Source organism: Camellia sinensis, chromosome 14 (assembly GCF_055761805.1).
Source record: "Camellia sinensis isolate YWXY chromosome 14, ASM5576180v1, whole genome shotgun sequence".
NCBI lineage: Eukaryota > Viridiplantae > Streptophyta > Magnoliopsida > Ericales > Theaceae > Camellia > Camellia sinensis.
The window spans coordinates 29,734,670-29,806,758 of NC_138974.1; the positions used below are offsets into that span (position 1 = coordinate 29,734,670).

The 72,089-nt window shown below is 38.1% G+C and overlaps 1 protein-coding gene and 1 long non-coding RNA gene across 2 annotated transcripts; both read left to right on the top strand.

Moving 5' to 3' along the window:
- Positions 1–907: 907 nt before the first annotated feature.
- On the top strand, positions 908–15,733 carry LOC114292009 (putative indole-3-pyruvate monooxygenase YUCCA10). The gene is made up of 4 exons (XM_082906634.1): positions 908–1,643; positions 5,481–5,714; positions 12,862–12,984; positions 15,406–15,733. Exons 1-4 carry the CDS (start codon positions 1,026–1,028, stop codon positions 15,568–15,570), a joined length of 1,140 nt encoding a protein of 379 aa, XP_082762760.1. The 5' UTR covers positions 908–1,025; the 3' UTR covers positions 15,571–15,733.
- Positions 15,734–21,946: 6,213 nt separating this feature from the next.
- On the top strand, positions 21,947–27,351 carry LOC145807789 (uncharacterized). The gene is made up of 2 exons (XR_014351160.1): positions 21,947–23,024; positions 26,418–27,351. It is a non-coding gene; the product is annotated as an uncharacterized LOC145807789 (long non-coding RNA).
- Positions 27,352–72,089: the final 44,738 nt, after the last annotated feature.

Genomic DNA, 72,089 nt, shown 5'->3' on the forward strand with positions numbered 1-72,089 from the left:
ACATTAACTATTAATTTCATGAAATAATGAAAAAATCAAAGAACTTATCAAATTTATATAATTTTATATTTTTAGATGGTAAAAATAATTTTTAATATTTATTTTTATCAAATTAGTTTTGAATTTTCTAAAAAAACTTTCAGAGATTCAAATAATGGTGTTTGGGAAGTCTTGAACTTGGGTTTTTTTTCACAAAAAGATAAACTTTTTGCAAAACCAAAAAACACACATCTAAATAAAATATCACATCTAACTCCATAATTATTTCAATTTTTCTCTCACATATATCACATCTAACCACAAAAAAACCCAACTATCTTTTTAAACACAAAAAAAAATTTCTCCAATAATATCCTACAACTAAAAAAACCTACATAAAAACTCACTTCCCAAACACCCACTAAACATGTCTGTGTTTTTAATAACGAAATTTCATCACCCTGTATAAAACCAAACAAATCAAAATTTACCAGACAAGCATGTGCTAATCACTAATCACATTTATTTTTTAAAAATAAATTATTTATTTAAAAAATAATAATAAATGTGATTACATTAAGTAAATATAATTATCAGATTAATTTCAATTAATTTAATTTTTTATATGAATAACCTATATATATGTATGAGAGAATATAAAAATTAACAATCGATATTTTAATGTAAATTTCACTCTTTTGTATTGGTGTTATGTAGGTCCACTACCAATATAAAAGAAGTAAGGGTTTTCTAAAAATTTTTTTTTTTAAATTTTTTTAGAGGGGTGTATTGTGTGGTTGAGATTCAATAACAAGTCATATCAATTTTTTAATATTAAATCTTAACCATATAATACATCACTTTAAATTTTTTTTAAAAAAACCGCTCTAGAAGATTCCTGGTGATATAAAAAAGTCTTCCCCCTCCTTCAAATCTACGTGTTCATATTTTTAGTTCTCTTGTTTATACATCTTTCTTAACAATACATTTTAGAGAGAACCACCACCTCCACCACCACCACCACCGCCGCCGCCGCGCCCGCCGCCATGGAAATGCCAGAGCCAGCAGTAATAATAGTCGGAGCAGGGACATCCGGCCTCGCCACGGCCGCCTGCCTAAACCGCCTTTCGATCCCAAACATTGTTTTGGAAAGAGAAGATTGCTTTGCTTCCTTGTGGAAGAAAAAATCATATGATTGCCTCCACCTTCACTTAGCAAAGCAATACTGTGAGCTCCCTCACATGTCTTACCCCAAAAACTTCCCAACCTATGTATCCAAAAAACAGTTCATACAATACTTAGATGACTATGTTGCTCATTTCAACATTAGTCCTATGTACAACAGACCCGTTGTCTCCGCAGACTACGATGAAGTTTCACAGAAATGGAAAGTTAAGGTTAGAAACATGGTTTCCGACGAGGTCGAGGAATATTCAGGCAAGTTTATGGTGGTGGCGACGGGAGAGAATAGCGACGAGTTCATACCGGAGGTGGAAGGGTTGAGAAATTTCACAGGGGAGGTTATTCATTCCACACTGTATAAGTGTGGAGACAAGTACAGAGATAAAAGTGTTTTGGTTGTTGGGTCTGGGAATTCTGGTATGGAAATTGCTTTTGATTTGTCAAATTATGGTGCCAAGACCTCCATTGTTGTTCGAAGCCCTGTAAGAATTTTTAACTTATCCTTCAGTTCTACTTATGTTTACTTTTGGAGAAAAGTTAGAGGTGATGAAAATCTTTTTATGAAAATGATCATGAAATATTTATAATTTTTGAATTATTTTGATTAGTGTATGGTACTTTATTCTAAGTATAATTTAATAGTAATGCTAGGTATCATGAAAAGTCTTTCATGAAAATGGTCATAAAAGATTTGTGACCTTTGGATTACACTTACAATAAAGCACCACACACTAATCAAGGTAATCTAAAGGTCATAAATTTTTCATGATCCTTTTCATGACAAAATTTTCATGATCTCTAACATTTCTCATAATTTAAAGGTCATAAAGTTTTCATAATTATTTTCATGAAAGATTTTTCATGATACCTAATATTATTCTTACTTTTCATATCTCATATCTATGTTTGTTTTGGTTTTTGTGCGACTTGGCCTCATTTAGTAATTTTTTAGTTTTTTTTTTATTTTTTTTACTAAAATATGAGATAAAAAAATATATATTTAAAATGACTTTTTAATTTTTTAAGGAAAGATGTATAAAAAGTAGAGAGAAAATAGAATTATTGCCTTTTTGATATAGGTTATAGGTTTTTTGATTTTTTTAATAATTTTTTGACTTTTAAATTAGAACTATTATTTTTCAAACGAGACTTAGGCCAAGTTTGGGAAGACTGAATAAGTGCATTTTTTGTTTTTTTTAGACTAAAAAGTTGAGGTTGAAAATATGAATGTTTGAGTTAAATTTTTGAATTTTTATAGAAAAATGTGTAATAAAAAATTGTAAAAATTGATTTGTAGGAGAAAATTAGAATTGGGAGTTGTGCAGCCGTAATTGTTGACTTTTGGTGAATAGTGATAACTTTTTAACTTTTTGAGTAACTTTTTGGCTTTTTGACTTTTTGGGGTGTTCCCAAACTTGGCCTTAGTGTATTTGAAAAATGATTTTTTTTAGTGATTTTTTACTTTAAAAAACACATATGTTTATAAATAATTTTTTAATTTTGTAAGAAAAAATGTCAAAAATAAAATACAATAAATTTGTAATTTTTTTTTTTTTTGTATGAGTTGATTTTTTGATTTTTTTATATATTAAAATAGTCACTCACTAGATAAAAAGTCAAAGAATATTGGATATGTTTGGTTTGCATTTAGGAGATGAGTTTTAGAAAAAAATTTCTAAAAAAGTGTTTGGTTTGAGTTTTTCTCAAAAAATTTTCAAAATCACTTTCTCTCTCTTATACATCAATCAATCACTTTTTCTCTCTCTTCTCTCCTTCTCAATCACTTTTTCTCTCACACATATCTACTCAAATTCTCCCAAAATATCGAATCATCCCAAACTCTCAAAAAAAAAAACTCTCCCAAAATATACAACCAAACAAACCAAAAAAATTTCTAAACTCTCTCCCAAATTTTTTTTTCAAAAACAACTCTCCCAAACACAAACCAAACAATTACGTCTTGAATACTCTGTCTTTATTTTCTAAAACATTTGTAATTGCTGGATTGAGTGAGAATGTCATTACATAATCCAACGACTATAAGTTTTGAGATAAAATAGAAAAATAAAAATGAAAAAGAGATTTAAAAACAAAAAATCTTGTGTTTGAAAAAAAATATATTATAATTTTATCCAAAAAATTGTATATACTCTAGATTTAACATTTGTATAACAAAATTTAGATTCAACTCTTATATGAGTGATTTACATTTTGAATGAATTTAGACGATGTTATTTTTCTAAATAAAAGACTTTAAATATTTTTTCTCCATAATTAAAATTACTTTTAAAAAAGCGGTTGATAGGACAACGCTCATATGGTGAAGTCGGTTTTGAAAAAGTCAGCGTAATTTTCGCTTCTATATATGTGAAGGAGATTGCTTTTGGATTTCATAACTTACACGATACCTAGAAAAATAAAATAATATAATGGGAGTGTTTGGGAAGGAAAAAAAAAAAAGGGTTAATTTAGGTTAAAATTTATAAAAAGATAAAATAGGTTAAGAATAATGCTTGGGACCCCCTTTTGGGGGTCACCTCCTCACCCCCTTTTGCCACGTGGCGGGTGGTGATTGGGGGAGCAGGAAAAAAAAGAAAAAGAAAAAGAAAAAGTAACCAATGAGAGAGAGAGGGGGTCAAAGGGGGTGAGGGGAAAAGGGGGGATGAATCATTGTTGATAGGTTAAAATAGTTAATAAGACAAAATATTACATCAAACCTATAATCATTTCACTTTTTCTCTCACAAACATCACATCCAATCATAAAAAAATTCAATCATCTTTTCAAACACAAAAATTTTAACCTACTAAAATAACCAAAAACTAAAATAGCCTACTAAAATAGTAACTTTCCAAACCAAACCAATGACTTTTTTTTATTTATTAAATTTGTCACTTGCTAGATTAAAAGTCAAAGAATATTTTATTCCTAATACTCTGTCTCTATTTTCCAAAACACTTGTAATCGGGGGATTAAGAATCTTGTATATATGGTCAATTTGGCAACATGTTAAAAAAGTTAATTTTTTAACTTTTTAATTTTTTTATACAAAAAAAGGCACCAACAAACTAGTTTTTTTAGCCAAAAAGACATCAAAAAGTTAAAAAAATCCAAAAAATAGTTTTTTTTTTACCAACTTTTCAAAAATGCAATGGTTATGAATGTTTTGAGATTAAAAAAAAAGGAGAGATTTAAAAATAAAAAAATCTCGTGTCTCAAAAAAAATTATTCAGTATGCTTGATTTTAATTTTTTGAATTCAGTTTTTTAAAATTAATTTTTTGTTTTTCGTATTTTTAGAATTTTAATCATTTTTTTTTCTTTTTTAGATACACTTTACTTAGATGTGTATAAAAAGTAAAATATTTGTGAAAAAATATTTCAAAAAATTAATAAATACACAAAAATATGAAAAATATACTGAATTTTCGTATTTTTTATTTTTTATATTTTTGATATTTAGTGATTTAAAAAAAAATTCACAAAAATTATATTTTTTTAAGTATATTTATGTTAGGTGGGTCTAAAAATCAAAAAAAATTGCTTAAAATATTAAAAAAATTTAGTAAAAATAAAAAAAAATACGAAAAATAAAAAAGTAAAATTTTCTAAAAAATATTTTTAGAAAATTCAAACCAAGCAAAGTATTATAATTTACTTAAAAAATAATATACTCTAGATTCAACATTTGTATGGCAAGATGTAGATTCAACTCTTGTATGGTGTGATTTGCATTTTAAATGAATTAAGACCATGTTATTTTTCTAAATAAAAAACTTTAAATATTTTTTCTCAATACTTAAAATTACTTTTAAAAAAGAGTTTGTTATTGGACAAGACTCCTATAGTGGAATCGTCTAGAAAAAGTCAGTAATTTTAACTCCTATCCGAAAGAGATTGATGCTTTGTTTGGTTTGTATTTAAGAAATATGTTTTGAGATAAAAAGTACGAAAATTTGTTTGGTTTGATTTTTTTTTAAAAGATGTTTTAAAAAATTATTTTGAGAGAGAGTTTTGAAAAAAATGATTGATTTGATGTGTATGAGAGAGAGATTTGTTTGAAAAATTTATAAACCAAACAAGTTTTGAAAATTTTCTTTAGAAAAATTTGTTTGGTTTGATTAACTTTAAAAACTTATTTGTAGAGAATTTTTTTCAAATTTTTTTTCGAAACACAAACCAAATAAGGCCTGATTGTTTTTGGATTGCGTAACTTACACGATACCTAGAAAAATAAAACAATAATAATGTTTTGATTGATTAAAATATAAGTATGGATGTATGACTGACGATGGGAGTTTTGTTTGGATGGAGATGCAGCTTCATATAATCTCAAGGGAAATGGTATATTTTGGGTCACTATTGGTGAAATACATACGACTTTCAACCGTGGACTACTTGATGGTATTGCTAAGCAAGCTAAGGTATGGAGACCTAAGCAAGTACGGGATTCAAAGGCCTGAGGAGGGTCCCTTCACTGTGAAACTCAAGTATGGCAAATACCCAGTCATTGACGTTGGCACCTGTAACAAGATAAAGTCCCGCGAAATTCAGGTATGACAGAGAGAGAAAGTGAGAGACAATGCATTTGTTTGGTTTAGCTTTGAGAAAGGAGTTTTGGAAAAAAAATTTCAAAAAAATTGTTTGGTTTAAGATTTTTTTCAAAAAATTTTTAAAATTGCTTTGTCTCTCTTACATATCAATCAATTATTTTTTTGCACTCCTCTCTCGTTCTCAATCACTTTTACTCTCACACATATCTATTCAATTACAATAAAATATCAAATCATCCCAAACTCTCAAATTTCAAAATTATTTTTAAAATATACAACTAAACAAACTAAAAAAATTTCTAAACTCTCCCCTCAAAATCTTTTTTAAAAATCATTTTCTTAAAATCAAACCAAACACACCTATATTTTCAAAATGAAGAGTTTAGTCTTTGTGGGCCTACTTGGACCCGTCTTCATCATATCAACCATTCATCATGTAGGGGTGTTTAGCGTCGATTATAAGGGTGGTTATAGTTTATTTTAATTTGAGAAATTGTGTCAGATTGTTTGGTGTAATTTTTACTTATAATTTTTTAAGTAAAAATAGTTTAAATAAATTGAAAAAAACTAATTATTTAAAAGTTAAGGAAGGGTTACTTTTATTTAAAAGTTAGGGAAGGATTACTTCTGCTTACACCTTTCTGATTATTAGTTTTTAGCTTATAATAATCCACGCCAAACACCCTCATAAGATTTTTATCAAGAATAATTTTTTTGGGAAAGAAATTAAGTTAATTGAACATTAGCAATCACATGATCTAATTTTGAAATTATCAATATTTGATCAGTTTCACTTTTGCATTACTGATCTCCTGAAGGCACCATAGAGAGGGGTGTTTGGTGGGTTTTTTTGAGTAAATTTATGGCTTTTAGCTTTTAAAAATTTATTTTAAATTGGTTGGTTAAACTTATTTCAAATAGTTTCTGATTTTAACAACTTAATTTAAGTCAAAAAAATTGATTCTGCAAAAGTTGCTCACCCCTTATTTTTTATTATCAGTTTCTGTTGTGGAAATGTTAATTCACGATTATATTCTTAGACTTTTTTTTTTTTTTTTAAAAATAGAAAAAGACCCAAATGAACTATAAAATATTATTATTATTTTTTATGAGAAATGTAGACAAATAGTGAATAATAAAAAGTAAAAGTTAATTGAAAAAGATACTTCACAGCTTATTTAACAAATATTACTCAGCAACTTAAATCTATAATCTAACAGGTATACCAAATAGATTAACAATTTCTGATTAAGATTATAATTTATAATCTGTTTTAACAGTTACAATACAGTACCAAAATGGGTAATTTAGATCATGACACACTATAAACCTATTTTGTTCACATCATTTTTTAATTGAATAAAAATCAATCGTTCCATACATCAATAGTTACACAAAAATTCGTTTGACAATTGATTTTTTTTACCGTTGATATCCAAAAAAGATGACCTTTCGGATAAGGTTTGGTAGAAAAAGCTTTGGTACTATAAAAAAAATATAAATAAATACATAAAAGCTTTAAAAAATTGCAAAAACAGTAGAGATATATTTTTGTTCAGTGGTGCCAGAAGACTACTAATTTAGTGATTCTAAATTCATCACTAATAAGGTGACAAAGCAAAAAAAAAATAGACACAATACTGTAACAATAGATGAGACCCACTATCATATCATTAATATAACTCTAATTAGAACTCCTACTCATTTTCCTATTTTGTTATCTTCTCGGTGTTGTGTTGTGTTACGTGACAGCTTAGCAACCAGGGTGACTTGGTTTGCACAACACGCGGCACTTTAATTGACGCAAGAAGAAAACCAATATCCTTCCATCTGATTTTTGTCAAATTTTTAGCAACCAGGGCTACGTGGTTTGCTCTAATTCAATTCATTTATTACTTCATAATATCTTGTGATCGGTTAATAAATTTTAGTTTCGTTAAAAATATTAAGGGTATGAAAAAATTAAATTTTTTTTCCTACAAATTAAATTTAGTGAAATTAATATATACTAAATAAAATTATTTAGCATTGAGAAAGGAGTTTTGAAAAAAAAATTTCAAAAAAATTGTTTGGTTTGAGATTTTTCTCAATTTTTTTTTTAAAATTACTTTATCTCTCTTACATATCAATCAATCACTTTTTTTCTCTTCTCCCTCCTCTCTCGTTCTCAATCACTTTTTTTCTCTTCTTTCTCGTTCTGAATCACTTTTTCTCTAACACATATATATTTAATTACAACAAAATATCAAATCATTCCAAATTCTCAAACTTCAAAATTACTTTTAAAATATATAATTAAACAAATCAAAAAAAATTCTAAATTCTCTCTCAAAACTTTTTTTAAAAATCATTTTCTCACAATCAAACCAAACACACCCATATTTTCAAAATGAAGAGTTTAGTCTTTGTCGGCCTACTTGGACCCGTCTTCATCGTATCAACCATTTAATATTTATCATGTAGGAGTGTTTGACGTGGATTATAGGGGTGATTATAATTTATTTTAATTTGAGAATTTGTGTCAGATTATTTGATATAATTTTTGTTTATAATTTTTTAAGTAAAAATAATTTAAATAAGTTGAGAAAAATTAATTATTTAAAAATTAGGGAAGGGTTACTTCTGCTTACAACTTTCTGATTATTAATTTTTTACTTATAATAATCCACGCCAAACACCCTCATAAGATTTATCAAGAATAATTTTTTTTGAAAAAAAATTAAGTTAATTGAACATTAGCAATCACATGATCTAATTTTGAAATTATCAATATTTATGAGTTTCACTTTTACATTAATGATCTCCTGAACGCACCCTATAGTTCGGTGTTTGGTGGGATTTTTTTGAGCTGATTTATGATTTCTAGTTTTTAAAAAGTTATTTTGGACTGTTTTGTTAAATTTATTTCAAACAGTTTCTGATTCTAACAACTTATTTTAAGTCAAAAAAATTGATTCTGAGAAACTGCTCAGCTCTTACTTCTGATTATTAACTTCTGCTGTGAATATGTTAATTCACGATTATACTCTTAGATTTTTTTTATTTTTTACTTTTTTTAAAAATAGAAAAAGATCTAAATGGGCTATAAAATATTATTATTATTTTTTATGAGAAATGTAGACAAATAGTGAATAATAAAAAATAAAAATTAATTGAAAAAGTTACTTCACAGCTTATTTAACAAACATTACTCAGCAACTTAAATCTATAATTCAACAAGTATACTAAACAGATTAACAATTTTTAATTAAAATCATAATCTATAATCTATTTTAACAGTTACATCACAGCACCAAAATGGGTAATTTAGATAATGACACACTATAAATCTATTTTGTTCACATCATTTTTTAATTGAATAAAAATCAATCGTTCATACATCAATAGTTACACAAAAATTCGTTTAACAATTGATTTTTTTTTACCGTTGATATCCAAAAAAGATGACCTTTCGGATAAGGTTTGGAAGAAAAGCTTTGGTACTATAAAAAAAAATATAAATAAATAAATAAAAACTTTAAAAAATTCCAAAAACAATAGAGATATATTTTGTTCGGTGGTGCTAGAGATCACTAAAAATATAAATAAATAAATAAAAACTTTAAAAAATTCCAAAAACAATAGAGATATATTTTGTTCAGTGGTGCTAGAGATCACTAATTTAATAGTTCTAAATTCATCATTAGTGAAGTAGCAAAGCAAAAAAAAAAAAACAAACAAACAAACAAACACAATACATACTATCACTCACTGTCACAACATTAGTGTAACTCCCACTCATTTGCCTATTTTGTTATCTTCTCGGTGTTGTGTTGTGTTCTGTGACAGCTTAGGGTGTGTTTGGTAACATTTACGTTTCTGTGACAGCTTAGGGTGTGTTTGGTAACATTTACGTTTTCAGTTTTTATTTACAAAAATTTTATAAACTGGTTTCTGTTTATTTTTTGTTTATTTTTAGAAAAACATAAACTACAAACGCGTTTGGTAATTAATAAAATGTTTAAAAAATTTTAAAAATATAAAAAAGAAGGAGAAATAGCAAGTGGCGGTGGAAGACGGTGGTGGAAAGTGGCGACGGTGGGTGGTGGGTAGCTGGTGGTGATGGGTGGTGGTGGTGGTGGTGGTGGTGGTGGTAGCGGGTGATGGTGGCAGGTGGGTGGGTGGCGGATAGCAGGTGGTAGTGGTGGGTGGGTGGGTGACGGTGGCGGGTGGTAGCGAGTGGGTGGCGGGTGGTGGTGGCAGGTGGTGGTGGCAGGTGGGTGGCGGATGGCGGATGGCGGGTGGTGGTGGCAGGTGGGTGGCGGATGGTGGGTGGTGGCGGGTGAGTGGTGGGTGGTGATGGTGGGTTGGTGGGTGACGGTGGCAGGTAGTGGGTGGTGGTGGCAAGTGGGTGGTGAGTGGTGGGTGGCGGATGGCAGGTGGTGGGTAGTGATGGTGGGTCGGTGACGGTGGCGGGTGGCCGGTGGTAGCGAGTGGGTGGTGGTGGTGGGTGGGTGACGGTGACGGGTGGTAAGTGGTAGCGAGTGGGTGGTAGTGGTGGCGGTGGTGGGTGGTGAGTGGTAGGTGGTGGTGGTAGGTGGGTGGTGGTGGCGATTGGTGGTGGCGGGTGGGTGACAGGTAGCTGGTGGTGGTGGGTGGCTGGTGGTGGCAGGTGGGTGGTGAGTGGTGGTGGCAAGTAGGTGGCGTGCGGTGGATGGTAGTGGCGGATAGTAGGTGGTAGCGGGTGGATGGTAGGTGGGTGGTGGTTGGTGGTGGTGGTGGCGAGGGGATAGTAGGTGGTAGCGGGTGGATGGTAGGTGGGTGGTGGTTGGTGGTGGTGGTGGCGAGGGGTGGGTGGTGGCTGGTGGGTGGTGGTGGCGGAAGACGGTGGTGGAAAATGGCGGCGGGTGGTGGCTAGTGTTGGGTGGTAAAAAAAAAAAAACTCAAAACTCAAAACGGAAACACATTTTTTGTGTTTTCATTTTTTGGCCAAATTTATAAACTGAGACCACTGATTTATAAATCAAAAATTTTATCAAACAAGTTTTTATTTGAGTTTTTAAAATTTTTATAAATATAAATAGAAAATTGAAAACGTAAGTGTTACCAAATGACACCTTAGCAACCAGGGTTACTTGGTTTGCACAACACGTGGGACTTTAATTGACCCAAGAAGAAAACCAATATCCTTTCATCTGATTTTTATCAAGTTTTTAGCAACCGGGGTTACGTGGTTTGCTCTAATTCAATTCATTTATTACTTCATAATATCTTGTGATCGGTTAATAAATTTTAGTTTAGTTAAAAATATTATGTGTATGAAAAAATTAAAATTTTTTTCCTATAAATTAAATTTAGTGAAATTAATATATACTAAATAAAATTATTTATAAGAATATTTAGTTTTAACTAGGATTGTTTTGAAAAGTTAATTAAAAATTGACTTTTTAATTTTTTTTAAAAAAACGTGTTAAAAAATAAAAAGGTGATGTGATTCAAAATATGTTAAAAATTGATTTTTGACTTTTAACTAAGTTTCCAAATTGAGCCTAAATTTTATTTTTATAATTTATGATTGAGAGAATAGGAAATATGCTTTTATTAAAACACAAATGATAGGGATCTTTACTAAATTACTAATTTTTTTTACCAATTATAACATGAATGTGATCGAGTATGGAGCCAATGTATAAAAATTGATAAAAAATTATATGTCGTTTGGGAAGTGGGTTGGTTTGGCCTTGAATCCCACCATGAATGATTTGATGTTTTGGTCTTGGTGTTGTATTTTCTTTCTTTTTTTTATTGAGTGCCATGTCATTAGTGATCTTTTTAGAGCTCCAAAATTAGTAGTCTCTATCATTGTTGCTCCCTGGGCTAAAAAGCTTGATTTGTGAAGGATTTTTTTGACTTTTTTGATTTTTTTTGTGAGAGAAGAGTGTAATGATTATGAGTTGAATGTGATGTTTATTTTTTGTGACTAAAATAGCCTATTTTGTCTTTTGTGATTACAATAGCCAAAAAATCTCCAAATAGCTCTTCCCAAACAGACCATTAGTAGTCTTATTTTAGTTTGGAAAAATTACTGACATTTTTTTAAAATTTTTTTAGTTTTATCTATAAGATTTTAACAAAAAATGAGGAGTTTTCTTATATCGGGCCTAAAACAAGTACTGCATTTGCAACCCCTTGAGCCGGCCCTGATAAAAAAAAAAAAAAAATCACTTTGCTTGGTTCTATTTTTTGAAAAATACTTTTTAAAAAATTTTACTTTTTTATTTTTCTTATTTTTTTGTTTTTACTAATTTTTTTAATATTTTAAATAATTTTTTTTTTACTTTTTAGACATACCTAACATAAATATACCTAAAAAGTAAAAAAATTGTGAAAAAATCTTTTAAAAATTTACTAAATACCAAAAATACAAAAAAATATGAGAATTCAGTACATTTTTTGTATTTTCATGTATTTATTAATTTTTGAAAATATTTTTTCACATTTTTTTTACTTTTTAGATATATCTAAGTAAGGTGCATCTAAAAAAGTAAAAAAATATTTAAAATTTTAATAATATTCACTAAAAACAAAATAAATACGAAAATAAAAAAATTCAGTTTTTAAAAAACTCAATCCAAACACACTGATTAATTTTGACACTTCCTCACATATAGCCTACGTTTGGGATGTGGGTTAATTTTTTAATTTTTTAGCTATTAGGCATCATTTCGCATGCATTTGTTTTAGTTTAAAAGTCAAAATGTTATTAAAAAAATCAAAAAATCTATAACCTATACAAAAAAAATCAAATATTCACTTTTCTCTTTACTTTTTACTCATCTTTCATAAAAATTAAAAAATCATGATAAACCTACTGGTTTTTTTTTTACCTCATATTTTAGACAAAAAGGTAAAAAAATACCATAAAAGCATGTTTCCAAACAAGACTTATCTGGAATTAAAAAGGCTTCGTTTAAGATATTTTTTTTGGCTTTTTTCAACTCTTGTGAGACAAAAACTAAAATTATTATGGTTTGAATGTGACATTTTATCTTATTTATTTTTTAACCTATTTAATCTATGTATGATTATTTTAAATTAAAAATTTATGTCAAATATAGCCATTGTAACATTGGTTGGCTTGTGGGTGTTGTGTGTAAATAATACTGCAGGTGTTGCCAGCAATTACAAGTATAAAGGGGGATGAAGTGGTGTTTCAGAATGGCAAATCTCATCCCTTTGACGCCATTGTTTTCGCTACCGGCTTTACTAGATCTACCCACAAATGGCTTAAGGTCAAGTATATACATATACATATACATATACATAAATAGTTTGCTAGAACCGAAAATTATAGAATTAAACTCCGTTCAAAAAAATCATAGAGTTAAATTTAGGTAGCGTTTGGTTTGGTTTTTAAATTATAATTTAGATCAAAAAAATTTCAAAACTCATTATCAAATAAAATTTTTAAAACTTTATTTTTTAGAAAAAATTAAAAATTTCAATTTTTTTTGTTCTTTAAAATGATTTTTTATTTTTTATTTTTTCGAAAATTATTGTTTTTTTATTTTTTTTGAAAAAAGTATTTTTATTTTTGTCAAAAAGAATATTTTATTATTTTTTAAATATTGACAAAATAATTCGTTATGATTTAGATATATATGAATGATCTAAAAATCTTAAAATTTTAAAAAATAAAAATATTTTTAAATAAAAAGTAAAATTTTAAAATATTTTTTTAAAAAGCATATTAAAAAATAAATATTTACAATAAAAAAATATTTATCCTAAAAAATAAAAATAAGAAAATTTTCAAATATTTTCAAATAAAAATAATCCCAAAACAATTTCAAAATGTAACTCAAACTCTTTTTAAAAACTCATAATCAAACAAGTTTTCTTTTTTCAAAATTCATTTTAAAAACTGTAGGAGAGGGTTCAAGAAAAGAGTTGAAAGATTCGAAGATCTTCGAAGATCCTTGAAGAACAACTTCGTTTTCTCTAGAATATGATGAGAGGCTTAGATTCTTCAATAATCTCAACTTAGGAACACAACAATAAAGGAGATGATGGAGATAAGAGATTGGGTGAAGAAGAAGGCAAAATGGCTAGAGAATAGAATAATGGCAAGGCTCTCCCATTGATCTCCCACTTTCACTCTCAAGGTTGATAATGGAGAAGGGAAATTAGTTCTTTCCCAAGAGTTAAAAAAATCTCCAAAATCCATCCCTTGTAAAGCTATGGGTGGGTGCTATTTATAGGCACCTCATGATGTAGGATGGAGCCCATGTGCAAGGCACATGGGGGATATTCTCTCTAACCACCTTGTCCGAGGAGGTGACCTCTCCGAGGAGGTGACTTCTCCGAGGATGAGAAAACCCCGAAGAGGAGATCAATCCCTCGGCGAACCCTTCTTCTTAGCCACACCTAACCAATGATCCCCAATCATCCCAAAGGGTCAGGGGTAGTCCCAGAGGACGTCCTGCCGCAAAAATATTGCCGAGTCTCATGGACCCCCCGGGGTCGTGCCACCTCGACCCGGGTATAGGCTAGTTTAACCGAAGAGTGAATTTATCTCCACTCACCGTCCTCGGGATCGGGTCCTTTGTTCGAACTCCATTACGCCCATGGTTCTGGTGCGTAGATCCCGGAAAGCTCCGAGCCCGCAAGTGTTCTAGGACTCATTAACGGAGCGGCTTCTAGATTGCATCTGAATCCGTTCGAAGCCAAGTGCTTCGGATCTCTAGATTTGTAGGTCCGAATCCTTTCGAGTCCGAGTGCCTCGGATCTCTAGGCTTGTTCAACACCCTTTCGAGTCCGGGCCCGAGTAAGTCTCTAAGTCTCTAAGTTCGTGGATCCGAACCCCTTCGAGGCTTAGAGCGATTTAGCCCGTTTGATGGCGATAAATCTGGGCCCACCGATTCTTGGACTTGCAATAAATTCGGGCCCACTAATCTTGGACTATTGGGCCTAAATAATTTAGTGGGCTCAAATTAGCCCCTCTTACAAAAATTTATCTTTCAAAACTTAAAATTTATTTCGAAAATTAAACCAAATGCAGTCTTATTTTTTTTTATTATTATATAAGATACGAATTTATAAATAGCTGACATCACTCAAGTGAGAGGATCGTGTCCAGCCTTGTGATTGATTTCCGTGCATTTTCGTAAATTTACTCCTTTTTTGTTTTTCTTGGATCTGTTGAGTATTGAAGCTAATCATAAAATTCAACACAACTCATTTTATATAAGACCAGACATATTCAATATGTAAAATGTATTTACACAACTGGGTAAATTGTAGTTATGTTTGGCATAAATTTTTTTTTGACTATTTTACCTATTGAAAGATAAAATAAATTAAAAAATTAATAAGATAAAATATCACATCTAAATCATAATTATTTTATTAAAACGAAGCGTTTTAATTATAGGATAAAATAGTTAAAAAGCTAAAAAATCTACCAACATCCCAAACGAAGGCTGTGATGACACTATAATTTTTAAATATTTCATTCGTGAATTTACTCCTTTTGTATTTCTTCAATCAGTTGAGTATTGAAATTAATTATAGAATTCAACACAACTCACTTTTATATAAGACCAGACATATTCAATATGTAAAATGTATTCACACAACCGGATAAACTGTGATGGCACTGTAATTTTAATTTTTAAAAATATTTTTATGTATTTATTTTTTTTGTGAAACAGGGAGACAATTACTTGCTGAACAAAGATGGTCTTGCAAAGCCCAGTTTTCCTAACCACTGGAAGGGGCAAAATGGATTATATTGTTGCGGACTAGCAAGGAGAGGATTTTATGGAGCTGCAATGGAAGCCCAAAACATAGCCAATGATGTCAAGTCAGCTCTGTGATTTCCAACTAATTACATTCAACTTTGTAGCACCACATTTCTCAATACTGTTCTAGTAAATAGATGGGTGGAAGTCAACTCAGGTTACAGTTTGTTCAAGAATACAATATGAAAAAGTAAAAATGAGTGAGACTATTAAAAAGATGAGTATTAATAGTTTTAAAGTGGTGTGGGTCTTATATGATGGGATGTTTTGCTCTTGTGTTTTTTTTTTTTTTTTTTAAATTTTCATTTCATTAGTGATCAATTAATGCGCTCAAATTAGTAAGATGAATCATTATTATAAAAAAATTTATGATTCCCAAACTTTTGATACAGTTTGATGCGACTAATGTAGCAAAACTACTAAAAGAGGCTCAGATTTCGATCAATGATCCTGAATCCTAGATCTTTACCCTTCCTCAGATTTCCAAGACAACCTATACATGTAGGTAAGAAACTATTTTAACTCGTAAAATCAATACATTTACCAATTTTAAAAATCAAAGAGAGACATTCATGAGCGATTAGACTTGCACAAACATTAAAGAATCATATTGCAGTTCACTCGATGAGCAAAATAATGTGAAGTGAAACCAAAACTTACCTGGCATTAAATATAATAGGTGGAAGAAGGTATATAAAGAAAGAGTAATGATTCATCCTTTTTTTTTTTCACTCTTTTTGACCCCCTCTCTCTCTCATTGGTTACCTTTTTTTTTTCTTTTTCTTTTTTTTCCTGCTCCTCCAATCACCCCCTGCCACGTGGCAAAGGGGGCGAGGGGGTGACCCCCAAAAGGGGGTCCCAAGCATTATTCATAAAGAAAAATTTCTCACCCAATTATGTTGGACTATTTTAATATTTTTTATTTATTTATTTATATATTTTGGTTATGAATTTTTTCTGGTCTCGTTCATAAATCATATCTTATTTATGAATGGAGATTCATTATTTTGGTGACAATTTGTCTTGTTCATAAATGGAAATTAATTAGAATTCATGAACTTAGTAGTGAGTTAATATTTGGATACACTTTTCCTTTTCTCTAGGTTCATGGTCATTATTATTTTTTGGTGTTTTCCTCCCTGCCAATTTGTTCTATCCTTACTACATCGAACTTTTTGATCTCTGTTCTGACCAGCTCTTGGTATTTGGCCATTCTGTCATCCTTTGCTTCGTAGTCGCCAGAAATTTGGTTTACCACCAGTTGTGAGTCGCTGTAAATCATTAGTTCGGTGGCCTTCATGTAGTGTGCTGACTTGAGTCCTGTGAGAAGCGCCTCATACTCCGCTTCATTGTTGGATGCTGGGAAGCCAAGGTTGATTGCTTGCTCTACAACCAGGCCGTTTGGGGAGATGAGGACTATGCCAAGTCCTGCACCATGCCGGTTGGATGCTCCATCCACAAAGAGCTTCCACATCTCTCCAACGAATAACTTCCAGCAAGTGGAGGGGTCAGATGATGTCGTGGGGTCAAGGATGGTGTTTTCTTCAAGGTCCATGTTTGCTGTCTGCCTTTCGTCCTCTGATTGAACTGTTGGTGAGCCTTTGTTTATCTCTTCCTTGTTGTCCTTAGTATGGTCTGCCTTGGTGCTTGATTGACTACCCTCTACTAGGGGTTGCGCTATTCCGGCGTCAACTTCCGTCCCTAGTTCGGTTGTGTCAGTTAGGTCGACTGGGCAGATATGATGACTTTCAGGAGTAAACTCTGCGACGAAGTCTGCCAAAGATTGGGCTTTTATTGCGGTCTTGGGTTGGAACTTGATGTCGAATTGTCCCAACTCTACTGCCCACTTCAAAATTCGCCCACTAAAGTTCACCCTTTCAAACAGAGCTTTTAGTGGAAAGGCTGTGAGGACGACTATGGTGTGGGCATGAAAGTAGTGTGCCAATTTCCTGGAGGCCATCATTAAGGCTAATGCTAATTTTTCCAAGGGCAAGTACCTTGTTTCGGCTCCCAGCAATGTTTTGTTGACATAATAGATGGGCAGGTGTTGGATTCCTTCTGAACGCACCAATACTGTGCTAACTGCGTGCTGAGAGACTGCTAGGTACAAAAGAGTTCTTCACCAGGTACTGGAGTAACAAGTAGTGGTGGGGAAGACATGTACTCCTTCAAGCTTTCCAGAGCTTGGTCGCATTCTTCATCCCACTCAAACTTGGATTTTAAAGCTTGGAAGAATGGTCGTAGTCTGTTTGATGACCTGCTTATGAACCGGTTGAGCGCAGCCGCCATACTAGTGAGATGCTGCACTTCTTTGACTGAGTTTGGTCTCTCCAACTCCTGGATTGCTTTAATCTGAGAGGGGTCTGCTTCTATACCCCGGTTGGTCACAAGGAAGCCCAAGAATTTGCCGGATCCAACTCCGAATGCGCATTTGGACGCATTGAGGCGCAACTTATGTTTCTTCAAGCTCTGGAACATCTCGCCTAGGTCTTTAAGATGGTCATTCTCATCCTTGCTTTTGACCACCATGTCGTCGATGTAAGCCTCCATTGTTTTGCCTAACAATGGTTCGAACATCTTGGTGACCATCCGTTGGAATGTCGCCCCTGCGTTCTTTAGGCCAAAGGGCATGACCTTGTAGCAATATAATCCCCTTGGTGTTGTGAAGGATGTGACCTCCTGGTCTGGTTCATGCATGGCGATCTGGTGGTAGCCTCTGTATGCATCCAGAAAGCTAAGTCGGTTATGCCCTGCCGTTAGGTCCACCAGTTGATCTATCCTTGGTAGAGGAAAGCTATCTTTTGGGCACGCCTTGTTGACTGTTTTGTAGTCGACGCAGACACGCCATTTACCATTCTTTTTTGGCACTACGACTGTGTTGGAGATCCATCTTGGGTAGTGCACTTCTCTTATTGCTCCTGCCTCCAGCAGGTTGCCTACCTCTTCTGCCACTATTTCGGTGTGGTGGAGTGCCGATCTGCGTGTGCGTTGAATGACTGGTCTGGCGGATGGGTGGACATTGAGTTGGTGACTGATGAAGTTTGGATCAATGCCTGGCATGTCGTAGGGCATCCAGGCAAACACTTCGATGTTAGAGGTCAAGAATTCCAAGACCTCTAATCTCTCAGCGCTGGACAACGATGAGCTAAGCAAGAAGAACTTATCCAGGTTCTTCTCATCTATTTTAACCTCCACCAAGTCCTCTACCGCTTTCTGATCAGCCTCTTTACCGACGTCCGCGAATAGTTCATTACTTTCTGGTTCTTCCACCGAATGAACATATCCTTTGGCAGCGCGGCTGCCATTTACCGTGGCGAAACATTGCTTTGACATGATCTGATCTCCATAGACTTTTTCAATTATACCGGTGTCGTTGGGGAACCTCATTACTTGATGGTAAGATGACGCCACTGATCGCATGGCATGCAGCCATGTTCTGCCCAGGATGATGTTATAAGTGGAGGGGACCTTCAATACCCAGAACTCCACTTGTTTTGTTACGCTTCCTGCTCTGACTGGAAGGATTATTTTGCCGACGGGCCACTCTGGCATGGAGTTAAATCCAATTAGGGGAGAAACTGCAGGCGCCAAGTCTTTATCTTGTAGCTTCAGTTGCTTGAATGTGTCGTAGTACATGATCTCACATGAACTACCCTGGTCAATCAGAATCCCCTTGACGTCAAAATCCTTGACTCGGAGAGTGACGACCAGAGCGTCATTGTGAGGACAGTATATTCGATCCAAGTCCTTATCCGAAAAGGACATGACATTCGTTGCCTCTGTCTTTCCCTTCTTGATGGCAGGTTGGGCGCTTAGCACCTCTCTAAAGTGCTCAGCCTTCTTGATTGATCCCCTGAGCTCCCATACACGCTCAGGTTCAAAGACTCCATGTATTACATTGATAATGCTTTGAGGTGGGGTGTCGATCGGCATTCCGTTGGGGTTATTGTGATCCTGGGGGGCTGGTTGTGTCCCTCCTTCAATGTATTTATCCAAGTGGCCTGCTGCCACTAACTCTTCCAAGTGTTGTCTCAATGGTGTGCAATTCTCAGTGCGGTGCCCTTTTTCTTTGTGGAAGGTGCACCGTGATCTTTCGTCATAATCCTTCTGGGCTTCTCCTAGCTTGGCTGGCCACTTGACGAAAGGCTCATCTCTTATTTCGCTAAGAATCCGATATATCGGTTTCTTGAACACAGTGGTTATGGCAGTACGGATTCTCAACCATCTTTTATCAGGGTCTTCTCTGTTATCTCGTCTGCCACGTCCGTTTTTGTTCTGACGATCTACTGTATTGACCTTTGCTGAGGTCTTCTTTTCTGGTACTGCGGTTGCACTAGATTTTGCTTTGGCTCGTGCGCCATCCTCTTCTACCCTGATGTGCTGATGCACTCTTTCCATCAGGGCTTCCATAGTGAGGGGTGGCGTCATGGTGATCGAGTCCCTCAGTCTGTTCCCAACTGGATGGCCTCTTTTATACTGTGCGATGGCGAGATTGGTGGGATAGTCCCCAATCTGATTGAATGTCTCCCAGTAGCGACTGTTATAAGATCTGAGGGTCTCTTTTTCACCCATGTCAATGGAGAGTAATTGGTCTATCTCCACCGGCGTTTTAGTGTTTGTTCGAAACCTTGTTACGAATGCTTCCGCCAGTTGAGCCCAGGAGGCTATGCTGCCCTCTGGGAGTTTTTCGAACCAAGTCAAGCCTAGGTCGCCAAGGCTTGATGGGAAGAGGATGCACATTGAAGCCTCGTTTCGCCTGTATACAGCCATGACTTGGCGAAAGTGGCTCAAGTGTGAATACAGGTCCGTCTTCCCTTCATATGTAGTGAATTTCGGCTGAAGGAAGCCTGATGGTAGGGGTGCGTTCTCGATTGCTGGAACAAACGGCGAAGTTTGTAGTCTTGCCAATGCTTTGTTCGTTGGTTCGTAGGCTGGGCGCGGCATTGGCATTCCAACCTCGACGCTTCCATGCGCCTGAGGAGCCAATCGCTGTAAGGCAGAAACTCTGTGTGGATCCCTTGCCCTGGCATCCTCCTTGCATCGTGCTTTCTCTTCGAGCACGGTTCGTAAGTCGGATGATCTGGGTAATTCTGTCTGTCTAGATCTGGTTTAGTGCGAGTGCGAGGGCCAATACGTGCTCCCCTCAGTATATGATCTCTCAGATCTCATCCTCTCAGACCTGGAGTGACGAGTTCTGGAAGAAAAGGATTGAGTGTCGCCTGTCCTAAGGCTTCTGCTCTCTCCTTGTGAGGGTGTAGTATTCCTACTACGATTTTCTGAGTGACGAGGGGGCGTCTTGTTTTTGCGCCCCTCTCCTGTCGCCACTTCTTTTTTCTTCATCTGGTGTTTCAAGGCTTCCATGTCCGCCGCCATCCTCTTTATTAATTCATCTTGCTCTTTCACGCGATCTTCCAGAGCTTGAGGGTCAATCCTTCGTCTTTGCCGGTCGGGACTCTGAGAGTGATGGGGACTGTTATTCCGCCTTCCCTTGCCACCCCTCCTAGAGTTATGTTGTTGGGGCTTCAAATCCGCCATAGGAGGGACAGAGGGTAATCCTTCACGCCTTGCGCCCCCATCTGGAGTTAGCCCGTCGATGGCGGACTGCGGTAGTTCTTCAATGTGTGCCATTGATGGAGAAAAGGAGAAGCTTAGTCAAGAGGTTTTTGTTCTTGTCTATTCTTCCCACAGACGGCGCCAATTGTACGGGAAAGAAATACGCCTTCTCGTATAATCCTGTTGACCAAGTCCACGCTCCTCCGTACGACGTCGCTTTATCACCTGAAAACACAAACGTGAGCTAGCCGGCGGGTGTGTGCCGGAAACCTCTCCGATGCCTAAGTCAGTAAGCTTGACAAATAGACAAAGCTCTATGTTCTCAGAAAGCAAAATTGTGTTGTGTTCTGTTACCTCCTCCAAGGTGATGTTTGTGAGCTTTTATAAGTTTCCTGTGGCACAATCCTAGTAGGACTTGTACTTCTCCATGCAGAGTCCTCCTAGGATTCATACTCCTAAGGATAATGCTTATCCTTTTACACCCCCCCCCACTGCTTAAACCAAGTGGGATGGTTTTCATCATGGCCGAACTACCACATGACCGAAATAACACTGGCTATGCTGAGCCACAGAGAAGGCCGAACTATCCTTAGCTCGGTTTTCTCCTCCTATTCCTTATCTCGGCTTTCTCCTGTTCAACCATGGTGTGTTTAGACCAAGCTTCCAAGTAGCAAGCTCTGACCGATCTAACCGCAATATGTCATGACCGGACTAAATGTGAGGCCGGACTCACTTCAAGTTGCCTCCGGACCGGAATAGCTTTACAACTCGTAAGCCGAAGTAACTTCTTCTTCTTTCGACCGGAGTAACTTTGTCCTTATTGGGCCGAAGTAATATTACAGTCTCCTTTACACAGTCCTTCGTACTTTAGGCCACAAAATCCATCTCATAGCTCGGCCCAATTTTCACCAAAAATTACCCTCTCATGGCCTATAAAATAGTTCCTCTCATCTACTCTTTTCTACACTAACACAACAACTATTTTCTATACAAGAGAGATTACTAATAAATAAAGGTGTTTTTCTTGGTGTAGATTTAGGTTTACCATCTTATGTAGAGTTGGCCTGAATCATACGACAAGTGGTCGAGCTGTTGTATCCTAGAGGGGACAAGTCATAGTTTTGTGACTGTTGCATCGTTATTTAGGTTCTTCCTATCGCAGTGAGCTTGATCTCCTTAAAGAAAATGAGATATTCATGTCTCAGCCTGATCTATTTGTATCTCATTTTCTTTGTATTATTTATCAATAAAATATAATTTTTTCTGGTATTTTCACCAATAATTTTAAGGAGATCAACCATGGAACAAGTACCAGAAAAAACCAATGATGGAATTGGAGATCTCAACAAGCCTTTCAAGTTCAAGGGAGTTCATTTTAAGAGGTGGAAAGGAAAAGTTCTTTTTTACTTCAGCCTTTTGAAAGTTGCATACGTTCTTATCGAGAAGAACCCAAACAAAATCCCAACCGAGGAGATGAATGATGAAGACTACGAGGCACATGAAGCAAAAGTGACTTCCTACAATACAGATGAATATAAATGTCGCTTTTATCTCTTAAATTGCCTTGCTGATCAATTTTATGATTACTATAACACCACTTACACTTTTGCAAAGAAAATTTGGAAAGCTTTACAGGCTAAGTATGATACTGAAGAGGCAGGAGCAAAAAAGTATGCAGCTAGGCGCTTTTTTCGCTTCCAAATGGTGGATGAAAAATCTATTGTAGAGCAAGTACAAGATTTTCAAATGATAGTTGTAGAAGTAAGGTCTGAAAGCATCAAGATTGGTGACAACTTGGTAGTTACAGGACTTGTTGACAAGTTGCCGCCATCTTGGAGAGAATTCCAAAAGAGCATGCACCAAAACAAAAGGAGACTTCCAAAGAGGCGTTGAGCACTCGCATCCGAGTCAAAGAGGAGGCTAGAGGTCAAGATGTATTAATAACACAAGCAGGTAATGAAAATTCTACCACAAAGGTAAACTTTGTTTTACCAAATAAAACTTACCCAAACGTCACAATTCCAAGAATACTTATTTGAAGCCTTATAAAAAGAATATGAAGAATTATGGTAAACCTCATAATAAATGGATTAATCCAAATAAGAACCAAGGTTCATCACCTCCACAAAATTTTACATTGCTTTATCTGTGACAAAAGTGGGTATATTGCTCGAACTTGTAAATTCCGAAAACGTGCACTTGCCCGAAAGGCTAATGTTATCGAGCAGCCATTTGTGGCGATGATTACAGACAATTGCATGGTTAATTATGTAGACGGTTGGTAGGCAGATTCTGATGCCAATAGACATGTTTGTCATGATCAAGCTTGGTTCAAGGTGTATACTCCCTTTAACGATGAGAAAACAATTATGCTTGGTGACTCTAGTTTAACCAAGATACCTGGGAGTTGTGAGGTTGACCTTAAGTTCACCTCTGGACGTGTGCTTACTTTAAAAGACGTGCTTTATACACCGTCCATGAGGAAGAATTTGATGTCAAGTTATCTATTGAATAAGGCTGGTTTTAAGTAAACTATGAAATCTAATCAATATGTGATTACCAAGAAGGGTATTTTTGTAGGTAAGGGTTATGCTTGTGATGGGATGTTCAAATTGAATGTTGAGATTAATAAACCATCTAAAGTGACAAAAAATTTTGAGAAATGTGAAGTTTGTAGTAAAGCAAAAAATTACTAAGAGGCCTCATAAAAGTGTTGAAAAAAATACCGAATTGTTAGAATTATTTCATACTGATTTGTGTGAGTTTGAAGGAATTTTAACTCGGGGTGGTAACCGATATTTTATCACTTTTATTGATGATATTTCAAAATACACAAACGTATATTTATTAAAAAATAAAAGTGATGCTTTTGAGAAATTTAAAGAATTCCTTCTTGAAGTGAAAAATCAAATCGGTAAAAAGATTAAGAGAATTAGAAGTGATAGAGGCCGGAAGAATGAAACTCTTGGATTCAACTCTTTTGTTTAGTCATTGGGAATTATTCGTGAGACTACTCCACCATATTCACCTTCATCTAATGGCGTAGCTGAAAGAAAAAATAGAACGTTAATTGACTTGACGAATGCTATGCTTATTGATTCAGGTGCTCCCTCAAATCTTTAGGGCGAGGCTATTTTGACAGCTTGCCATGTGATACATAGAGTGCCACACAAAAAGACTAAAATTGTACTTTACGAGTTGTGGCGGGGCCATAAACCAAATCTAGGTTATTTGAGGGTTTGGGATTGTTTAGTTTTTGTGAGGCTTCAGATCCTAAAAGACCTAAATTGGGTGAACGAGCTTCCACCTGTGCTTTTCTTGGGCATGCGTTGCATAGTACAACTTATATATTTTTTGACATGGAAAATAATATTATTTTTAAATCAGGTGATACTATTTTTCATGAAAATAAATTTCCTTTAAAATCTAGAAATAGTTAGGGTCAAATAATTTCTGAAAATATTTTATCCATGTCTAGCTCTTCTACTCCTTCTTAAGTTTTTCAAGAACAAGAAAATTTTCAAATCCAACCAAGAAGAAGTAAATGAGCTAGGGTTGAAAAATATTTTCGTCCTGACTATTAACTTTACAATGTGGAAGAAATTCCTCTTACGGTGCAAGAAGCTTTATCGTCACCTGATGCTATTTTCTGGAGAGAGGTTGTAAACGATGAGATAGATTTATTACTTTTAAATAAAACATGGAAGCTAGTGGATTTACCTCCAGGTTGTAAAACTATTGGGTGTAAAAGGGTCATTGGTAAAAAACTTAAACTGGATGGAACTATAGCTAAATATAAAGCGAGGCTTGTCGTTAAAGGTTTTAAGCAACAAGTTAATCTTGATTTCTTTGATACTTTTTCTCTGGTTACTAGAGTTACATCCATTAGACTGTTCATACTAGTGGCTACAATTCATGATTTAAAAATTCATCAAATGGAAGTAAAAATAGCATTTTTAAATGGAGATCTAGATGAGGAGATTTACATGAACCAACCCAAAGGCTTTGTGGAGCTTGGCCAAGAAAGTAAGGTGTGTAAGCTAACTAAATCCCTTTATGGTTTAAAACAAGCTCCTAAATAGTGGCATGATAAATTTGATTCCTGCATGCTTAAGAATGGTTATAAGACTAATGAATGTGATAAGTGCATATATTATAAAACTTGTGAGAATGCACATGTGATTATTAGCCTATATATAGATGATCTACTTATTTTTTGCTCTAATTTGCATATTATAAATGAGACTAAAAATATGCTTAATAGTCACTTTGATATGAAAGATCTTGGTAAAGCCAATTTTATTTTGGGAATTAAAATTACCAAGACTAAGGATGGCATTTTTCTTGATCAGTCGCATTATATTGAGCAAATTTTAAAGAAATATAACTTTCTAAACTGTAAACATGTTGCTACTCCTTTTGATGCAAGCATACATTTATCTGTTGTAACAAATGAAAAAGAAGTGATTAATCAAAAAGAATATGCTAGCATGATTGGTAGTTTAAGACATGCTACTGACTGTACTAGACCTGATATTGCATATACTATTGGAGTACTTAGCAGGTTTACTAGCAAGTTAAGTCGAGATCATTGGCTAGCCATGGGAAGAATTATGAGATATTTATTTGGTACCAAATATTATGGTTTGTTTTATAACAAGTATTCTGCGTTACTTGAGGGATATAGTGATACGATTGGAACACTTTGTCAGGTGATTCTCTCTCTACCTCGTGTTTTATTTTTACCTTAGGTGGTGGTACTATACGTTGGAAGTCTAAAAAACAGACTATAATTGCTAATTCTGCAATGGAAGTTGAGTTTATAGCGTTAGCTTCAGCATGTGAGGAAGCGAATTGGTTGAGAGATTTGTTACATGAAATCCCTTTTTGGGAAAAACCAATTCCTCTTATGTTAATTCATTGTGATAGCACTGCTGCTATTGGTAGAGTGAACAACCATTTTTATAATGGTAAATCCAGACCTATTTGAAGGAAATACAGTAATGTGAGACCCTATTTGAGTAATGGTATCATAACTGTGAATTATGTAAAATCTTGTGATAATCTTGCTAATCTGTTAACTAAGGCCTTGGCAAGAGATAGGGTCTGGAATACATCGAGGGGGATGGGTTTGAAGCCTATAAAATCATAAACCATGTATAAGGATACCTAACCTAGGGACCAGAGATCCTGTAACTAGGTTCAATGGGAAGAACGAATCATATGGTGGTTGTAAAAATGCACTCTTTAATATTTTGTTATACATCCCTATGATGTACGTGTATTTGTCCTGTAATGTTAGAGGGTTGAGTTTTTGTACTCTTAATGAAATTCTGTAACTCTTGTTGAGTGAGGTGTGTCAATTACAGGAACATCCTTGACAGATTTCACCTATGTGAGCATGAAAGTAGGGCCGCTTTCTATGAGAACAAGGCTTATTCTCAAATATGCTCATGAAAACTGGGATAAGCACAAGGCCATAATGTGCTAGCTATTAAAAGCTCATGTTAACACCTGGATTATTATGTGTGAGCAGTAATACTTTATTTTCCCTAAGTAGTCATAGTTCAAGTCTGAGACCACTATTGACTCTGGAGTAAAGGTTGCTATTTCACTAATAAAGGTTCAATGCAGAGCACACCTTCATGATGCATACCAGTCTATTTTTGTTTGGTAATCTCTCATGTCCTTTTGATATTAAAATGAGTGGGGGATTGTTGGAACATTTTAATATGTTTTATTTATTTATATATTTTGTTCATGAATCTTCTTTTGTCTTGTTCATGAATCTCATCTTGTTCATGAATGGAGATTCATTACTTTGGTGTCCGTTTGTCTTGTTCATGAACAGAGATTAATTAGAATTCATGAACTTGGTAGTAAGTTAATATTTGGATACACTCTCCATTTTCTCTAGGTTCATGGTCATTATTATTTTTTGGTGTATTTTGTAAAGTCATAGTGGCCTATAAAATAGTTCCTCTCATCTACTCTTTTCTACACTAACACACTAACTATTTTCTATACAAGAGAGATTACTAGCAAAGAAGAGCGTTTTTCTTGGTGGAGCTTTGGGTTCACCATCTTGTGTAGAGTTGGCATGAACTATACGACAAGTGGTTGGGCTGTTGTATTCTAGAGGGGATAAGTCATAGTTTTGTGACTATTGCATCGGTATTTGGGTTCTTCCTACCGCAGTGGGCTTGATCTCCTTAAAGAAAATGTGATATCCGTGCCTCAGCCTGATCTATTTGTATCTCATTGTCTTTGCATTATTTATCAACAAAATATAAATTTTTTTGGCATTTTACAAATTCTAAGATGCGCGAGTTTCTTTCCCCAGAAGTTAGTAGAATAAGGGTACCGGTGCCCAAACCCTGCAATCAAGCTTTATCAAATCTCACATATGCCTTATTGTACTCCATAATCCAATATAAAATATGTAAAATCAAACAGGTACAGTACAATATTAAGCAATTATCTGTGGGGACTCACAATGTGAAGAGTTGTGATTGACTCATTAAATCATCGGTTTTTCTCAAGAAGATGGCCGATCACAATGCAAGCACAAATCAGATGTACGAATAAGGTTACGACATCCATTGTAACTTGATTAGCATCAGTCAAGTTCCCCAATTTCATGAAAACATAACCCATTCTTACACCCATTTTGCCAGTTGTTCTGAAAATTCACCAAAGGCATAAAGATAAACAAACAAATTAACAAAAAAAAAACAAAAAACAAAAAGGGGGGGTGGGAAATTACCTATCAGTGGTAGTATCAGAAAATTATTACATATTAATGAAAAACTTTACAACTTTAATAATTAAATGTGTATCAAGTTTACCAATAATCATTTTTTTTTCTTCAAGTCTACACTGAATTGAAATTCCCCCCCCCCAAAAAAAACAGGTTCTATTCAACATACAGACAGAATTTGAGTCACCACACAACCATAGTTCAGATTAATTAGTAATTAATGAACTCAAACGCATCAAATTAACAAAAATGAAACAAATCAATACATGAAAAAAAAAAAAAACTAAAATATGAAAAAGCATGTGACCTAGTGCGATATGTAGAGAGGGGAAAGGGGGAGGCAATTAATGCTTTGATTTTAGGAAAGCAATGCAATTTTCCCGTGGTTTTCCTCCGTGTTTTCTTAGCAACCAAACAGGATGGTAAAACAAGAACACCAAACATAGAGGACTATATTATATAGATATACACTTTACCTGAAGTTTTTAGTGAATCATGGTATGGATAGGAAAAGAAATTCCACCCCAACAATGTAAAGATCTTTCGACGAAACTTTGAATGTTCTCCTTTGATGAATCCTAGGACATTCAAACAAGTCTAGAGAGAGAGAGGAGAGAGGAGACACAGGCACAAGTAGCTAGAATTCTAGTATTGCCTTGCGGACTAAGGAAAAAAATATAGGTTGACCTGATGTCGTTTCTATTTTCTGGTTATTATCGACTTTCAAAAATTAAAAACTAGCTAACAATGCAAAACACTCGTGGCCCTCGTGTACCATTTTTTTTCTTCTTTTTTTTTGTAATTTTCTTAAAATATAAATTATTTTTTGTGATTTTAAAAATTATATTCTGTCTTTTTAAGTTTTAATGGCATAATAGATGAGTCAATTTATTAATAAATTATTAAATTAATTAATAATTTTTTAATTAGCAATTCATGTAATTTTACTATTATATAGAATAATAGTTAAAAAAATTTATTTTTCCTATTAATTTTGTTAAATAAAAAATTAAGACAATGGGTATTTATAATTTTCAAAATTACAAAAAAAAAAAATTGTGTTTTAAGCAAATTGTATTTATAATTTATATAAAACATTTTGTGTTAATATCATCTCAAAGCGTCATATATATAACAGTATAGATAGGTACGTGCCTATAATACTACAACTCAAAAGGATTGACTATGTAATAAAAATTTGGGGATAAAATGCTAAGTTTCGAGTTAAAATAACTCTGTTGGCTTTTTGGCTTTCGAAAATTAATAATATAATTTTAAACATGCCAGCAAAGATCAATTAGTCCTTACAGAATATTGATTGCCAATCAATTATCATACGATTGTATTATAGTTCTCTCAACCTCAATGAAGAGAACTTTTACTGGTGGCTTGTTTAGGAGAATTTAGTAAATAACAACAAATGAAGAATCAATTTCAGAATCTGAATTTCTTAAGTAGAATGAAAAACTCACAATGATCTGACCCAATCTCGTAGAGGTTTACAGCAACAACCTATTTGTAACTAGTCCTAGAAAATGAAATGCAATACAGGAATTGAAGTACAGAAATGTAAAGAGCTGTAAAAACTGGAAGGAAAAACAAAGTAAATAAATTGATTTTTTGATCTGAGTCTGGTTCCTTCATTCTGGGGCTTTCTCTGCTATTTATACTTTTCAATGATAATCATCGAAGTGGGCTTTCAACCGTCGAAATGTCCTTCCATGATTGCTGAACATGCTCTCTCACAGTCAGTCCCACTACGCCACTTTTGCAGTTAGGCTTCCCTCTTGATTTTGAATTTAAACTTTGTGAGTAATAGTTAGGCCACATCACCTTATATCCTTTGATTGTTCCAGTGCTACGCAGATCCAGTATTACCAATATAGACTGATACGTGTCTGACTTTGGTTGACAACTTGTACCAACTCCATAATTTGCCCTATTCATGCCACGTGTTGAATTATGATTGGCTTTTACAAATTATACAGCCAACATTACCCCCTCACTAATATACCCAATACTTGGTGATATTAGTGGATCAAGTCACTTTACCCACGTCCTAAGACGTGTATGGACTTTGCATCTTCTTAGACATGCAACCGCCGTCCATCATTGCAGTATTTGCACTGCATTAAATTCTCTTCTATGCCTTGCATATCTCTTACTATCTGAGCATTCGAAAAGGCTGATACAGTTCTCATGGCCAAGCAAACCTTTTCTTACATAGATTAAGTATACAAGGAGTTGTTAGATAATGATGTCCGTCCTTGAAAGAACTTTCATGCATTTATTAGCCACACCTACCCACCTCCATTTATTCAAGTCATGGAAGCTTTTGCAGATCATCGACCTTTGGACCAAGAACCTACTGTTCACAATTCTCTAGACCAAGATTTTGCAACAATGGATATTGAAAGCTCTTCTTCTTCTACAAAACCTTTTGCATAGGATGAGGCTGCTGCTTCTTCTTCTTCTTCTAAAGCTTCTAGCTGGGGAGCTTGGCCTACTCCTATTCAATCTCAGATGAGGGAGCGCATTCATAATCGATTTCCTGAATTCGATGACCCTCTTGCAGTCCACCCTTCCATACGCATCTCTGTAGTGTACCCATATGTTCCCTTCAACCGTCTACGCAGCCTTGAGAACAACTTGCTTTCAGCATGGTACACTTTTACTTTGCCGTCTCGAATGGTGCGAAAGATTCCACACCCTGATAAAGCCTTAGGAATCAGTCCTGCACTCCTAGCCAAAAAAGTAAAACTTTGCTCCTTTGATTGGCTTGAGTGTGTGAACAAACCTGAATTCCTATCTTCATTCAGAGAGGCTTTTACTGCTCCTTTGCTGCCCTTGTCTCCAAATTGGATTGAGGAATTGAGGCTCACTCTCTTCGAGAGTCAATACTTCGCTCCTTATCAAGCTTTAGTTCTTCCAACGTTTACCAGTGTAACAAGCCCGCGGGGGACCTCGCTACAGCTCGGACTCGACTTTGTTGTCACGGTTCTAAATCTGAACCAAAGAGTCCAAATCCGGCAAATCGTTTTGAGAAAACAGATTTTTGAAAGAAGTGCCAAACATGGACTGCTTTGCCAGATACAGAGTCGCCACCTAAATATTTTATTTTGGGAAATTTAGGAAACCCTGACTCGGTGCCAAAAGGCCACGTGTCCGTCATCACCAAAGTTGCCTCGGCTCGGGAACTTGGGTACGATTGGGGAAGGTCACTTCGTGAGCACCCCCGCTCGCCCGATCAAAGATCGGCCTCTACTAACCGTGATATCTATTTTTGAAAACTTTGTGTGTTCTTATTCCGGTTATTAGCCTAGGTTACTATGTGATGCACACAGCATATAAGTATAGACTGGATCGCCCGAATTGGAACAAAACATTTCATGCTTGTTTATTTGAAAGATGATTTGCTACTCGCAAGTAGGCTTAAAATGCAGATTTTACCACCCGCAGGTGGGTTTAGAAAAGATGGTTTTGCCACTATCTAGTGGGCTTAAAACAAACAGTCGATGATTTATTCCAATCTAAACAACTCAACCTTCACCCACAGGCATTCAGGCAGATATATCACATAAGCACATAGCCTCATGGTAAGCATGCTATTCATGGCGGTCACTCACACGCATGCGAGGATGCTAAAGCATAGAACTTACCGAGTACTCCAAGCCAAAATAGGAACTACATTAGAAATCATGCATGATCCTAAGTATACAAAAATGCTTAATGCAACACATGCAAAATGCAACTATAGTAGGCTCGGCTATTCTAAGATGGCATATGAAATGCTACAACTAACATGTATTCAACTTGGAATTGAAAATACAATGCAGTTAGTATGATGCGCCGAGCCCGGTGCATGCAAAACAGATGAATGATGCAAACATGCTGTCATACTGTATGCTAATTTAAACATGCCCTAATCTAACCATCATAAGCGGATAAATAAAAGGGAGAAAGACGTGGGGTTGGAAGACATACATCACACTCACGCACACTTATTACAGTTGTGCCCTCACTCGGAGGGTCCGAATAAATAATACAGTCCAAATATTACAGTCCCCAAAATAAAAGAATATTACAGTCCAAAATATTACAGAATTCTAATTAATTAATGAATTAACTAGAAAGCAAATAAACTGGCGTGCAAGCCAGGGACTGCCTTGCTTCTGGTGGATGATGCATGTCCGGACTGTCTTGCGCGGAAATCCACCGGAATGCCCCGATTAGCCTCTGTTTACACCTGTTCTTGAAATGCGTGCCAAGTTCCAAAAAGTTGCTGATTCCTCGTTTTGCTGCAATAGAGAGCAGAAAAGGGGCATAGCAATGTATTTGCACAAATATATGCATGTCTCGATCCTCGTGCCACCAATCACGCATACCGAGGCATGATGGCCGAGGAGTCGAAATGCACAACTCAATATAGGATGAATGCACATGAAACTACAGCTAAAACCTAACTCCATCATGGATAATCCGGAGTGTCGGTGACTGGGGAATTGAGACACATTCCGTCACTCGGAGTACGAAATGTACCTCGTTTCCCGTGCCCGGGCTAACTCCTATTCCGGACATGGTGCAATGTGCATGATATGCATGAAATGCAACTAGGATACGATCCTAACATACTCAAAGCTATGAAAATGAGATGCCTCGAAATGCGTGCACACAGGCACGCAAACCGAGAAAGTGACGGGATGTTGAAAATGAGATGCCTCGAAATGCGTGCACACGGGCACGCAAACCGAGGTAATGGTAAATGCAGTGAAAATGAGATGCCTCGAAATGCGTGCACACGGGCACGCAAACCGAGGCAATAACAGATGCAATGCAAATGAGGTGCCTCGAAGTACGTGCACACGGGCACGCAAACCGAGGCGATGACAGATGCAACGAAAATGAGATGCCTCGAAGTGCGTGCACACGGGCACGCAAACCGAGGCGATGACAGATGCAATGAAGATGAGATGCCTCGAAGTGCGTGCACGCGGGCACGCAAACCGAGGCGATGACAGATGTAATGAAGATGAGATGCCTCGAAGTACGTGCACACGGGCACGCAAACCGAGGCAATGACAGAATGATGAAAATGAGATGCCTCGAAGTACGTGCACACGGGCACGCAAACCGAGGCAATGCCAGATACAATGAAAATGAGATGCCTCGAAGTACGTGCACACGGGCACGCAAACCGAGGCGATGACAGAATGATAAAAATGAGATGCCTCGAACTACGTGCACACGGGCACGCAAACCGAGGCAATGCATACACAATGCAAATGTCATGGAAAATGACAAATGGACTTATACTAACATGAGAGAGCCTCAGCCACACTCACATAAGATGCCGATGGCAAAAAAATGAGTTGCCTCGAAATGCGTGCACACGGGCACGCAAACCGAGGCAATGCATACGCAATGCAAATGACATGGAAAATGACAAATGGACTTATACTAACATGAGAGAGCCTCAGCCGCACTCACATGAGATGCCGTCGGATAAAAATGGAGTGCCTCGAAATGCGTGCACACGGGCACGCAAACCGAGGCAATGACAAAATGTGATGAAACATGGCAAAAATGATATGCAAGCATGCTAACGAAATTTCAGCACTAAAATATGGGGGAAAACAGTCCCGAAATGAGGCGAAATGACATGAAATGCAAGGAAATGTCCCGAAATGCAACATTAGGCATCCGAAATGGCCTATAGCTATGCCAAACATGCACAATATGGACATGCAATGCAAAGACAAAAGCTAGACAGTCCCAAAAGATGCACTTTCACAGTTATAAACATGGCCAAACAGCAAGTATAGGTAGGGGAAAAATAGCATGCAAGAATAGGGGCCAAAAGAGGGGTAATGAAGCAAGTGGTATAAGCAAAACCCAAACTGAAAAATTTCCTTCTAAAACACTGAAGATGGACCAAAAATATGAACATTTACAGTATATGGAAGCCTCAAAATCAGTATACAAACATGCTAAAAATATGATGCAAAATGAGGCTCAAAAGGTGCTAAAACATGAAGTATACAAAATAATCACCAAACAGAAAAAAAGTGTTAATGAAACATGAAGTATAGGCCAAAATAAGGCCACGTTCAGTTCGGACCAAGGTCCAAAAACAGAAGCAAAGAGGGTTATCAATTTATACAAAATAGGGGCCAAATAAGGGATTGAACTACAAGTGCCACATGGAGACACCAAACAATGTTGAGCCCTTCTCCAATGTTGAAGAGGGGCTCAAAATAAGCCTTATATCAGTTTACAACATGCTCGAAAATAAATTGCTCATGGGTCAAAAATAGCATGCAAAACTATGACATACAAGATGATCAATGAAACAAGTGTATTATGGAGGGCTCAAACAGGGTTGAGCCCTTAATGAGAAGTGAAGATGAGCTCAAAATATGGCCCTTTTCAGTTAGGGCCGGAGCTTGAAACCCAAACGAAGTGGGGCTTAGAAATAGATCAAGAAAAAGGGTCAAAAGGGTAAAAGTGTTACTTACCCTTGAAGATTCAAGCTTTTGTTGCTTCTTGGATGGATTTGCAGCTTCTTTAACCTTCAAGAATCCTTCCTTGTTGCTGGAAATGAGATGGTGGTGGTAGAGCTTGGTGGTATAGAAGGAATGGAGGTTAATGGACTTAGGGTTTTTGAAGAATTGAAGAAGATGAAGATGGAGTTGGCTATGGAGTTCTTAAGATCAAATTTTCTAACCCCCTAGAAGAAGGTCCTCAGCTGGTTATAAGGTCAAGAAAGGGGGTGTAAAAGGGGGGTGCAAAGGAGAGCAAAACTCTCTCCCAAAATATCCCCCGGATACAGAAAATATCTGGGGGATATTGCCTCACAGCTGGAAGGGGCACAGTGAGGAGAGCACGGCCGGCCGCTCACTTTGGCCGGAGGTGGCCGGCCGGCCACACCCCCTAGCCGGCCGGCTAGGGGTCAAAAGGGTCAACCATCTTTTCTGGCCGGCCAGGTATTGGGGAGGTAGGCCTTTGTGTGTACAACACAACCATGTAATTGAAATTCCAAGAAAGTGGGCCCAAGGGGTTCAACAGTGGCTCGGAAAGAGGGGTTCAAAAGGGTCAAGTGACCTTAATGGCCGGCCATGAACTTTTAGGGGCCTCTCAGATGTGTAGATCACAGATATGTGGTTGAAAGTTCCAGAAAAAGGGTCCAAGGGGTTCAACATTAGCCCGGAAGAAAGGGGTCAAAAGGGTCAGGTGACCTTAATGGCCGGCCATGAACTTTTAGGGGCCTCTCAGATGTGTAGATCACAGATATGTGGTTGAAAGTTGGCAACGCTGGCTCTAAGGTATTCAACATTAGCCCGGAAGTTGGAAAAACGGGCGCCGGGAGGCTCCGGAGGAGAGATAACTGGTTGCTGCAACAATTGCTGGCCTCCCACCCTTCAGTGACCTTCCCTGTGATGAAACAGAGGTACCTGCCAAAAATGGACGAAAACCATTGCAAAACGAATGTTCCGGGGCCAAAACACGCATTTCGAGGTCCCGAAAATGGGATGTTAAGCACCGAAAATTGTATTTGACCTCGAAGTGGGTTTCTCAGCCCTCAGTGTCCCTCAAAATGGATGAAGTAGGATGTATGCCAAAAATCAAAGCAAACGGAGATGGTTAGGTGGTCCCGAACCGAGGCACACGGCCTGACGGCTCCGAAAACCGGGAACCGGACTCCGAAATGGGCAAAATGGCCTACGGCCACCAAATGTAGCCTACGGACATTGAGAGATGGTCTACGGGACCTCTCCCTCCCCTCAGGAAAAGAAACGGAGAAAACCGAGTCTGGCTCGCAAACCGAGACAAGGCACAGAAAAGGGTTTGGAAGTCCGGAGGCAGGGCTCACAGCCGCGACTCTGAAACTTCTGAACAAGCACATTATGCAACATCACCAAGCGCTTAATCGGTGACGTCTGAGTCTTAAGGTCGGTCAAAAATGGGGTGTCTACAGTTGCCCCTCTTTGACAGAACTCGGAAGTCACAAGTGACGGGAGTGAATGTCAAAGCCCAGAGACGACCCATTTTTGACAAGGCCGAAGACTTAGACAAACATACAGGATAAACAGAGATGTGCCCGCAGGCATGCCCGCAGGCAAAGGGGGCAAAATGCAAAATGATATGCAAGGAGATTTTGAACATTGGACTTATACGCTACGCGAAGCCGGTTTTGAAAGTTGGACTTATACGCTGCGCGAAGCCGGTTTTGAAAGAGTGGACTTATACGCTACGCGAAGCCGGTTTTGAAAGTTGGACTTATACGCTACGCGAAGCCGGAGTTTGAAAGTTGGACTTATACGCTACGCGAAGCCGGTTTTGAAAGTTGGACTTATACGCTGCGCGAAGCCGGTTTTGAAAGAGTGGACTTATACGCTACGCGAAGCCAGAGTTTGAAAGTTGGACTTATACGCTACGCGAAGCCGGTTTTGAAAGTTGGACTTATACGCTGCGCGAAGCCGGTTTTGAAAGTTGGACTTATACGCTACGCGAAGCCGGAGTTTGAAAGTTGGACTTATACGCTACGCGAAGCCGGTTTTGAAAGTTGGACTTATACGCTGCGCGAAGCCGGTTTTGAAAGAGTGGACTTATACGCTACGCGAAGCCAGTTATCACTTATGATCATGCAAAGAGAGCTGTAATGGAGCAGTTATACGAAATAAATGCAACATTTTAAGCGAATGCTAGGCAAGCAAGTAAACTCGAGCCAAACTACACCTCGTGCAGAAAGGATGTAAGAAAATTATGGAATTCTCACTGCGAATACAGTGTGCATGTGTGATAGATACACAGGGCGAACATATAATTGATACACAAAAAGGTGAACACAAAGTGTGATAGATGCACTAAGTGAGCAAAGCGAGTGTGATAGATACACTATTTGAGTAAAGTGTAATTGATATACAAAGGGTGAAGTGAGCAAAGTGTGATGGATACACACTAAAGGTGAACACAAAGTGTGATAGATGCACTAAGTGAACAAAGTATGATTGATATACTAAATGTGAACATGAAGTGTGATAGATGCACTATGTGAGCAGAGTATGATTGATATACTGAAAATGTGAACATGAAGTGTGATAGATGCACTATGTGAGCAGAGTATGATTGATATACTGAAAATGTGAACATGAAATCCTAACACGTTTCACGTGAAAGGTGCGAAGGTGGTGTAACCAGTGGGCCTGCCTAACCGCATCTCATACGGAGAGGGAGAAGGTTTTAACCAGGGAGAAAAAAAACAATGGTGTAACCAACAGGCGTATCTCAACGTATTTCATACGGAGAGAGGGAAGGTTTTAACCAGGGAGAATAACAATGGTGTAACCAACAGGCATATCTCAACGTATTTCATACGGAGAGAGGGAAGGTTTTAACCGGGGAGAATAACAATGGTGTAACCAACAGGCATATCTCAACGTATTTTATACGGAGAGAGGGAAGGTTTTAACCGGGGAGAATAACAATGGTGTAACCAACAGGCATATCTCAACGTATTTCATACGGAGAGAGGGAAGGTTTTAACCGGGGAGAATAACAATGGTGTAACCAACAGGCATATCTCAACGTATTTTATACGGAGAGAGGGAAGGTTTTAACCGGGGAGAATAACAATGGTGTAACCAACAGGCATATCTCAACGTATTTCATACGGAGAGAGGGAAGGTTTTAACCGAAGAGAATAACAATGGTGTAACCAACAGGCATATCTCAACGTATTTCATACGGAGAGAGGGAAGGTTTTAACCGAAGAGAATAACAATGGTGTAACCAACAGGCATATCTCAACGTATTTCATACGGAGAGAGGGAAGGTTTTAACCGAAGAGAATAACAATGGTGTAACCAACAGGCATATCTCAACGTATTTTATACGGAGAGAGGGAAGGTTTTAACCGGGGAGAATAACAATGGTGTAACCAACAGGCATATCTCAACGTATTTTATACGGAGAGAGGGAAGGTTTTAACCGGGGAGAATAACAATGGTGTAACCAACAGGCATATCTCAACGTATTTCATACGGAGAGAGGGAAGGTTTTAACCGAAGAGAATAACAATGGTGTAACCAACAGGCATATCTCAACGTATTTCATACGGAGAGAGGGAAGGTTTTAACCGGGGAGAATAACAATGGTGTAACCAACAGTCAACACAAAGTGTGATAGATGCACTTAGTGAATATGCGCATGGTAGATACACAAAATGGGAATGTGTGTGATAGATACACAAAAGTGAATGAAGAAAGTGTGATGGATACACTAAAGAACTGATCTTAAACGGAACTTCTTTGAATGAACCGTACATACAATATCGTGTATGAATGAGAAAGAAACTTGATAGGTACAATGCAATACAATGCATGATGCTTAAGAAAAGCAATAAATAGACAAAACAGCGTTTTTTAGAAAGCACCTCATGAGGTGAGTGGCGGTGAACCGCTCTGCTCCGATAGGGATCTTCCCCTGTGCTCTTCGAACACTAACCTTCAGTTTACAGTACAAAGGCTCTGAAATACTGACAAGGGTTCTTCATGTAGAACACTTTGGACGTTGCCTTTCTTCTTGATCATATTCACAAATTTCCCTATTCTCCAACGGGGTGACAGACTAGGTTGGTTCAGTATCCAGAATTGAGGTGCAAACATGCTATCTCAACCTATGGGGCTTCCATACAGATTTCAAGCCGAGGACACACCTCTGGGTATTTAAACCAGACTTTAGTCTCGGAAATCCTGAACCTTTGCGTTCTAGGCATCAGCCATTCGAACTCTAGTTTCCACCGTCGCAGTTGGTCTCCTAGGAACTCATTGCGAACACAGCCAAGATGCCTCTGGCGGGGAATGGTACTCAGGGAGAGAACTTCTGATCGCCATTCTGGCTTGAAGCAGACTTGATCTTGAGCTTGAGGTAGAGGCACACTCATACTTCGGAGCCTTGGCAAGACTTAAAGACGTATACACGGGATGTAGTCTCGGAACTTACTGAAGTTGAAACAAACTCAGATACCCGACATTTCCTCTTTTGCTTTTGCTTTGTAGTCTGGAACCCATATAGCTTCAAATAGGTCCTAGTTCTATTGTTCCGACATGACCCGGGTTGAACTCTGCGATTTTATGAAAGAACGAATCTTGTTTTTGCACAGATGTGGAGAACGGCACGGCGCTCGGAGCGCAAAACAATTTTATTCTTGAATTGATAAATGAGTTCTCGATCGGGTATTGAGCCTACGACTGAACACAGTGAAACGACTCAACAAAGAAATAAAAGGCACACAACCTAGACACATCGAGTAACACTCGAAACGACTCAAAACAAGAATCGAGATAAAACAAAAAGACACGACACTCAGACGTGCACAGGGAGCCTGTTTCACCGGGTAGTGTTTCCCACCCTTTCTCATTTGTAGTTCTCACATCGCTCGGCCCTCAAGCTCTGTTTTTCTGAAAAAGCCCTTTTCTCACTTTTTCTCTCAACGCACGTCTCTCTATTCTTCAATCTCTCATTTTTCATCCCTCCCCTGGGTGGTTGATGGACGAACAGCAAATTGTGGGCTCACGTCCCTATCATTCTGCTAGATTCTCTTTCTTCTGCTCACAACAGTGAGTTCCTCCTATGGAAAGGTTGCGCTACAACTGGGTGTGTAGCAAATCTTCAGCTAACATCGGTTGATGATGCTCTGCTGGGGAGTTTGGACGTGATCAGATGTGTCCAGACAAGAGAATGAAATATCTTGCCCCATTCTAGTTCGTGCTTCGCACTTGGCTTGACACCTCGTTGGTTGGAGGATGTGAGAGCTTTCTGCCCTTTGTTATTAACTTCAGTTGTGCCCTATTCTGGCAGGTAGAGTGCCCTTCTTGGCAAGTATGTTGACAATGGGAAAGACAGGAAGCCTGACTCAACTGTGCCCCTAGTTCATCATTTTGACCATTTTTTGTTTTAGTTTTCTCCTAAAAAAAATTTGACCAAAATGAGAGTTAGATTAGCATGCTTGTTCAATTTTCTGATTTAAAATCATGCAAGTCAGGCCATGAGCACTGAAAATTTTCCTCTTTTGGGTTCAAGAAATGGTCCAGTTTTTGGAAAAATTGGAATAATTTTCGAGAGAATTAGTCAACCTCAGTAAAAATTCTCAAAAACCATTTTTGCAAACGACCACTGCTGAACGAGCACGGAACCTACCCTTGAGATGCGCAATCTCGGATCCATGGCAATGGAAAATTGCCCCTTGCTTGAGAGGAACTGCATGGCAACGGAAAGTTGCCCCTTGTTTGGATGGCACCACAGCGCATTGAATGGCAACGGAAAGTTGCCCCTTGTTTGAACGGCGCCACGGCGCTTTGAATGGCAACGGAAAGTTGCCCCTTGTTTGGACGGCGCCACGACGCATTGAATGGCAACGGAAAGTTGCCCCTTGTTTGGATGGCACCGCAGCGCATTGTAGGCAGCCCTCAGAGCGACAAACACAATCCGTCTCTCGGATACAGAGAAGACAAAGATGACCAAAGCCACCGCATGGACACAATCGAATTGTTTTACGGCTGAACTTCAGAATGAAGTTGCCTACGTATCCCAATGATGGGAATCAAGCCTTACGTAGTTCGGGGTTAAGGTACACTCGGGTATTTAACCTCTCCTTTTTATGCTCTAACTTTTGCCAAGGTGCCTGTTGCAGGTTTTCGACCTTGCGAGCTTTGTTTTTCTTTTCTTTTCAATTCTTTTCATTTCCTTTCTTTTCATTTCTTTTTCGATTTTTTTGTTCTTTCTTTTTTGTTCTTTTCTTTGCATCTTTCTTTTTTTATTCTTTTTTTCTTTTCTTTTGCATTTTTTGCTTCTTTTTTGTATTTTTCTCTTGCTCTAACTTTTGCCTGGGTCGCCCTTCCGGGTTTTCGGCCCAGCGAGCCTCTCAAGGGGTAAAAGTATAACAAGTCCATGCCAAATGGTTTTAGGATCTCGAAGCCATCCGTATCCAAGAGAGTGACTGCTGTATCAATTTGCAGAAGGATCCGTCTTCGGTTCTTCGAGCACATCGGACATTTTCGCCCCTAGTTCGAGGGGTGTTTCTGTTCTAGCTTCGCAAGCTTCTTCTGACGAGGTCGGATCTTCTTGATCTGACTTTGGTGCCTCTTGTTCGAGGGCTATTTCAAATCTAGCCACACAGGCCTCACATCGTAGTTGACCGTTGAACCTTCTGAATTCAAGTCCAAGGTTTGGAAGCAAAGGGGTTAAGTCTCGAGGCTGAGAGTAATCCTAGGCTGCACAATCTCAAGAGTGATTCCACACAGGTCTTCGCAGGACCGCGCAAAACATTTTGTTTTTGAAAGTTTTTAAGAAAGCGACAAATCGCTTGCGCTGAAGATAGTGTAGAACCAGTCTGGATCAAGCCAGGATCCTTCCCAGTACTCACGCTAACAAGCATGATTTCATTCATTAAGGGCTTAGCATGCCTCTCTTTCTCTCAATTGGTCAAAATTTTGCAAAACCTGAGGAATTCCCTCCTCTTCGTTTTCACCGCAGTGTTCAAAAAGTTTTGAAAAACTTAGGTCAATGCAATGACTTTGGGGTGCAGAAGAGTAGGCGAAGAAAGTACCGCCGTTTCATTCAAATCCCGGCATAACTAGCATATGGTAGAAGCAAATATGAGAGTGTGGAAATCACTGCTGTTTCATTCAAGATCTGTTGGTACAGCTGGCTCCCTGGCAGGAACAGACTCAAAACAAAACGAAAAGACAAGCACAAAGCAAAAAGGTGACGCCCGAGGTAACACCCCCCGGAATCACCTAACTCCTATACAACAGGACTGACTCAACAAGACAGACCCAAAACCAAAAGAGACTGACTGAAAACAAAACGACAGACTCAAAACAAAACGACAAGACTGACTCAATACCCAAGTCAAAATGTAGCATTCGCCAACTGCTCAAAACGGTGCGTGCCATATGCCATATCTGGAGTAAACTGAGCGCCGCCCGCAGGTGGTTCAATCTTTGGTCAGACCACATTATCCCCCACAAATTCACTGATCAAGTGCCGATAGGCTTTGCAGGACTTGGTGCGGGGATGACCCCGTTGTCAAACAAATCTTGTACATCATGGCGCAAACGAAAGCAACTGTCGGTGTCATGACCAGCTCGCTGATGGAAGGCACAGTAGTCGGCTGAATTGTGCGAGAGAGGGAGGTTCTTTGGTAATGGCTGCGGCCCAAGGGGCTTTAAATGCCCTTTCTTGATCAAAACCTCTAGAGCCTTTGACAAAGGCATATAGAGGGCATGGAAGACCCTCCGACCTCGGGGTTGGTACTTCGAGGTTTGTGGATTTTTGCTGGACGCACTAGCAGGGGGATTAGCAGGTGCTGGCCTGGTTCGCTGATCTCTTCCGAGTGGAGGACTATAGCCGAAAGGAACGTTTCTGATACAACGACCCTTCTCCTGACTTGCCCCTTGATTTAAACTGCCCCCAACCTGAGTGGCGAAAATGTCGTCCACAGTTTTTGCAACGACCGTGAACACTTGCTCTTTGTTCAGTCCCTCGGCTTTCAAAGCCTCGACAGCCAACAGAAGATATTCATGAGGATCCATGTCTACCTCTACCTCGTTCTTTCTACTTGCCTCTACTTTACCAAGGGATTGGCATTCCTCAAATATAGCCCGTTCTGAAATTGGGGAGCCTTTTGACATGAACTTCCTGGCATGTGATGTGGTTGATGACGGAGCCGATGTCCCGGAGGCCAAACCTATCACAGTTCTCTGAAGATCTTCGATCATTCTCTTCAGCTCAGAAGTCATGGGCTCACGGGTTTGAGATGATTGGGGTCCTAGTGCATCCATCGTGCTTAAGCCCATGCTTTCCGGGATAAACATCTCGGGTTTGAGTATATGGGTCGGGGTGTATATACTGGGATCGTAGGTGGGTGGCAGTGTTTGGCTGAGGTTGAGATGTGGAGGAGGCACTTGGTCCTCGGGGTTTTGAGGTGGAACTATTGTCCGGTTGTCAATGAGATTCTGGATCTCATGACGAAGGCGGTAGCAACCATCGGTGCCATGGCCGCGCTGTTGATGATATACACAGTATTTGTTGGGGTTATGTCTGGCAGGGAGTGGGTTTGGCAAAGGTTGAGGATTAAGGGGTTTGAGGTGCCCTCTTTCCATTAGAACTTTGAATGTCCTGGTTAGGCTCATATGGAGGGGGGTGAAAAATCTACCCTGAGCTCGGGCTGAGCTGGCTATTTGTAGGCTGGCCTTGGCAAAAGGGTCGGCTATGGCGACTGTGTTGACTTTAGCAGGTTTGGAAATAGTGTTACCACCAACATTGGTACTCTCGGCTGGGAGCCTTACGGCAACCTCGGTGGACCAATCCTCAATGTTGTGAATGGAGTTGGGGTCCTGTGCCCTTTTTAACTGCTTCTCAAGGTTCACAATTTTCACTGCAGTCGGATTGAATTCATTAACATCAGAAGAAGAAAGCTTCTCAGTAGGCTGCACCGGGGTTGTGGAAACTCGAGCTTGAGTCAGCCTTTCTCGGGGATCTGGACCCTGCAAATCTTCAGCTAGTAGAAGTGGGTCAAAGTTCGGCTGGGGTCCCGAAGCTGGATGTGAGGTAGATGCCCCAGATGGGCGCCGCGTTTCAGCACTGGTCTTATCCTGTGTTGCAGTTCCCTGATTTAATGCTGCTATCATGGCCACAAATTCTTCTGAACCCTGTGCCATCACGGGTCTGCTGATGATGTAACGGGTGACTATCGGATCAGATGAACAAAATGAACCTTATCTGGCCCTCCTTTGCCTTACCTCAGCGAAGAAATACTGATTTGCCCTTGAACTGAATTTCTAACCTGGCAAAGTCTATCGACACGGATCTAATGTACCCGGGGGATATCGGAGCCTTCTGAAGCTATAGTTCCAAGACTACCCCTAGCAAAAGAGAAAACAGACAGCACCTCAGCCTGATTCCATCTGAATTTGTTCTCAAAAAAAAAAAAAACTGCCCCAAAAATCTGAGTCTGATACCCACAGGTAAAGCTGACTCCCAAATACTGATAGTAATGCCCGCAGGCCTGATGCTCAAATTCGCAAACTGGTGCCCGCAGGCCTGATGCCCAAACTTATATGCTGATACATGCATTCCTGTAGAGACGCACTCTAAAGCACATAACAGATAAGTGAGAGCCAAAACACCCCTATGTTGGGGTAGGGTTTCCCTGTCCTATTTTGTCAGGAGCTAGGGTTTCACTACGCACGCAGTGGTTTCAAACAACCTATAAACGGGTAAGCAACCTATCCTAGTTTGGAGTGGTCACTATGGATTCCGAATATGCACTAGGTCGAATGGTCAAAGAGGGTGCCCCGGTAAAACCGGGGTTTGTGTTCCCATACTGGCAGAGCCCACAACCGGTCAGCCTTATGGTCATGCCTTGACAAGACAAGCCTCCGGCAAACCGTTCAGGAATAGCAGATGGCAAACACGGTGTCCTAGGCGCACCAATGCAAATGTAATGCAAAGAAACACTCAAGTGTAGTCAAAAACAGATATCAAGAGTTCGAGTCAAGTTCTCTAAATCCCCAGCAGAGTCGCCAGAAACTGTAACAAGCCCGCGGGGGACCTCGCTACAGCTCGGACTCGACTTTGTTGTCACGGTTCTAAATCTGAACCAAAGAGTCCAAATCCGGCAAATCGTTTTGAGAAAACAGATTTTTGAAAGAAGTGCCAAACATGGACTGCTTTGCCAGATACAGAGTCGCCACCTAAATATTTTATTTTGGGAAATTTAGGAAACCCTGACTCGGTGCCAAAAGGCCACGTGTCCGTCATCACCAAAGTTGCCTCGGCTCGGGAACTTGGGTACGATTGGGGAAGGTCACTTCGTGAGCACCCCCGCTCGCCCGATCAAAGATCGGCCTCTACTAACCGTGATATCTATTTTTGAAAACTTTGTGTGTTCTTATTCCGGTTATTAGCCTAGGTTACTATGTGATGCACACAGCATATAAGTATAGACTGGATCGCCCGAATTGGAACAAAACATTTCATGCTTGTTTATTTGAAAGATGATTTGCTACTCGCAAGTAGGCTTAAAATGCAGATTTTACCACCCGCAGGTGGGTTTAGAAAAGATGGTTTTGCCACTATCTAGTGGGCTTAAAACAAACAGTCGATGATTTATTCCAATCTAAACAACTCAACCTTCACCCACAGGCATTCAGGCAGATATATCACATAAGCACATAGCCTCATGGTAAGCATGCTATTCATGGCGGTCACTCACACGCATGCGAGGATGCTAAAGCATAGAACTTACCGAGTACTCCAAGCCAAAATAGGAACTACATTAGAAATCATGCATGATCCTAAGTATACAAAAATGCTTAATGCAACACATGCAAAATGCAACTATAGTAGGCTCGGCTATTCTAAGATGGCATATGAAATGCTACAACTAACATGTATTCAACTTGGAATTGAAAATACAATGCAGTTAGTATGATGCGCCGAGCCCGGTGCATGCAAAACAGATGAATGATGCAAACATGCTGTCATACTGTATGCTAATTTAAACATGCCCTAATCTAACCATCATAAGCGGATAAATAAAAGGGAGAAAGACGTGGGGTTGGAAGACATACATCACACTCACGCACACTTATTACAGTTGTGCCCTCACTCGGAGGGTCCGAATAAATAATACAGTCCAAATATTACAGTCCCCAAAATAAAAGAATATTACAGTCCAAAATATTACAGAATTCTAATTAATTAATGAATTAACTAGAAAGCAAATAAACTGGCGTGCAAGCCAGGGACTGCCTTGCTTCTGGTGGATGATGCATGTCCGGACTGTCTTGCGCGGAAATCCACCGGAATGCCCCGATTAGCCTCTGTTTACACCTGTTCTTGAAATGCGTGCCAAGTTCCAAAAAGTTGCTGATTCCTCGTTTTGCTGCAATAGAGAGCAGAAAAGGGGCATAGCAATGTATTTGCACAAATATATGCATGTCTCGATCCTCGTGCCACCAATCACGCATACCGAGGCATGATGGCCGAGGAGTCGAAATGCACAACTCAATATAGGATGAATGCACATGAAACTACAGCTAAAACCTAACTCCATCATGGATAATCCGGAGTGTCGGTGACTGGGGAATTGAGACACATTCCGTCACTCGGAGTACGAAATGTACCTCGTTTCCCGTGCCCGGGCTAACTCCTATTCCGGACATGGTGCAATGTGCATGATATGCATGAAATGCAACTAGGATACGATCCTAACATACTCAAAGCTATGAAAATGAGATGCCTCGAAATGCGTGCACACAGGCACGCAAACCGAGAAAGTGACGGGATGTTGAAAATGAGATGCCTCGAAATGCGTGCACACGGGCACGCAAACCGAGGTAATGGTAAATGCAGTGAAAATGAGATGCCTCGAAATGCGTGCACACGGGCACGCAAACCGAGGCAATAACAGATGCAATGCAAATGAGGTGCCTCGAAGTACGTGCACACGGGCACGCAAACCGAGGCGATGACAGATGCAACGAAAATGAGATGCCTCGAAGTGCGTGCACACGGGCACGCAAACCGAGGCGATGACAGATGCAATGAAGATGAGATGCCTCGAAGTGCGTGCACGCGGGCACGCAAACCGAGGCGATGACAGATGTAATGAAGATGAGATGCCTCGAAGTACGTGCACACGGGCACGCAAACCGAGGCAATGACAGAATGATGAAAATGAGATGCCTCGAAGTACGTGCACACGGGCACGCAAACCGAGGCAATGCCAGATACAATGAAAATGAGATGCCTCGAAGTACGTGCACACGGGCACGCAAACCGAGGCGATGACAGAATGATAAAAATGAGATGCCTCGAACTACGTGCACACGGGCACGCAAACCGAGGCAATGCATACACAATGCAAATGTCATGGAAAATGACAAATGGACTTATACTAACATGAGAGAGCCTCAGCCACACTCACATAAGATGCCGATGGCAAAAAAATGAGTTGCCTCGAAATGCGTGCACACGGGCACGCAAACCGAGGCAATGCATACGCAATGCAAATGACATGGAAAATGACAAATGGACTTATACTAACATGAGAGAGCCTCAGCCGCACTCACATGAGATGCCGTCGGATAAAAATGGAGTGCCTCGAAATGCGTGCACACGGGCACGCAAACCGAGGCAATGACAAAATGTGATGAAACATGGCAAAAATGATATGCAAGCATGCTAACGAAATTTCAGCACTAAAATATGGGGGAAAACAGTCCCGAAATGAGGCGAAATGACATGAAATGCAAGGAAATGTCCCGAAATGCAACATTAGGCATCCGAAATGGCCTATAGCTATGCCAAACATGCACAATATGGACATGCAATGCAAAGACAAAAGCTAGACAGTCCCAAAAGATGCACTTTCACAGTTATAAACATGGCCAAACAGCAAGTATAGGTAGGGGAAAAATAGCATGCAAGAATAGGGGCCAAAAGAGGGGTAATGAAGCAAGTGGTATAAGCAAAACCCAAACTGAAAAATTTCCTTCTAAAACACTGAAGATGGACCAAAAATATGAACATTTACAGTATATGGAAGCCTCAAAATCAGTATACAAACATGCTAAAAATATGATGCAAAATGAGGCTCAAAAGGTGCTAAAACATGAAGTATACAAAATAATCACCAAACAGAAAAAAAGTGTTAATGAAACATGAAGTATAGGCCAAAATAAGGCCACGTTCAGTTCGGACCAAGGTCCAAAAACAGAAGCAAAGAGGGTTATCAATTTATACAAAATAGGGGCCAAATAAGGGATTGAACTACAAGTGCCACATGGAGACACCAAACAATGTTGAGCCCTTCTCCAATGTTGAAGAGGGGCTCAAAATAAGCCTTATATCAGTTTACAACATGCTCGAAAATAAATTGCTCATGGGTCAAAAATAGCATGCAAAACTATGACATACAAGATGATCAATGAAACAAGTGTATTATGGAGGGCTCAAACAGGGTTGAGCCCTTAATGAGAAGTGAAGATGAGCTCAAAATATGGCCCTTTTCAGTTAGGGCCGGAGCTTGAAACCCAAACGAAGTGGGGCTTAGAAATAGATCAAGAAAAAGGGTCAAAAGGGTAAAAGTGTTACTTACCCTTGAAGATTCAAGCTTTTGTTGCTTCTTGGATGGATTTGCAGCTTCTTTAACCTTCAAGAATCCTTCCTTGTTGCTGGAAATGAGATGGTGGTGGTAGAGCTTGGTGGTATAGAAGGAATGGAGGTTAATGGACTTAGGGTTTTTGAAGAATTGAAGAAGATGAAGATGGAGTTGGCTATGGAGTTCTTAAGATCAAATTTTCTAACCCCCTAGAAGAAGGTCCTCAGCTGGTTATAAGGTCAAGAAAGGGGGTGTAAAAGGGGGGTGCAAAGGAGAGCAAAACTCTCTCCCAAAATATCCCCCGGATACAGAAAATATCTGGGGGATATTGCCTCACAGCTGGAAGGGGCACAGTGAGGAGAGCACGGCCGGCCGCTCACTTTGGCCGGAGGTGGCCGGCCGGCCACACCCCCTAGCCGGCCGGCTAGGGGTCAAAAGGGTCAACCATCTTTTCTGGCCGGCCAGGTATTGGGGAGGTAGGCCTTTGTGTGTACAACACAACCATGTAATTGAAATTCCAAGAAAGTGGGCCCAAGGGGTTCAACAGTGGCTCGGAAAGAGGGGTTCAAAAGGGTCAAGTGACCTTAATGGCCGGCCATGAACTTTTAGGGGCCTCTCAGATGTGTAGATCACAGATATGTGGTTGAAAGTTCCAGAAAAAGGGTCCAAGGGGTTCAACATTAGCCCGGAAGAAAGGGGTCAAAAGGGTCAGGTGACCTTAATGGCCGGCCATGAACTTTTAGGGGCCTCTCAGATGTGTAGATCACAGATATGTGGTTGAAAGTTGGCAACGCTGGCTCTAAGGTATTCAACATTAGCCCGGAAGTTGGAAAAACGGGCGCCGGGAGGCTCCGGAGGAGAGATAACTGGTTGCTGCAACAATTGCTGGCCTCCCACCCTTTAGTGACCTTCCCTGTGATGAAACAGAGGTACCTGCCAAAAATGGACGAAAACCATTGCAAAACGAATGTTCCGGGGCCAAAACACGCATTTCGAGGTCCCGAAAATGGGATGTTAAGCACCGAAAATTGTATTTGACCTCGAAGTGGGTTTCTCAGCCCTCAGTGTCCCTCAAAATGGATGAAATAGGATGTATGCCAAAAATCAAAGCAAACGGAGATGGTTAGGTGGTCCCGAACCGAGGCACACGGCCTGACGGCTCCGAAAACCGGGAACCGGACTCCGAAATGGGCAAAATGGCCTACGGCCACCAAATGTAGCCTACGGACATTGAGAGATGGTCTACGGGACCTCTCCCTCCCCTCAGGAAAAGAAACGGAGAAAACCGAGTCTGGCTCGCAAACCGAGACAAGGCACAGAAAAGGGTTTGGAAGTCCGGAGGCAGGGCTCACAGCCGCGACTCTGAAACTTCTGAACAAGCACATTATGCAACATCACCAAGCGCTTAATCGGTGACGTCTGAGTCTTAAGGTCGGTCAAAAATGGGGTGTCTACAACCAGTAATATAGGGCTTAGACCCTGCTTGCCACTTTCTCCCAGCAATATAAGGCTCAGACCCTACTTGTCTTTCGAAGTCTTGCGAGATGATATTCCTCACAAGAACTTGTTATTGGCTTGTGACATTATTTCTCGCAGCCATCTTCTTAACTCTATAGCCCATGCAGAGCTCTATGCGTTCCTGGATCAACTTCTTCTTCTACTCAATTGGCACATCAATGTTTTTATTACCAATGAAGTACTAAATGAAACTGTTGCTGCTCAAATCCAAATTCAGTACGAGGCAGAGAATTTCCTTGAAAAATATGAGAACTTCAAAACCCAAGACTTATAGTATGGAGCAGATGCCATTATGGGCGAAGCACATGAGGAAGAGGAGATGGATGAGATAGAGAAAGCTCTTAAGCAAATAGAATTTGAAATGAAAGCCCAACAACTCTTCTTCCAATTAAGGGCTTATCAATTAGATAAACCAAATTTGGATAGATAGAAGATAGATTAGTAAAAGAGTATACGTTTATCGAATTTTGTTGCACTAAGTTTCATGATCTTGTAACTTTGTCCATCCCTTATTTTTACGAAATTGAGAATGTAGCCAAATAAGTCTTCCCAATGTAAATATTACTTATCAATAAAACTAGGCTTTTCAAATTTCATCCGTCATGACCTAATTTTATATTATAATTGTATGCTTAATTGTATGGTTGATGTGATTTAACTCCTTATTATGTTCAAAGAAGCTTTGAATCAACCAATTTTGCTCTGAAGCCTAACTCAAAAACTTCCAAAGTGTGGAATTTTCTCTTAAGAAAGGCAACCTTTGCTTTACATTTCAATTATATGGTTAACATAATCTGTTCTTGTTTAACTAACAACTTTGAATTAACTAACTTTGCTTCGAAACACAATTTATGTGGTTCGAAGTATAGAATTTTCCTTACCTCGCTTACTCTTAAAGAGTGAATTTCTTTTGAGTTTCTTCACTACTTAACCAAGTACTGGTTTTGTAATGTTTGTTTTCTTTGAAGTTCAAAATATCAAGTATGAACCATGTTCTTACAAAAGGCTCCTTCAAAGGACTTCATCCTTCATTGAAAACCTAAAAGCATGCTTTTAAGTCTTTCGAACCAAATTAATCCCAATTACTCTTGAATTTGGGATGTGATATTTGTTTTGAAGTCAATTGCTTGCTCCTGAAATCCTAGTTGACTGTTTGACAATTAGGCTTTGAAGCCAACCTCTTATTTTAAAGACCTATAGAGACTTTGAAGCCAACTACACGTTGCCAAGCTAGATTTTCAACATATATTTCCCTCTAGAAACTCTCTTCATTTTAAATTTGGGACCTTTTCATATTTTAAAATAAGGGTTTTAATTTCACATGGACCCAAACAATTAAATAATCATTTCGGATCCACCTGACCCATTCAGTTTGTTCACGCAACTTTTGGACAGAAAGGTTTAAAAGCCCATTTCCTTCGTATTTCACCTATCTACATGCCCATAATTTCCTTTCTCTCCCTTTTGATCTTGTCCGCAACTTTTCACTTCTCGTCCACCTTTCTCTTTTACCTTTTCAGTAATGGGTTCTCTAAAAGTGCAAGCCGTTGAGCATGTGAGTCTCTCTGTAGCTTTAAGGAGACTCATTAATGAAGAATGTGAAAAATACAAAGCTGGTGAACCGTGTGCTGTTGATGGACACATTCTTATTCCTCGCCGTTATGCTCAAGGAGAGTACGTACTTGGACCCATTTTCAAAGAGATCCCTACTTAGCTCCCTGCCTTATACCCTCATCTGGAGGATCATTGTTTACTCTACGAGGGGGACCTTAACTAGAGAAGTTGGAGGTTGAACTGACCCCACCGCTGCTGGCCCACAATGAGACCTGAATGGGAAGAATGATATGATCGAGATATCCCCGCTAGGACACTTGACCTTTAGGAACTCTGCTTCTTTGATGCCCTTCGACTGGCCAGGTTTTCTATTCTTGAAGACCTTTTTCTCATACCTACTGCATTATGTTTTTGGAATTCTTCTTTTATTTTTTTCCAATTTCAATGCGGTATGATGGCCCCTACCATTTTGGATATATGTCATCTCTTAGGGTTACCCCCTATTGGCACTCCTTTTGGTCTTGACTATCCCGACCTTAATGTGCTTTTTTCCATCCCTCATTTGAACTCCTCTTTCAATGATTTTGCACACTTTGAAAACCCGAGGGAAGGCTTTGTGTCAGACAGAGAGTTCTTCTCCTTTCTTTTGTATTGGCTTTGTAAATTCTTGTTTTGTACTTTTTCTTAGAGGATTATGCCTGAGTTTGCTCCCCTTGCCAAGGCTCTGGCTTTGGGGAAGAAAATAGCCTTAGCTCTATATGCCCTGGGCCATGTGTATAGAGTCTGCTCCCAATTTTGTAAAAAACCTTTAAATGCCAATCAAGGGGGGTCGCTCTGGATATTACAGCTCTGACTGTTTGCTTATTTCACTACTTTGCATTCTAAGTGTTTGAGCTTTTTACTATCAAACCCTACTTCTTATGGAATAAAATATGCCAGAGTTTTACTTTATCCTTCCACTTTTGCCTATTATTTTACTTTCTTCCATCAACTCCCAACTTCCCCTCATTCTTACACCTTCTTCTGTCCCTTCGAAACCAATATTGGCCCAACTTGGCTAAAGACTTTCTTGGCTGATAGAAATTGTTCCCAGCCCTAGCACAGGGATATATGAACTTCTATTTTAATGCCAAGAGAGTTTTTTATTGGCACTTTAAAGCCTAGAGCCTACAAATGCATAGCAGAAGCCTACTGTCCTGTTCAATTTGCCAGGCAATTTGGGCTTACCCAAGGGATCCCTATTCCTCTTTGCAATCAAACTAACCCCAATCTCACCACTAAAGAGCTGAAGGTATAGAGATCCAGGTTAGAGGAGACAACTTCCAAATTAATTTAGGACTTAATCGAATTTTAGTTCATTACTTTCATCCCACAAGGCACCGCACTAAAGAGGTACCAGAACTGGTGGTCAGCAAATATAGAGGTACACTTAGCCATTCCCCCTCAAGATCTATTGGTGGGTCTAGGCTTGCCTTCTTAGGCCCAGCCTAAGGGGACTAGGCTTATTACTCCTTCTGCTGCTCCTCTCATCCCATCTTTTGCTCCTGTTACCACAGAGAATGCTCATTCTGCCTCTCATCCTCTGCCTAGAGTTACTAGGGTTGCTTCGAAGAAAGGCATGCATCCATTATCTTTCTTTTTCCCTTTTTCTTATAGTGCTTAGCTCTTTAATTTATAACTTTTATTTGATGCAGGGACCTTACCAGTAGACTTTCCTTAGAGGGCTCAAGCACTAAGTATTCTTAAAGACAAGTAGCAACGACAACAAAAGAAAAGAAAGCTTATGCTTGATCTTGAAGAAGAGGAATCACCTGATATCCCTATAGAAAAGGAACAAGAAACCCCACTCAAGAGGAGGAATAAAGTAACAATCACTCTCTCTGATGTCATTGGTGACCCTGCTCATTAAGCAGCTACCAAGGCAGTAAAGAAAGAGCATTCCAAAGAATTAGTAGTTTTTCAGAGGTCTGAGAAAAAGAGATAGCATCAGGTATTAAGGAATAAGGCAGCTGCTGCTGATGCCCTTCAAAGGGAAACTGCAAGGAAGCAACAAACTGCTGAACATTATGCTCTTTGCAGCTCTCCAATCATTAACACCACTACCTCTGAGACTGGTAATTCCTTTTAGTTTCTTCGATGATTTCCTTTCTCAAAGTTCTAGCAACAAAACTTACAATTGCTTCTTATTTTGTGATTTGCAGCAAAAGTTATTTCACATCCTTCTCCTTCGACAGATGAAAGGCCAAAAAGAAAGAAGAGCCCCACAAAAGTGCCTGAGTGTAGAGCCTATCCAAACAGTATTCCTTCTTCCTAGCTCCACACTTTCCATATCTTCTTTGAGGCCAAACATTCTTATTTCTTTATGCCCAGGCTTAACTCCATATTTAACTTATCTAACCTTCATCTTAACCTAATTCACTCTGCCTACAGTCCTGGCTGCTCTTTCTCCACTTAAAGAGGTCCTAGTTATCACTTCATCTTCAGTGATAGCTGATACTCCCAGTGTAACAACCCAAAAATTTAAGTTGTCCTTTAAATTTTATACTAGTATTATAGTTATATATGATAATATACTATTAAATAATAATAATAATAATGGGTGTGGTAGCAAAATAAATAATTAATTTTACGTTGGTATACAATAGAGTGTAATTATATTAAAAAATTGGGTCAAAATGTAATTATCTTAAATATTTATTAAAGATAAGTACAAATCTATATAATTTATTAATCGAATCTGAAGAAGATTCGCACGGGCCACGTATGCGTTATAGGGAGGAGGTGATTCATCTGGGGAAAGAAAGTAAAAAGAAAGAAGGAAAGAAAGAAAAGAACATAAAGAAAGAAAAGAGAAAGGAAGGAAAGGAAGAAAAAAAATAATGGAAGTCAAGAGGATCTTTGACAGTGGAAAGAAAGAGTGAGGTATTAAAGTTAAGGTGAGTTATATTATACATTGAGTTACCATAATATATTTTATGTATGTTTTGACTTACCATATTTATTTTATACAAGTTATGTTTTATAAACTATTATAAATTATATAAATATTTCAGTTACGTGGTTTAATTTCTAAACCCTATTTGTTAAAATGAAACCCATGGATATGTTTATTTATATTTTAAAGAATATTTGACTATAACCTTATAAACAATTATGTTTTGTAAGTACCATCATGGGAGTCTCACGCCTTGGGGACTTAAATAACCATTGGTCTCTGTTTGACCACTTTGTGACCCTCTGTTTGTCATGAATCCATTGACCTTTGCTCTATGCGGAGCAAAATGCTGTGCGAAGATAAGTGCTACACTGTTGTGGGAGCCACCTCTATAATCCGTACGAGCCACCTCTTGAATCCAGACCTCTGTTCTGACTCTCACTCCTGTGACCTCTGTTCTGTTCTGTTCGGTACCGTGGTTATGGTTATATATTTACATAATCTCAATTTTGTTACTTAAATGATTATTTGTTCAAACTAAGTTATCTTAAATATTTTGGCTACATAACTATCCATGGTTATTTCGTGTCCCTTATACTCTTGGTATAATATTTCTCACTCTGCCATATGTTTATAGCTGTTTACCAATTTTCAGGAAACAATGCAATTCAGAAATAGCTTTTGGAAAGTCTTAGACGTAGGGCTGCGGTATAGACACACACAACACTTTTATGACATTTTTATATGTAAATATCGGCCTTTTTGGTCAATAAATTTTGTAATAAAAATAGAAACTCCGATGATTATTTTGATACCCTCACTTAAATATTATTTCCGCTTGCGTTTGTTAATTTGTTTAAGAATTGGCTGGAGGTAACTTCAGTTACTGGCCATAACGATGCTTAACCCTTGGGTACGGGGAGCGAGTTGTGACACCCAGAGAAGACACTGGTAGCTCACCAATTTTTTGTCTACCATCACCATCTAGCTCTAATCCTTCTTCTTTTGACTTACGGGTGGCCAGGACTATAGACACTACTAGGGACACTTCAACCTCCTCTCCTATCCCTATGCAACTATCTATTCCTTCCACTAGAGACCTTTTTGCACCTCCAATGTCAATAGAAGAGATGGACATTTTTGAAGCTGGGCTGGCTAGCCTTTTTGACATGCCTTTTACCATTCCAACAGCCAGTAATGAAGATGAGCCATTGGTTCCAGCTGGCTCTCTCTTGGAAATTTTTGAAAACTCTTCAACCATCAGTAGGGCTTTTTTACCTCCACTGGACTTGGGCACCTGTTTGGAATTGCTGACATTATTCTCAAGGATGCCCTTCGAAGCCTTACAAAGACCTATCATTAAGAATGGTTTCCTCCAGTGCTGTAAGGTCATTGAGCAATCCAACATGGCTATTTCAAGTCACTTGTCCCAGGCAGCAGCTACCGTAGATTTTTATGTCAACATTTGCCATATTGCCAAAGCTGCAGAGAAGAAGTTCTTGAAAGACAAGGAATTTGTTTCCCATATACATGCTGAGGTGTTTGAATTAAAGGGACAACATTCCTCTGCTTCTCAATTTCGAACCCAGCTTTTAGAGAAGAAGGCTCAATTAGAAGAAGAGTTATCAGTAGTTAATCTAGCCTTGGATCAAACTGCTACAAAGTTGCAAATCACCAATCAAGGGCTGGCTGATTGAAGGCAGGACATGGCTACAGCCATTCAGTTGTTCACATCTCTTAGGAGTAGAGAATCAATTGTAAGGGAACAATTGAAACATTGTACTAATTTTTGGGCCAATTTATGGCTGCATATACTCAACTCTATATGAAATGGAATCTTTATTCATTATTTGAGTGTCTTTATGCTTCCCTTGTTTGGCATTTCCTACACTCCTTGTGTTTCCTACACAGTTGGATAATAAGGTTTCAAGTACCTGCGGTTAATTTTCTTAGGATGCACATATCTATTCAGATTTCTCAAATGATATGCTCCCCCAGGCAAGACTCTATGAATTTGATATGGACCTTCCCCATTAGGTGACCATTTGCCAAACTTATGACTTTTAATTCCTATTGGAAGTATTGTCTTCTATAGCAAATCACCTTCATCAAAACTAATGTGCTTAACCTTCTTATTGTAGCTCTTGGCTGCCTTTTTCTTTTGGAACAAAATATTATTTAATGCAAGAATTCGAGCTTTATCTATACTCTCTAATTCCAAAAACATGCTTTGATGGTATTGCTCAGAAGTTAATTGGTCCTGGCATTTCACTCTCAAAGATTTAATGTTAATTTCTACAGACAACACTGCATCATGTCCATCTACTAAGGCATAAGGAGTTACTCCTGTACTTGATTTTGAAGAAGTCATATAAGCCCATAATACATCTAACAACAAACTATGCCAATCCTTAGGATTGTCTTCCATAACTCTTTGTATTCCTTTTTTCAAGGACTTGTTGAATGATTCTGTTTGTCCATTTGCTTGTGCATAGTAAGGGGTGGAATTAACAAGACTAATTCCAAATTCTGCTGTGAAAGACTTTACCATTTCTATCAAATACAGTCCCATTATCTATAGTTATGGTTTGTGGGATGCCAAATCTGTGGATCCGATCTTTAATAAATCCAATAACCTCAATTTGATCCACAGCTTTATATGGTTTAGCTTTAACCTACTTAGTGAAGTAATCTGTAACCACTAGGATGAAACAATGGTGCTTCGAAGGGGATGGATGTATTTTCCCTATCATATCCATAGCCTAACCTCTAAATGACCAAGACTTCACCATTGTATGTAAATAGTTATTGGTACATGTCTTATCATGCCATGCTTTTGGCATGCCTGACAACCTCTAGCATACTCTATACAATCTTTAAGGATGGTTGGCCAATAGTAGGAATGCCTTCGAAGCAACTATCTCATCTTCACACCAGGCTGATGGGCACCACAAATGCCTTCATGAACTTCAGCCATGGCTGTCAATGTTTCCTTCGGCCCTAGACAATCCAATAACAATCCATCTGCTCTCCTTTTGTAAAGAGCATTACCATGCACTACGTATTGCATAGATTGTAATTTGATCTTTCTGCTGGCTTTTGAAGATGGGCCAGTTAGGTACTGCATTATTGGATGCCTCCAATCTTGATCCTGTAAGTCATTATGATTGACTTCTAACACCATATTCCTTTTAGCTAAAGGTGATATTAATTTTTGATATGTTGCTTGATTTATGTTCAATTAAGTGTTATCCTTTATTTTGAAATTCGAAGCCTTCTGAGCTATATCGTTGGCTTTATTATTCATGAACCTTGGGATATAAGTCACATTTGCTATCTGAAATTGAGAAAGCAAATGTAATGCAATAACATAGTAACACAGTATGGTAACAAGTTTGCACTTTGACATTTGAAAATTTCTTTCACTTGGTTGACTACCAATTGAGAATCTCCAAATATATCAACTGCATGAGCTTGTAATTTAATAAGCATTTCTAGTTCCATTATTAAAGCTTCATATTCAGCTTGATTATTAGAACAAGTAGTTTCATCCACTCTAAAACCACGTGTGGTTTCTACCTTCTGTGGTGACTTAATTACAACACCAATTTCAATCAGACCATGAGCCTTTGATCCATCAAACCACATTTGCTATGACTCAACATTGATCATACCAAGATCCATTATCTCCTGGCTTTCCATTTGACATGGATGATTTGCCAAAAAGTTAGCCAAAACTGATCCTTTTACTGCCTTTTGGGGGACATATTCTAGATGAAACTCTGACAAGGTTAATATCCATTTGCCAATTCTTCCTCTCAACATTGGTCTAGATAACATATACTTAACCAAGTTGTAATTGCAATTATTGAGACAATATTAGGCAAAAGATAATATCTTAATTTCGTTGATGCAAAGTATAATGCAACGCACAACTTTTTTTACAGCTGAGTATTTACATTCACAAGAATTTAAAAACTTACTCAGGTAATAAACAACTTACTCCTTGCCTCCTTCATTGTCTTGGGCTAGGAAAGCTCCCAATGAATCCTCTGCTGCAGCAATGTATAACTTTAAAAGTTTGTCGCTCTTTGGTGGCATCAGCACTGGAGGCTTGGCCAAGTAGGCTTTAATTCCTTTGAAAGCAATTTGATGCTCTGCTATCCACACGAACTCCTCTTTATCTTTCAACTTTAATAAAGAATAAAATACTTTAGTTTTCCCTGTAGTGTTAGAAATAAATCTTCGAAGAAAATTAACCTGACCAAGGAACTTTTGTACTTCTTTCTTACTTGATGGAGGCTTGGCCTCAATGATGGCTTTGGCTTTATTCTGATCAATCTGTATTCCCTTCTTGTGTATTACATAGCCCAAGAAGTTTCCAACTGATACACCAAAAGCACATTTGAGAGAATTAAGTTTCAACTTGAACTTTCTCATTCTTTTGAAAGCTGTTTCCAAGTGAACCAAGTGTTCCTCCATGGACTAGAATTTTACTACAATGTCATCAATGTAACACTCTAAATATCCTCCAATGAGATCATAAAAGATAGTGTTTATTGCCTTTTGGTATGTAGCTCCAGCATTCTTTAGACCAAATGGCATTTTAACCCATTTGAAGGTGCCAATGTTCCCAGGACATCTGAATGTTGTTGTGATAACCCTATTTCGTATTATGCAATGAATTTTAATTATAATTGTGATTATGTGTTTAATATGATTTTGAGTGTCATTTATATGATTATATGTGGTTTTGGCTTTATATCTGTTCACCGTAGAAAAATCTGTTCAACTTACTGTTATGAACTGAAAATTGAGGGCCTTATTGGCCACATAAACCGAAATTGACCACACCAATGTGATTGGCGTAATTTTTAGAGCCTATGGTGAAATTTAATTAAAAATTGATTCGGGACGAAATAATTAGATTCAGAACGATTAATCAAGCTCAATTACATAGCCTTAATCAAATTTGATTGGACAAACATATAAAAAGGGGCATATTAAACTTAACTTCACTCCTCTTAGACTCAAAAATCTGAAAATACTCTAGAGAGAGAGAGAGAGGGCCGGTTCTAGAGAGAGAAAGAGGGAAGATTGTGTATTTTGGCTCAAAGTTTGTGAATTTGGAAGACTATCTCAAGAATCAACTATAATTTGCAAGATTGAAGCTCCTAGGTGAGTAATTGAAAATTGATTTATAAGTTTGGGGTTACAATTTTGTGAATTCAAGCTAGATGATAATCAAGAACATAATTTGAGTTGAAATTAAGGAATTTGGAGCTTGTATGTACATGCATGTGCATAATTGCCATGATTTCATACATTCAAACATAAATCGTGTCGAATAAGAAAAATTGAACATTAAAGCATACATGCAAGCATGGTTTTGTTGAGTTTCATGTTTATAAGTGTCATTTGTACCATTTGGAATAGGGTTCGAGTCAAGAATGTACAGGCATGCATGATTGATGAAGATATGGGGTTTGTATGAAGTTGAATATGTGTTTTGAAACCCATGAAGAGAACTCAAAATGATTTTGGGGGAAAAGGGACCATGATTTTGAACAAATTGGTCTCATATTCTTATATTCTCATATTATACAATGTGTTTCTATGTTTTTGAACCAAAATCATGAGTTTAGGGCCTTTAAATATCAAGTTTGAACTTTAAGAACAGTTCTAGAAATTTCAGAATTTAGCATGTCCGCTTGAGCGGGGATAGGGCTGCTCGAGCGTGAAATGTTAGTTCCCAGAACTTTTGCAGACATTGATGTTCGCTAGAGCGGGTATAGTTAAGCTCGAGCATCTGTACATGTATTTTGACTCTCAGCTCGAACGTCCGATGTGGAGCTCGAGCTCAAAAATGTAGTAACCAGAACTTTTGCAGACCAAAGGGGTTCGCTCAAGCGTCAGAAACCACGCTTGAGTGGGGAGCCCTGTTTCAGAAATTTTGTAAAGATGATTTTATGTTTTGTTTCCATTCTCTTCCACTTCTTAGCACTCTTAGGCATGCATTGAGCATTGTAAATAGACTAAGAGGATAAGAAAGAAGCCTAAGAGGAATGTATGAGTTAAGAATGGATTGAATCGTTTGTGACCCGATATTTGTTATGTATTATGTAGGGTCGAGCACAAGGACGAATCCACCGGTAGAACACTGTGAGTAATATTTTAGTAAATATATTTTGAAGTATGCTATTTGTCCACTTGTTTATTCCTATTTGAATTTCATAAGTCTGCTAGCTTGAATTATGGACAAATATTCGGTATGTCAAATGATTGGGCCAAAGGTCGTCGGACACGAATGATTGGGCTTAAGGCCGTCGGATATGAATAATTGGGCCAAAGGCCGTTGGATATGAATGATTGGGCCAAAGACCGTCGAATATGAATGATTGGGCCAAAGGCCATTGGACATGAATGATTGGGCCGGAGGTCATTTGACATGAAAGATTGGGGCAGAGGCCGTTTGACATGAATGAAATGGGCCAGAGGCCGTTTGATATGCTTGGGTTTGAAACCGTCTAATACACTAAATAAAACCATAAATAGGCCCAAGGTCGTCTGAGTGTGTATATCTGTTTTGAACTTCATTCATGTATCGTCTTTATTTGATATTATTCACTGAGCTTTCGCTCACTCTCATTCATGTGTTTGTAGGTGAGCCAAGAGATGTCCAAACCCAGTCTCAGTGAAGTATGTGAGAGGCAGTCAGAGTTTTGAGGAGTCAGCCCTTGCGTCTCATACATAAGACTCATTTTCGCCCTTTTGTCCTTTTCGTTATATTTTTGTTATGTTGGCGAAAACATTGAATCATTTTTGTATATAAGTTTTGTTTAGCTGACTATATAACTGAAAGTTCCTAGTTAAAGATTAACTTTATGAATATGTGTGAGTTATTATAAAATGTTTGTGGAACGATTTTGCTATATCATGTAAGCACAGCTCTATGGACAAAGTTTCAAGTTTGCTTCCTTTTTGGCCCCTTAACTCTGTTGAAATAGGTTTTATTTGGTTTGAGGCCGTAGATAATCTCGTGATTACTGGCCGGTTATGTCCTTAACCCATAGGGGTGGGTTCGGGTCATGACAGTTGTCTTATAAACATCCTCCTCTGCAATGCAGATTTGGTTGTAACCAGAATGTCCATTCATCATGGACAAAATCTTGTGCCCTGTTGAACTGTCCACCAATAAGTCTACTATGGGCATGGGATACTCATCTTTTGGAGTTTGCTAAGTTCAGGATTCTAAAATCGATGCATACCCTCATTTTACCATTCTTTTTAACCACAAGCACAATATTGGATAACCATTCAATATATCTAGTTGTTCTAATAAAGCCTGCCTGAAGGAGCCTAAGAATTTTCTCCATGACCTTCTGAACCACCTCAGGACTCATCCTTCTTGGCTTCTACTTGTATGGCTTGAAATTAGGCTTCATAGGGAGTCTATATTCTACTAATGATCTGTCTAATCCATACAGTTCATTATAAGACCAAGCAAAGCAATCCTTATATTGTTTTAAGACAACCAATATCTGATTTCTATCACAAGGACTTAACCAAGCACTGATATAAATGAGTTGCTGTGCAGAACCTCTCCCTAAATTGACTTCTTCCAAGAGGTCTTGTACTTGAGCGCTCACTAATGCTTCTCTTTTGATTTCTTCTTCCCTTGAAGCAACTTCTTTGCTTTGTTTTGCTCCCACTTTCTTTGGTTCAATATCTTTTCCTTCTTCCTCATAGACAAAGTCTGTCCATAAGGTTTCTTCTTCCTGTATTTCTTGGACTTTTGTTTCAATGTCCAACGCACAGTATTTATCAAAGGTTAAAGACCTGATCTATTGTTGCTCCTACTTAGAGCTAACTATCATGGCTTCTTTCTCTTGTTCTTGAACCTTCTGGACTATTGATTTTATGTCCAATATTGAAAACTTAACTAAAGCCAAGGGTCTGGCTTCTTGGGTTTCATCTTCTTCCCTACAACCAAGCATCATTATCATCTTTGATGACAAATTCTTCATCAGCATTCTCTTGTACTAAGTGCTTCAGGTGTGCTGCTTTCTCATCAGCTGTCACTTCGGCTGAACCATCAGGTTTTTTCAATATACTGAGTGGTGTCACTCCTTCAGTATACAACTTAGCCTCTGCAAAGTCAGCACAACTGACAAAGGATTGACGGTCTGCATTGATCTCCTCTGTCTCTCCATTGTATAAGGCCATAATTATCTGCTGATGTAGAGAGGAAAACACACATTTGTTGGTGTGGATCTAATCCTTGCCAAGTAAAGCATTATATTTGGCATTACTATCTATAACAAAGAATGCTGTAATGCAATATTTGGTTCTTACACTCAGGTTGATAGGCAAGATATCCTGAGCTATTTGTTTATCCCCGGCGAAGCCAGCAATGGTTGTGCTGGTTGAGATTAATCTAGGGTTTCTTTTTCTCAGTTTTTTCAAAGAGGACTTCGGAAGTAGGTTCACTGCTACCCCATTATCCACCAATACCCTGTTCATATGTATCCCATCGAAAAAAGCCTTGATATACAAGGGCTTAACGTGCTGTGTCATAGATGTTGTAGGATACTCAAAGGGATATGAGAGATTAATACTCACTTCCTCACTCTCATCTTCAGTTTCCATTAGTATGGCCACTTCAGACTCATCTTGAACCATGCAAACCTATGAATCTTCACTAGAAACTGGAATAGGGTCAATTTCCTGACCTTCTTGGTTTCCATCTTCAGCCTGGAACTCTTGTGGCAATATATATACCATATTTACTGACACTGGAGGAAATGAGCCAAACTGAACTGCAGCACACTTGTTTCTTTTTTAGGCTAGCTTGTTCAGTTATTTCAGAAGCATCTTCCATGCTGCATTCTGGTACTTCAGTACTAGTAACTTCCTTCAAATGGTCTGCTCTTGCTAGTTTTTTGACCAAAAATGTCTGTTCAGCCATAAAGGCCTCAGACCTCTCATTCTCAGCCATTTCTTTCCTTTGGTCTAGTTCAACTTCTTATCATGCCCCAAAATTTAGACAATTAAATATTAAAGTAGGACTAAACCCTAATCAACATTCCATCATCCAAATCCTGGGGGTGAAACAAAAAAAACTAAACGCCAACGAAACCATCCACCATAATTTCATAACTAACCAATACCTCAACATTAAGGTAGCAACAATTAGTCAAAACAACTTAACTAATGTACGGTTACAAACCATGCCAAATTATTCCAATACTAAAGTCATAAAAAAATAAATAAATCCAAGAGACATGTCCAACAACTATAGTTATTCCACGTCACCACTGCAGCCCCAACTAATCCTGCAAAGGAAGCTCGGCTGCGCTCAAACAGAACGCACCCGAGTTGCCAAAAGACAAAACGGGTCAGTATATAGGTATACCGGCATGAGTACAAGATTTAACACCCATGTTTCCACCAGACACAAACAAAAATATATTTAATTCTTGTCACGGGACAAGACAAGTAATTACATCCGCACCAAGACGATTAGGTAGTTTCTCAAGATACGGTGGCATTTAGTTTCTTGCCCGTACACAGCGAAATATAAATTGAGTATGAAATAAATAAATAAGAAATAAAAATATGGTGAGTTAGCCTTGCAAAACAATTAGTAAGACTCACCATCCTGCAAAAAAAATAAAGTTAATATAATTTAATCATACGCAACTTGCTAAAGAAGTATAAAAATGCACTGTTTCATACTTAAATAATTTGAATTGACCAAAACTCAAAGAACAAATGTTGTACAGAATTAAATTTCCTAAAATACAAAGAGAATGAATTTAGTAGAAACCAAACAGGTTGAGAGAAAAACTTGATATAAGAACCTAGACGAATTTCAACCGAAAAATCTGAAATTGAAAACGAACAGAAACTGTCCTAAGATGATTTTTTTGGGAAACATTCAAAACACGAAAAGTGTGCATAATAATATTTTACTTCAGTTTACACGAAACCAATAAAAATGAGCTCGTTTCGTAGGTTAAAACAGCCTCTAAAATCTGTATTGTTAAAATAAATCAAAACTACAATAACCAAGATTATCCGATTATAAGTTCTAACCGATCTTTTTAATAAAAATTTTAAAATGCAAAAGTTGTCCAGAATCATGTATACATGCCTCTGCTCAAATTTCATAATTTATCGAGATCGTTTACTATTTTTCAACATGTACAAATCAATACAATTCACACTATACTAATAAACTCATAATTAAATTCTTTGTACTTTAACTCCACCATTTTGGCCTCCACTTCCAGCCTACACATATATCCCATGTGCCTCCCGTATACTTAACACCGCTCCGAAACCAAACTTGCACGGGGATATCGTCCCGAGTTTGACTCACACTCCCCGGATGGTTAGCATATACGTACGCGCGTAAATCAAAGCACTTGTCTACTCATAAGAACGAGGCAACAATATATATATACAAAACATCTCACTCATGAGAATAAACATAACAATACCAAGCTTAAGGCATTCAAATAAATATCACAATCCTCACTTTTTTTTCATACACTCTTTCTCACCAACACTCAAATAAAACAACAATCGATGAAGTCATGGTGGAGTGTAAGGAATTTATCTATGGGTTCCTAATTTATTTTAATTTCATATATCTATGAGTGTGATTACAACCATAAAATAAATCCATATAAAAACCCTAAGTCTTGCATACACAACTAATCAAAATAATTAAAATCAATCAATCATCTAAAAATCCTAAATTTTACATACATCACTAATCAAAATAATTAAAATCAATCTATCATCTTCATGTAAAAACACAATCAAACTAACATCAAATAAATAAAAATAAATATATAAATAAAAACAACGAATTAAACATAAATCAAGAGAAGTGGGTTTTATACTCACAATATTTTTTTGAAGATTAAAGAATAACTTGAAGAATTAATAAAATCACCAAAATAAAATACTAATCTTTTTTTTTCTCCATTCCTCTTCTCTCTCCTGCCGTTCTCTCTGCTTGCACTCTTCCTTTTCTTCACTTTGATGATCAGTCAATCTCTCTCTTTCTCTCTCTTAATGTCCGTGGCTTTCTCTTGGTTCTCGTGGCTCTCTCTTGGAAAACTTTCACGCACCCACGTTTTTGATTGCTAGGTCTAGTATATCATATATACCTAATTTATTATTATATTTATATCTTACAAATATAACATATATATAAATATGATGGACTTTATCAATATATAAAGCACCTTTTTTTTTAACAAATATAAATTTATGAATATTCAAATTAATTATATTTAATTAAATGTCACATTAAATTCTCATGTAGCCACGTAATTAATAAAGTCAAAAATAAAATAAAGTAATAATAATAACAATGACTTACGAAAATTAGGGTTGCTACACTTCTCCTTTTGTCTCACCGTCGCTTTCCATCAAGGCCTTTTCAAGACCTGCTAAGCTGGATCTTTCCCTGGCTTTCAGTTCAGTGTGAACTTTAGCCAACTGCTCTTTGTTGACACTTCTTTTGTTCTGAGGACCCAATTTTAGACTAGGATCCAATTTTGGACTTTCTTTTCCCTCTGTCTAGCCTTTTGACTAGGCCAATGAAGAGCTTTCTCCACTTTCCTTTAGGTCCTTTCGGTACTGAGTGTAACTTCGTTGGATCTTCCTCTTTTGGGACCTGGAGATTACTAGAACCATATTTGGTTCCTTTGTTTTTGGGTGCTTTAATAATATCCAATTATTTGGAGCCACCAAGGGACGTTTAATCATTCTGCCTTGATCTCCAAAGACACTCCTCTGTGCTACACTCTGGTACTTTAGTACTAGTGACTTCCTTCGAATGGTCTGCTCCTGCTGGTTTTTCGACCAAAAATGTCTGTTCAACCATAAAGGCTTCAAACATCTTATCCTCAGCCATTTCTTTCCTTTAACCTAGTTCAACTTCTCCTTTTGTCTCACCGTCGTTTTCCATCAAGGCCTTTTCAAGACCTACTAAGCTGGATCTTTCCCTGGTTTTCAGTTCAGTGTGAACTTTAGTCAACTACTCTTTGTTGACACTTCTTTTGTTCTGAGGACCTAATTTTAGACTAGGATCCAATTTTGGACTTTCTTTTCCCTCTGTCTAGCTTTTGGACTGGGCCAATGAAGAACTTTCTCAATTTTCCTTTAGATCCTTTTGGTACTGAGTGTACCTCCGTTGCATCTTCCTCCTTTGGGACCTGGAGATTACTAGAACCATATTTGCTTTAATAATACCCAATTATTTGGAGCCACCAAGGGAGGTTTAATCATTCTGCCCTGGTCTCCAAAGACACTCTTCTATGCAGGTGTATCTTTAGGCTTGTTCTGCATGACAAACTAGTCTGCAACCCCAGGTACCCTTGAAGTCACTAGTTCAGTTGCTGAACTAGCTCTTTCTGCCTTAGAAGCCAACTTCAAAGATGCCTGTGGAGGCCACTGCTTGGCTCTGATCCCCTGTCTTGAGCCTATTTCAGGCCTTTTGTCAAGGTGGTTACCTTCTATCTTGTTCGAGGTTAATCTCGGAAGCCAATCTTTGGCTTTGATTCCATTATTTGAGCCCACTTCAGGCCTCCTCTCAGGATAATTACCTTCTATCCTGTAGTAGTTGGGTGGTCTGAACTCATGCAGAGATCTCTTACCCTTGGGATACACTCTAGCGGTTGGTGGTCCAGCCAAGAATAGCTGTTGTCTGGGACTAGTTGGGTATGGCCTCTTGTTGTAGGTACTGGTTGGTTTAGGGTGTCTCTATACTTCTTTATAATACTTTTTCCCATCAATTGGGAGACCTTTCAACCATTTATAACTTAATCTGCATCTGGGACACATCCTTTGCCTGACAGCTACCTCTAGAGAGTCATCATCTAGTGTCTCCTTACTAGAGTCCTCCTTTTAGTCCGCAAAGCTCTGTTCATTTGCTGGTGAACTTCTGATATCTTTCTTGAAAGTAGTCTGGTTGGCAACTTGCATCTGCACATTAACCTCCTCAAATTCCTTCAAGGATAGGTTTTGGAAGTCTAGCACACCAACATTGGTTGTAGTTTCCCCAATCTCTAGGAATGGGTTAGTATCAATCTCCATAGCTTTCTCTGCTTTGATTGGGAACTTTAAACTCCCCTTTCGAATATGTTCTTGGATCCTGTCCCAAAAAATAATACAATTTTTAGTTAAATAAGATTAAGAATTGTGCCATTTACAATACATTTTTCCTTTAAGTTCTTCTAGGGAAGGGATTTTTAACTCCCTTTGGTAACTTTAGGAAATTTGCTGCAAGAAAATAATCGAAAATATCATCTGTCTTTGTTAAATCAAAAGAGTATTTCCTATGAAGGTCTTTCTTTTTAAACTACTGGTCTATTGTAATATCTTTATGAATTAACGCCTCACAGGTCATAGGCTCTTTCCTTACGATCTCTGTTGCATCAATTTCGTAATTAGGGTCTCTATAATAAGTCTTGTATGATGCATTACTTCGATCTTGTTCTTCCTCAATTAATGATTCATATCTAGACACCTTATAGGTTAATTCCACTAAGTGTCGAAACTCAGCTGAGTCGAATTTCTTTTGAAGCCTAAACTCTAAATCATTTTGAGCCAATCTTACAAATTCAGGCTCTGGCAAAATGACCCTACACTTGTTTCGTGCTCTTATGAATCTGGTAATAAATTGAACAGCTTTCTCATCAGGCCTTTGACTCAACCTTGCCAAATCTTCCATGAAAACTTCTGGTTCTGTTTGGAAGAATTAGGCATGAATGCCTCTTTCATTTGTTGCCAAGTTTGGATAGAGCCAGGTGTAAGGTTAATATATCATGCAAAGGTTGCCCCAGTTAAAGAATTTGGAAAGAGTCTCAACTTCATATAATCATTATTGGTAAATTCACCACATTGGGCTGCAAACCTAAGAATGTGTTCTACTGTTGACTAGTTTCTATTTCCATAAAAGAGACCAAAATCTGGTATTCTAAACCCCCTTGGGTATTCAAGCACCCTGTCCACCTATTTTGGGTATGGCTTTCTATGCACAGGAGTTTGAACCCCCCAAGCCATAGGTCCACACATTTCTCTGACAATATCAATAATTTGGTCCATAGAAATGATATTTTGTACTTGTTGGACTACCACTGGAGGAACAAACACGAGATTTGGTGGAAACCCTTGTGCTTGAGGCCCTTTTGGTCCATAGGGAGGTATGTTTGGGACTGGCTGTCCCTGTGATACTAGCTGCTATTGAGGGTATGGTTGAACTCTTTGAGTCTGTCCTGCGAAAGACCTGCGAAAGGTGCTGCAATAGGAGGAACAGGTGTTATTTCTGTCCTAACTGCAGGAAACCCTTCCAACTCCTCGGGTGTGAATTCTAACAGAGGATTAGTAAACCACCTTGTGCCAGGTATGGCTTCGAACATGGGATTTGGAAACATTCTCATGCCATTTTCTAGTGTTGGTCCAGATCCACTAATTTGTATGGCTTCGCTATTAGGTAATGAGATATTTTGGTTTACCACAGGCCTCGAAAGAGGCTCATACCATGATTGAGGTATAGGTGATGGTCTTTCATAATTTTGATTACTAGTATGACTATTAGTATGTCCACTACTTTGCATAGGCTATTTATCTCTAGCCAATCTTTGCTAAAGAACATTTGGGCTCTGTTTGGAACGATTTTCAAACAAGTTTTCAACTCCCACATTTGAATATGATGTTTGGATAGAGTTATAGAATTAATTTTTCACAACTCTGCAGAACACTTTGTTTGAGAGCGTGATTTTCAAAAAAAAAAAAAATTTGAAATTTGGCCTAATCGGTCGTCCCACCGATCGTCCGGCCGGTTGACCGGAACAGTGCAATTTTTTTTTTTTGGTGCAATTGATACGTTAATTTTTATATATTCGAAAAAAATATTTTCCAAAATTTTTTAAAATTTTTTATGTGCTTTAATAGAATTTTGAGTTGTATGTTTGGTTATGAGTTGTAAGTTTTTGTATCAAATATCAAATGTCACATCAAAAATTTCCCACTCAATTCAAAACTATTTTCAAAACTCTTTCACTAAACAAATTTTCCACACTCAAATCATAATTCCAAAACTCACAAACTCAAAATACAATTCATACTTTCAATCATAGTTACAAAGCTCTACCAAACTCAACCTTGAATTTTCTTCCATATGCCTTATGATAGTTGGTTGATGGAAAGTCATTCGATCCATGAAGGATGTTGCCTATCTTTCCATTGTATACATTAACTGCTGTCCCATGGCATTTACCAAGCCTCTCTACGGATTCATTAGCTGGGTAAATGGAATAATGCATGGTCTAATTCCATGGCCTCGTCCAATATTTTAAACATGTGGTGCATGTTCTGATGTGCTAGTCTATTCGACCATGGGTTCTGATGAGATAGGTGCTTCCATAGGATGTGTTACCACATTATCCTTTGGATCAGGTATTTCTACCTCTCCCTCCATACCTTCTTCCAAGTGTTCATTTTCTCATTGTCTCCTACATCTAGCCATTTTAGTGTCCCACTGAGTGTGCCAAAAATATATGTTGGCCTTTTGGCTTTTGAAGGTTAATTATGTAATTTTAAACGTACCAACAAGGATCAATTAGTCCTTACAGAATATTGATTGCCAACCAATTATCAGAGGATTGTGTTATAGTTCTTTCAACCTGAATGAAGAGGACTTTTACTGGTGGCTTGTTTAGGAGAATTTATTAAATAACAACAAATGAAGAATCAATTTCAGAATCTGAATTTCATTAAGTAGAATGAAAAACTTACAATGATTTGACCCAATCTCGTAGAGGTTTACAGCAACAAACTATTTAAAACTACTCCTAGGAATTGAAGTGCAATACAAGAATTGGAGTGTAGAAATATAAAGAATTGTAAAAACTAGAAGGAAAAACGAAGTAAATAAACTGGTTTTTTTATCCGAGTCTGGGTCCTTCATTCTGGGGTCTTCTCTGCTATTTATATTTTTCAATGATAACTGTCGAAGTGAGTTTTCAACCATCAAAATGTCCTCTCATGATTGCTGAACATGCTCTCTCACAATCTGTCCCACTACGCGCCTCTTACAGTTAGGCTTCTCTCCTGATTTTGAATTTAAACTTTGTGAGTAACTGTTAGGCCATATCACCTTATATCCCTCGATTGTTCCAGTGCTACGCAGATCCATCATTACCAATACAGACTGACACGTGTTTGACTTTGGTTGGCAACTTGTATTAACTCCCTAATTTGCCCTCTTTGTACCATGTGTTGAATTGTGATTAGCTTTTACAAATTATACAGCCAACAAACTCCAAATGACTATTGAAAGAGATTTGCATGACATCCATATTTATGTGAGTTTAAATAACTCCAAATGACTATTGAAAGAGATTTGCAAGACACCCTATATTTATGTGATGTGATATTTTTATATGATTCTCTTGCTTAACAGCTTATGTAAATCAATTGTTTATGCAAAACATAAAATTTAAAATATAACAATATCGTATCATGAAGGTATTTAAGATAGATTAAAATAAATCATCTTAAATTAAAGTGGTTAATAAAATAAAATATTATATCACATCACTTTTTTTTAAAAATATTTTTTATACATATTTTTATTAAAAAAAATTAATTAAAATAATTTATTCCCAAATAAAACCATATATATGTATTAAATTTTATTTTAACCTTAACCGAATTAAACCATTTACACCTTACACTCGGAACAAATTATCGAAATTGGTCGTACCCTAGAGAGGTCCAATTAGCATTCCTACTTGAATTGTATTTATCTATGATAGTTGCCATTGCCCACATTGTTAGCTGTTATAAAATTTATTTCTCACCTTGTGTATATATATTTATATTTTCATAAATGCCTCGTAGCTCGATTTATTGAGGTTTGAGTGGCCCGAAGTGTTCTCTCTCCTCTCCTCTCTATCTCTATCTTTATCTTTGTTCTCATCTCCTCTCATCTCTAATTGTTCTCTCTTCTTTTTTCTCTATCTCTGTTCTGTTCTTCTCTCCTCTCCTCTCTAAGGGTTTGTGAGAGAGAAAAGGGGAGAGATGGAGAGAGGGAGAGAGAGAGAGAGAGGGTCACGAGTGATGTTGATAGTGGCTCCAGTGGGTGGAGGGGTTTGCGACGGTAATGGCGCGACCCTCCTCTGTATTTGCTGTCATCGACATCGTGACCCCCCTTGTCTTCGCCCAACAATACAGCGGCGCAATAAACGATTTCGGCAACACCATAGTCTACACCTTCAGTGAATGCATAAAAGACCTTTCTCACTCCAATTGAGACCTCTATTTCGCCCAAATCAAAACCTAGATCCTTCGTTGCCTCCATTTCCAACGTTTGATTCGTAGTGGTCAATTATTCTACGATGGGTGTTACTTGAGGTACGAAAATTACATGTTCTTCAACGAAAGTTTAAGTGGATTGGATCGAACTGTGTGTGGGTCGAGCGGGTTTGTGGATGGGAATGTGACTCTATTTCGAGAAAATATCGGTGATTTGGTGAGGAATTTGATCTTGGAAGGTGTTAACAATGGTGGATTCAATGTTGGGTCTATGAGTATAGGGAATTTAACGGTTTATGGGTTGGCTCAATGTTGGGAATTCGCTATTGGGTTTGTGAGTAGATCTGTCTCCTTCTCTTCTTCTCTCTCTCTCTGTGTTGAAGAGAGAGAGAGAAGAAAAAAAAAAGTGCCAAAATGACGTTTTGGTACCTCAAGCCAGCTCATTTTCGAGCTACGTAGCAAAGTTGTTATATTTTTATGTAAGGAGTCCTCACTTTATATATAGTATGTACAATTAAGGGTGTTGTCACGACCCAAACCTACCCCTATAGGTTTAACATCATAACCGATCAATAATCTTGGTATTACCCAAGACCTCTAAATAGATTAACATATAATAAGGGACTGGCGGAAGTAATAGTAAACATATAACATCCATAGAGCTATGTTTATATACATGGGACTGCAATTATTAAAACTTAATTTACATAGTTAAGACGTCATACCTACGTCACCATTCATACGTACAGACAAACAAAAGGCTT

Bases quoted from the DNA above. Each gene is read 5' to 3' on its own strand.
- LOC114292009 (XM_082906634.1), top strand. From the start codon at position 1,026: ATGGAAATGCCAGAGCCAGCAGTAATAATAGTCGGAGCAGGGACATCC. The intron at 1,644-5,480 runs GTAAGAATTTTT...ATGGAGATGCAG, and splicing joins CCATTGTTGTTCGAAGCCCT to CTTCATATAATCTCAAGGGA. The intron at 12,985-15,405 runs GTCAAGTATATA...TTTGTGAAACAG, and splicing joins CTACCCACAAATGGCTTAAG to GGAGACAATTACTTGCTGAA.